Here is a 72089-nt window from a genome sequence, read left to right as displayed (position 1 = left end):
ACAGATTCTGATGTACCAGCAAGGAGCCATACCGCCCTCACAGACTGGGGTTAGTTTCTTTCCAGCAGAATAGACCAAGGAAGGGTCTTCGGACCCGAAACGCTATCTCTTCTTTCTTTTCTTCCCAGATGCTGCCAGACCTGCTGAACTTTTCCAGCAACTTCCGTTTTGTTGTAGACTAAGGGGGGGACATGATTGAAATGTATAAATTTATGAGGGAAATAGAGAAAACAAGAACAAATCTTTCTGCTTAGTGGTGGAATCAGTATCGAGCGACATGGATTGATGGTAAGCGGCGGGAGGTTTTGATGAGTTGAGAGGATTTTTTTTCACTCAGATAATGGGGGGAAACTGAAACTCACTGCCTGGCAGCCTGGTCGAGCGAGAAATGGTCATAACATTTCCGGAACTGTTGAGATGTATAAAATAAACACGGAAAGAACTGCGGATGCTGTAAATCAGAAACAAAACAGAAATTGTTGACAACATTCTGCAGATCTGGCAGCATCTTGGAGAGAAATCAGAGCTCAAGTTTCGGATCGAGTTTTTGAAGCCAGGATGTAGAACCCCCCCAATGAGGAAAGAGGGGACCTAACTTCAGACAACCAATGCGGACAAGTGCTTGAAGTATCAGCGGGGAGAATTTTGCAGGCAGTTATCAGAACTCTTTTGAAAAGATTTGGGATTGTCGTGGAAAAGGACAAGGATGGACCTGTAATCAAAGTTCTAACTTGGTTGATTTTAATAAGATATGATTTGGCCTTAGTGCACAGGGAGTAGATACTTTCAGGTACATGTGCAAGAGGGAACATAAATGGAGAGATAAGAAGAGCTCTGAGGGAAATATGAATTGATACTGCCAAGTAAAATAAAGCAAAATGCTCTTTTGTTTTACAGGTAGACATATGGTTAAAGGATAAGGGGGAATGTGTGAGGCCCATTAAGGACCACAGAGGTATCTGTGCGTAGAACTAGAGAGTGTTGGCCTGGGTCGAAATGAATACTTTGTGTCAGTGCTCACTAGTGAAATAGATGAATCAGCGAGAAGGTCTGTGACAGAATGTAAAGAAACTATCACAGAGAGAGAGAGGAAGTACTGAGTAGCCTGGCAGGTTTAAATGCAGATCAGTATCCAACGTCAAGTGAAATGTCTCCTATGATGTTAGGATGAAATAGCAGGGTGCTTGCAAGGTTCTCAGTTCTTCTCAATTCCCCAATAACCACAAACGGACCCTTCTGAAGGGCCACCGGGCCCAAAACGTTAACTCTGTTTTCTCCTTCGCAGTTGCTGCCAGAAGTGCTGAGCTTTTCCAGCAACTTTGTTTTCATTCCCAATACTTTTATTTAATCTCTTTGGACATCAGCAAGGCTTTTGGGAGACTGAAAGCAAAGCTAAGTGCGCATAGAATCCATTGAAATTTGGCAAATTGGATCCACAATTGGCTGAGGTTCAGGAAGCAAAGAGGTAGGTTTTTTTTGTTTCTAACCACAAATCTGTGCACATTGGTGTGGCAGAGTGGCCAATGTTGGGCCCTTATTTTTGTTTTAGGTAAATGCCTTAGATTTGAATGTGTGAAGGTTGATCAGTTCGTTCAGATGATGCAAAAGTAATAGATGGTAAATAATGAGATGGATAGCCTTAGTTTACAGACAGGCTGATCAGTGGTAAATGGAATTTGATCTCGATTAGTGAATAGCAATACATGGACCAGTTATCCTGTCCTTGAATTCATTTGTTAATCAAACAGTTTGTGATGAGTTGACTAGCCAGGGGAGGAAGGCTATTTCCTTTTCCCAACAACATACACCATGACACAGTCCTGGATTGTAAATGGGGATTTTGGCTGTAAGACAATTTTGCTACATGTTGCTCACTCCACAGTTAGACCTCAAATGAGAGGCTCTAATGTATGGTGCTGCAAATTATGAGGAACGAAAATCACATTTTGGCTTTTATTGCTAATCAATTTGCTGTCCCCTAAATCTTGATCATCTCTAATAGAAATCATGCAAACATGAACATGAGGAAAGAGGCCACCATTTTAGCAGGAAAACAAATGTGTAAAGCTAAGAGAGCAAATGATGACAGTAAATTTAAGAGACGTACCAGAACCAACATTTGCAGAGTAGGCACCCTCCCTGGATTCACTCCCTCTCCCTTCCTTTGCTGCAAGTGAACAGTTTCCCCACCCTACCACTTAGGAAGACTAAAGAAATGGAAAGGGAGGAGACATTGCTTTGCTCCCAGATGTTGCACAGACGAGGAGGTTTCACTGGAAAGACAACATCTGCATTGTGAGCCCAGGACTGAAGCAGCCAATAGGAATTGCTGTGCTCCGTGGTGATGTCTCAGGTTTCAGGCACGTGGACACGGGAGCCCCGCCCCCACCTATTGTTCCCCTCCTGCTGCCAAGGTTTCCAGGGCAACCAGCAGGCGACTCGAATCAGAGCGAGAAGCTGCTCGGGATCTGCCCCTCCCCCTCCCTCCGGCGGCAATTGCTGAATCAGAAGGTGACCATGACCAGCCTCTGACTGTTCTGTCTGTTGATGGTTTGCCTGTTCTGTCTGTGGGGAAAGGTATGGACCATGTGGAAGCAAAGAGGGAAGACCATGGAGGAATTTGAAAGTAAGGATGGGGCTGAACAGCGGGCCTTAGATTGTTTGTTATGAAATGTTTGTTGGTGGGATGTGGCCAGTGCTGCCTGGATCAACATTTATTGCCCATCTCAGGTGCTGTGGAGAAAGAGCTGCCATGGACCATGTCTATAATCTTTGACTGCCTATTATGCTGGGGACCAGGCAAGTCAGCATTTCTACTGGACCTGAAGCCTGTCAATTTCGGATGGGTAAATCATGTTAGACAAATCTGCAAAAGTTTTTTTTTGAAAATGTAACTGATAGAACCCGGTGGACGCGGTCATTTGGATTTTCTCAAAGCTGGTGATAAAGTCCCACTTAAGAGGTTAGTGTGCAAAATCAAAGTTCATAAGATTGTTGGGAATTTACTGGTGTGGATTGCGAATTGGTTAGCAGACCGGAAACAGTAGAAATAAATGATCTTTTTTCGGTGTCTGAGGCTTTGACAACTGGGACACCACAAAGATCAGTGCCCTTGGACCTCATGTGTTCAAAGTGTACATCAATGATTTGTATGTGCGAATCCAATGTACTATTTCTAGGTTTGTTGACACAAAAGAAGGGGGATTGTGAGTGAGCAGGACATAAAGAGACTTCAGAGTAATTTAGATGATTTGAGTGAGTAGCAAATGCATAGCAGATGCAGTATCAGTGTGAAGTTATCCACTTTGGTACCAAATTCAGAATGGCAGAGTATAATTCAAGTGGTGGTCGATTTGGAAATGTTCATGTACAAAGGGACCTGGGTGTGCTTGTACACCAGTCATTCAATACAAGCTTGTAGGTGCAGCAAGCAGTTAGGAAGGCAAATGGAACTTTCTCCTTCATTTCAAAAAGGTTTGAGTATGGCAGCAAGGTGGTCTTACAGCAGCTGTGTTGGGTTTTGTGAGGCCACATTGAAATCTATGAGCAAGTTTGGTCTCCAAAACAAAGAAACATTATTCTTGCTGCAGGCAAACAGCAATTTCTTGTGTTGCTGAGTGAGGGACAAAAGTTATCACTGACCATGAATCAAGAAGAAGCTCCAGTTGCTGTCTTGGTTTCAAGTCAGATTTGGAGATGATGTCACTTGTTGACAACACTTTAAAGCATTTCCCAAAGCGGGAAGTGGGTGATGTTCCCTCACTTTTGCTTCATTTCCCTCTGGCAAAACAAGACAGAGTCTGAGGCACTGTTTGGTTTAGGCACACCCACTGCAGGGCTCTGCTCCCCACCCCACCACCTCCCCCTGCTACACACACTAAGAAAGGAATGATGTGGATAAAGTAATCCAAAAGGTGTAGTATGAAATACAAGACAAAATAGAGAGAGGTAGTGTTAGAGGAGCTGGAATCATTGAAAGTGGATGAGTCACCAGGCCCAGATAGATAGTTCCCTGGCGTGTTGAAGGAAATAGCAGATGTTGTGAGGATTAATTTTCAATCTTCACTTGACTCAGGTGAGGTGCCAAGGGGCTGGAGGAATGCAAATGTGGTGTTGTTGTTTAAAACAAGTACAAAGGAAATGCCATACAACTATAGGCCAGTCAATCTTACTCTGGTGGTGGGCAAACTGTAAGAATCAATCCTGAGAGATCAGAGAAACTGTCAGTTAGAAATGCATGAACTTGTCCGGGATAGTCAGCATTGCTTTGATGAGGAAAGGTCATACTTAAGCAATTTGACAGAATTCTTTGAGAAATTGGTAAGGAGTCTCAGTGTGGGTAGTGAAGTGGATATTGTTTTCATAGATTTTGTTAGGATATTTGACAAGATCCCACACAGCAAACTGGTCAAAAGTAAAAACCAATGGATAACAGGGTAATGTGTTGAATTGGATCCTCTGTTTACAGTGCTCTGACATATTTCCAGTTGCAAGTTCCAGCAGGAGACTGTAATATAGGAAGCAGTGAAATTGTTTCAGAGCTGAGCATTATGGACTATTCAGCAAATTTTGAGCTGATACTGCTGTGTTCTGTTATCTGTGAGAATTTGCATGGTCCAGGGCTGATGTGACTCCTTTAATCTGGCGCTGAATTCATGTTCACCATTGCTGTATTTCATCTCTACTGTCCTAGATCTTCTCTCTGCAATTGTCTAACTTCTGTCCCTGCATTTTAGCTCTGTTTTGTGTTTTACTGTTACATCTGCTAATTGTGCCTAAATTAGACTTCCACCACTGCCTATCCCCTGACCGTGTGCTTTTGACTGACCAACTTGATTTTCTCACAGAATTGTTAATAGTCAGAAATTGTTTTTAGTGCTCTGCTATCAACTTCTACTCTGCAAATTACAAGTTTCATCCAGTTCACATTTTATAACCTACCATTTTGATTTTATAGTTTCTGTCTCACTCTCCTTGTTTCATCCAAATCAGCTGAACACGGTTTTCAGAAGAGGAGATTTTGCAGTTAACAAACTGAAACCAAACGTCACTCAGGATCTGAGAGAGTTACCAAACGTATCACAACCTGAACACAACAGAATATTGGACATGGAAGGAGAAAGCACTGTTCCCAGTGGGGAGAAACTGGTTCTGTTTTTGGGTAAGGCTTCAATCAATCATCTGGCTTATCAGAATGTAACACACTCATAATGATTAGAAGCCATGGAGATGAGGGGACTGTGGGAAAGACTTCTTTCATCCATCAATACTGAAAAATCATCAGCGTAGTTACACCAGGAAGAGGCCACTCACCTGTTCTGAGTGTGGAGAGAGACTCACTCAAATCATCCACCCTGCTGACACACCAGAGTGTGGCAAGAGGCTGTTCACCCCCACGAGAGTGGAAAGAGATTTATCAATTCTTCAAACCTGGTGACACACCGGCAAGTTCACACTGATGAGTGACCTTTTAAATGCCCAGTCTGCAGGAAGTGCTATGAAAGGTCTGGGGAACTAATGCTCCATCAATGTGCTCACACTGAAAGACACTGTTTGGGTGTTCTGACTGTGGGACAGCATTTCAGTGATCATCTCGGCTCACTGTATACCATTACGTTCACATTAGGGAGAAGCCCTTTACCTGCTCTGACCGTGGGAGGGAAGTCAGTCAGTCACCCCATCTGCTGAGGCACCAGCACATTCACACTGTGCAGTGACCATTCACCTGCCCCAGCTGTGGAAAGGGAATCACACAGGTGTCATATCTGCTGAGTGACCAGAGAGTTCACAAGAAACTGCAGTGATTGGGCTTTACTATTAACCGCGTTCAGGAATTAACCAGGTTCATTGTGATCTGTTTCTGCTGATATTAATAACCACCTGTTCAGGTATATGTTTATGTAGATACGTATCAAATAAACCAGTTTTGTGTAAAATACAATGTTTCATCTTCTTATTGTCTCTAACACAGGGGATTCCCTTTCAATTGCTGTCCCACTCCCCTCCACTCTCACCTTTAACAAGAAGTATGAAAGCTCCATTGTCACTGAGATGAAGACCATCTGATCAGTTACCTCTGCCCAGACTGGGAAAATTGCTCTGGAAAATGGGTCTGATTTTCCGCCAATGTATTTACTCACAGAGGAAAGACCATTCAGGTGCTCTTATTGCAGGACTGGCCTCAGACAATCGTCTGTCTCACTGTGCATCAGTGTGTTCACACAGTAGGGAAGCTGTTCACTTGGTCTGAGCATGAGAAGATCCACTCAGACCTTCCACCTTCTGAGATGCCAGTGAGTTCATTAGTGACTATAGGAGTTGGATTTCCTGCTAATCAGATGCTAGACACATTCATTTTCTCATTTTGTCTTTTTTCTACTGGTGTTAATAAATTCCAGAAGTTTTAAATGCAAATATTCAGAATAAAAACTCACATGAATTAGCTTAGTGTTAAACCCAGTGTGTTGAGTCTTTTTCGTAGCTTGAACACAAGTGAGTCCCTTTTGAAGGCTCTCCCTCTTTCTTCTCATGACACGGGTGAGACGTTCAAGGAGCTGAGACCCCAGTACAATTGAGACAATCTGATTGGCTGCCTCTGCTGCTCCCCTCCCTTCCACGAGCTCATTGGGTCAAACTGCTTGTCAAGTGCTTCTAGCCTGACCCCGGATCCCCAGCTTTCTCCAGTTTCTCTCCTGTCAGAGCTTGTCTTGCCGATGAGGCCCATGTTTGTTCCACTGACCTATTCTCACGAAACAAACTTGCTAATAATGTTAAAGTTCACTGTCCCTTAAAATTTCATCTTCCCAATTTTTTTTGAAAAGCCTAGATTTCATGGTATTTGCAAAGACTTGAACTTGGTGTTCACCAAAGAGCTGTTCTCGGTCCCTCCTATTTCTCGCCTACACGCTGCCACTTTTTAACATCATCCAGAAGCATTTTGTTAGTTTTCACATGGTCACTGACAACTACCCGTTCTAACTCATCACCAGCCCTGCCCATTCCTCTATTGTTATTCAATGATCCCATACCTTATACTGGAAAAGCTGAAATGTCCTCCAGGGAAACATTTGAAAGAACAATCCATTTTCTTCAGTTACTGCTACACATTCCATTCTCAAAATCTGAACCTGTAGCTCTTTCCTGAGAGTAAGGCTGAACTACACTGCTCATAGTCTCAGTCACAGATTTGACATGAAGATGAATTTTCAATCACAAAACCATCCTTTCACTCACACCAGATATTCTAATTTCCATAAAGCTAGCCATCTCCACCTCAGCCCAGCTCATCTGATCCTGAAATCCTTGTCTGTACCCATGTTAAACTTGATAATTGCAATGCATTCCTGATTAGCTTCTCACATTCACCCCAGACCCGTGTGGAAATGTGAGGTCTCCCAAAATCTGTGTTCTGCAATTCCTGTTGACATTCCCGCTAAACTGTGTGAGTGCAGTCACTCCAACCTTAAGTGGTCTGACTGAGGCATTGACTTCCAGTTTTGGAAGTCATGAGCGTGCACCATCCCTGGAGGCCTGCACAACCGGAATGAAAATGAGCGGGAATTCTGGTCCTGTTCACCCAACGCCCACTTTGTTCCCTGAGAGTGTTGCTGCTCATTTCCCTTGCTGTGTTGAACTCTGAGGCCTGCCTGCAGCAGCAGCAGTGTTTGCTCGTGGGACCTTGGTGCTCTGCTGGATCTTTTGTAAACTTGTTTTTGTAGTGAATCTGTTAATCTTGGCCCTCGTCGGCTGAAATCTAAATATTAGAGCATTTATACAATTTCATTTCTCCACTCCAGTCTCTTCCTTCCCTCTCGCTTGTCTGCTTTGAATTCACCACACATTGTGTGCAGGAACAGACTGAAATCAATGAGATAATGTTTTTAGTGGGGTCATGGGAACTATGAAGAATGTAGAAGAATTAATTGAATTACTGTTCATTTTCAACCTATTTAAAATAACCTTTCTTCAGTTTAAATGTGTTGAATATGGAAGGAACACTTTAAAGTTTCAAAATTTGTACATGTGAAGGAAGAAAAATTGAATAAGTCCTTTTGCACTCTTGAAATGTCAGAACTGTCTGTCTCCTTGTTTGTTTGTGGTGCTGTGTGACCAAGTTAATCCCATTCTACAATTATTTGGTGGATTTCCTCCCCTGGTTTAATTACACCCATAATAAATAAGAAGAACATAAGTAGATGCAGTAAATTTTACTTATTTTAAATAAAATAATTAGTTTTTAAAGCCCAATCAGGTGGTAGGGAAGGTGATGTGTTGTGACTTCAGGATATGGGAACTCCTGGAGACTGGTGTGATCCCAGACTGATATATCTTCAATAAGTGTCTGTGGCTAGAGGAACCTCAGCCCATAATCATTGAATTAGATGTTATAATACAAACGCTGCAAAATATCAGGGAGAAAGTTACCTGGACAGTTTGTTCCAGGTGATAGTCACAGCTCGTAGGTATTCTCATCTTATTTGGTCCATGGTTAGAGGCATGAAAATACATAAGGCAGGTTTGGGGATTTTCTTACATTTCTAAGAACAGCATTTGAAATCTAAATACAGGTAAGTGTGCCACTATGGAGAAACTGGGTTTGACTGTAGCGGTATACTGGCAGACCTTCAAGAAGACATTTACCAAATCTTCGCAACAATGTATCCCAGTCAGAAAGTGACTAAATAATGAAGTTAAGAATACTTCCAAATTTAAAGAAACACTGCACCCATTTACAAAGGTCAGTGGTAGGTCAGAAGATTGTACAAATTTGAGTGAACAAAGAATGATACTAAAGAACAGGAAGAAAGAGTGTTATTAAACTAGGGAGGGTTCAGAAGAGATTTACCAGGATGTTGCTAGCATGGAATGTCAGTTACAGAGGAAGACTGGATACGCTGGGACTGCTTTCTCTGGCGCATTGGATGTTGAGGGGTGACCTTATTGGGTTTATAAAATCAGGATTAATGGTAGGTGCCATTTTCCAAGGATGGGGGTTTCAAGACAAGCGGGCATATTTTTAAGGTGAGAGGAGACAAATTTTAAAAAAACACGTTTTCTAACATATGGAATGAACTTTCTGAGGAAGTAGTGGATGTCAGCACAGTTACACTGTTTAAAAGACACTTAGAAATGTATTTCCACAGGATGAGGGTGTCGCTGACTAGGCAGCATTTATTGTCCATTCCTAAACAGTTCAGAGTCAACCACATTGCTGTGGGTTTGGAGTCATATGTTGGCCAGACCAGGAAGGATGGCAGTTTCCTTCCTAAAAGGACAGTAGTGAACCAGATGGGTTTTCCTGACAGTTGGCTATGGATTCACTGTCATCATTCGCTTTTTAATTTCAGATATTTATTGAATTCAAATTCCACCATGGGCCACAGTGGGAATCAAACCCAGGCCCCAGAACATTCTCAGAGTCACTGGGTTAACAGTCCAGCGATAATACCACTAGGCCATCACCTCCCCATTTGGGGGGTAGTGCACTGACTCTCAATCCCCAGGATTCCCTGGGTCACCACCGTCTAATCAGAGCACACAATATGCCTGATAGCAAAGTGTGGAGCTGGATGAACACAGCAGGCAAGCAGCATCTCAGGAGCACAAAAGCTGACATTTCGGGCCGAGACCCTTCATCAGACAATATGCCTGACTTTGCTGTCTGTTGAATGAAATTAACAGAAAATACAACCAAGTTCTGTCCTTAACAAGCTCTCCTGTATATTACAAATACGAGAACAGAGTTAGTTCTCATATCAGTTTTCTCACTATGCTCAAGCGAAGGTGAGATTTGAATTCCTGATATGCAGAAACAAGAATCCTTTCAATGTCTCAGATAAGTAAATATCATCAAGAATGCCAGAGTCAACGTCCCAGCAGCCTCAGAGAAAGGGAAGTTGACATCAACTCATAAGCTGCTCATGTGCAACTTGCAATTCCCAACACCCAACTTCAGGACTCTGATGTTCTCAGTGGCATTTCCTGATGGGAAACCTGCAAACTGCACACAAGTCAGGTAGGTGTTGAACCTACAAACCTAAGATCTGCAGTCAGATGTGTTACTCATTACACCATTGACCTGCTAGTGTTCACGTGCTGCAGAGTTGTGGTGTTAACAGGAACATCACCATCACTGCTGCACTTCAGTGGCCCCCACTTTGAGATTAGGTGAATTTCACTGGCAAAAAAGAAACACATTTGTTCTCAGGTAGTTTCTTCAGTATGCCCTTCTATCTGTGCTGGAACTTCCTGTTATTTTACCCACCGTCAGCCACTCCAGTGAAATGTATTTTCAGGCTTTGAGTCATGGTTTGTTCAATTAGATTACGGGTGATCTGGTAATTCTCAACACCACTCTCCTGACTTTCCCCACTAGAGTCCCTTACTGATTAGAAATCTGACTTAATGTGCCAGTCTCGACAGCTCTCTGCAGTCAAGAATTCCACAGATTCATAACTCTCAGAGAGAAGAAATTCCTCCTCAGCTCTGTCTGAAATGTGTGAACCTAGTTCTGAAATTCTATTTTCTGTTGTAAGATTGTCCCAGAAGGGGAAACAACTTTGACAAGAAGCTGTCAAGCTCCTAAGAGAAGCTTTCTAGTTATTCGTCTAATAGTCTTATTGTTTCAATAAGGAGCAGGGCTTATGTAGTCCTGTGGCCAGTATTTAGGAGCAGCTAAATACTCAGGAGTGGATAAATATGTGATTTGTTCCCGGTGTAGTGTGTTGATTTCATCTCTGAAGTAAAACCCGCAGTGATTCAGATGGAGTTACACTGTTTATGCTGTTGTCACTGTGAAGAATTCCTGGGATTTATCAGTTTGTACAAGAACAACAATTCTCTGAATGAGGACTGAACCTGGGAAAGGGCTGTGAGAGCACCAAATCCTAACCACTAGACGAGCAGGGAACACAACAGTAATTCGCCTCTCAAGGCCATGGGGAATGGAATTGGGGCTGTGAAAGAAACAAAGGAACAAAAGATGTGGCTGGGATAGGTATGCAGCTGACAAAGAAACAAGTTGAAACAAACAAAGAGAACAGAATAGGGGGCAGCATTCACACACTAATTGTTAGTCTCGATGGTGAATCCAGAAAACTGTAAAGTGCTGAATTGAAAGGTGTGCTGCTTTCTTGGAGCTGACATTTAGCATCATTGGAAGAGTGCATTGAGCCGATGACAGAAATATCAGTGTGACAGCAATATGGAGCATTAAAACGTAGAACTTTCTCCAACAGGTTATGGATACTAAGGACCAACTATACATTTTAAAACTGCAGTGTTAGATTTTTGTTAAAGTCTTCGAGCAATTTGGAATAAGCATCAGTCCTGTTTGCATTGAATGGTGGAGGAGTCGAAAGGGATTAAGTTCACTCTTTTTGCTGATGGAGATTCAGTGAAAGGAAAGTTTAGGTAAGATTAATAACTAGAAAGCTTCTCTTGGAGATTTTTGTATCTTTTTCTATGAATATTTCAATAAAACTGCATTTGATAGCCTGGCCACTGCTTGAGGTATTGGGGCTAATAGGGGAAATAAGCAAATGTCTTCAGATACCAGTAAGATGGCTTGGGTAATGAATTTCAATCGAACTTGATCAAGAGCAGGGATGTGTTGTCACAGTTATACAGGCATTGGTGAGGCTACAGCTAGAATGTTCAGTGCAGTTTTGGTCTCCTTTTCTGAGGACGGGTGCTCTTGCTCTCAAGGGAATGAAATGAAGGTTTACCAGGCCAATTCAAGTGATGGCAGGACTGACATATGAGGAGATATTGACTGGGTTAGGATTGTTTTCGCTGAAGCTCAGTTTGTTTGAGGGGCAATTTCATGGAGACTTATAAAATTCTAACCGGACAAGACAGGATAATTGCAGGGAGGGTGTTCCTGATGGTAGGTGTGTTCAATCAGGGGTCACAGTCTGAGGATTCGGGGTAGACGATTTAGGATGGAGATGAGGAGACATTTCTGCACCCAAAGAGTGGTGAGTCTGTGGAATTCATTGCCACAGGAAGTAATTGATGCTAAAACAATGAATGTATTCAAGAGGCAGCTAGATATAGCACTTGGGGGAAATGAGATCAAAGGTTATGGGGAGAAAGCAAGATTAGGCTATTGATTTGAATGATCAGCCATGCTTGTGATGAATGGTGGACCAAGCTGAAAAGGCCAAATGCCCTCCTGATCCTTCTATCTTCTCTGCTTCTATCTTCTGAACAGTTAAACTTATTTTGACTGAAGTAAGGTAATAAAATTAATTATGCGCCTAACATTTAATTGAAGAGGACATCCTGCAATTAATCAAATATGTTCGTCACTCTCCAGTTAGAAACAGATGATTGAACAATGAGGCTTACAAATTTGACCTACAACAGTCAAAGAACATGATGCATTTCCAAGTCAGGACAGTGTGTGGCTTGGAGGGGAAGTTGTAGACACCATTATTTCCCAAGTATCTGGTGCCCTTGACTTTCTGGGTGATCAAGTTATGGTTTTGGAATGTGCTGTCTCAGGAGCCCTGGTCAGTTGCTTAAGCTGATGGTGTTTGTACTGCTGCTTCTGGGTACCAGGTGACAAAGTCATTCCTGCCAACCTGCAAATATACATACTGGGAAAAGTAGGCCATTCAGCCCCTTGAGCCTGCTCTGCCATTCAATCAGATCATGTCTGCTCCTGTATACTCCAAATAACCTTTGATTCCATTCACAAAAATCTCTGATCCCTGCAGTTGACAATTCTAAGGTGACCTCAGATTACTTCTGCTTCACAGCGATGACTGTGATCAGCATGGGATGATCAATGACATGGCTAAGATTGTTTGTGGCCAGGAATTGAATCACACACTGTTGATCACTGCATGGGTTTCACATACAGGACACATGATTACAGATTTCTTTAACCCAGTCTCTGAGTGTCTGATTAGTGTAGTTTGACCCCAGAAGGCTTTCACATTACTCACTGAGCCTGTGTCCTCAGACACGAACAGCCACTTACTCTGCCCACTCCAAGTTTGGTAGAAACTGTTTCCTCAATTGCAGTTTGAGTCATATCTCAGCCCTTTAATCAAGGTGATTCCCCCAAACCTTCATTCCTTTTTGTTCCTTGTGATACTGTCGACCCTATCAGTTCTGAGCTTCCACACATTCCCACCCAGTTCTTTCTGTATGCTCCATATTGAAGTGGTGAACTGTTCTCTAAGTGAACCAGGGATGTGCCAGGAGATGATGGGAGGCTCGTGCATTTCCAATGTCAACCTCAGAAGAAGGAAGATGCAGGAATTCACTGCTCATGGAGCATGAATCCTGAAATGTTGGGGAACGCTGCCGAGATAGAGGATGCAGAAGCAGACGAGGATGACTAATTACCTGGTCAGACTTTCATGCTGGAAATCATCAGCACCATGTTTCTCACTGCCACACGGGAGAATATCAAATTGCAAATAAATCAGGTGTGAATAGATAATAATGAGGTGTAAGTGCATGCAAACAGGAGTCTCACTACTTACCACCAAGCTCTTTGTCTCTGTTAAAATCTTGGGTGGAAAATTTGACTTTTCAGTCTTTGACATTGAGAATTTCATTTTTGAAGTCGCACCATATTTTCCCAACAGCTTTACATAATGTTTGCTGAGGGACACATATTAGATCTTGACGCTGAAAGTGACAGAAAGATTGGGTTTTGTTTTTAAGTGATCACAGGACCTTTGCTGGATACCAACATGAAGGGAGACACTCCCTTGTCCACAGGAGTAACCGAAGTTTGGGAACAGAAATAATCCCGAGTTAGAAAAGAGAAGAGGCCTAAAGATGCAGCAGTCATCAACAGGACATCATTTATTCTCATCGTATCTTCCAGAAATTGAGGATACACTGTTTCAAATTACATTCATACATTTTGATTCAATAGAGTAAGTAAGTTCCAGTCCAGATTTGGGATTAATAGCATCAACAGAAATAAAACACAACTTTCAGCATGAACTCTGTTGTAATTAACAGCAGCAACAGCACAATCCATCCCCTGCAGTTGCTTGTGAACTCACTGACATGTCTGTAAGTGACATGACTGAGTGAGTTGCTTCCCATTCATGAAGCAAATGAACACCCTCTTCCCCGATATGACTTCACTGGTGTCTCAGCAGTGTCCTCTGCTTTTACATTCAGAGTATATTCAGAACATTCGAAATGACTGTTATCTGTGTGAACAGGCTGATAGGAATTTAGGTCAGATTGGCGAGTGAATGTTTTTGTACACAGAGAGCATGGAAGCGGCCTCTCCCCAGTGTGAATCTAATGATATTTAATGAGGATCCATGAGTGTCTAAATGACCTCCAGCAGTGAGAGCACAAAGCTGTTTCTCGGTGTGAACAAGCTGGTGTTTGACCCAGTTTATCCTTTAAAGCTGTTCTCACAATCAGAGCAGTTAAACAGCCTCTCATCAATGTGAGACCTAAACCCCATCTCTTCTTCCGCAACATTGATGACTGTATCAGCACTGCCTTGTGCTCCCACGAGGAGCTCAAACAGTTCATCCACTTCACTAACACCTTACACCCCAAACTTAAACTCATCTGGACCATCTCTGACACCTCTCTCTCCTTCCTGGGCCTCTCTGTTTTCATCTCTGGCAACAACCTGGAAACCGATTTCCATTTCAAGCCCACTGACTCCCACAGCTACCTAGAATATACCTCCTCCCACCCACCTTCCTACAAAAGCGCCATCCCTAATTCCCAATTCCTTCGGCTCCGACGCTTCTGCTCCCAGGATGAGGCATTCCACTCTCGTACATCTCAGATGTCCTTGTTTTTCAAGGACCTCAACTACCCCCCTTCAGTGGTGGAGAATGCCCTCGACCGTGTCTCCCTAATTTCCCGCAACTCATCCCTCACATCCCCTCCCGGCAATAACAATCAAAACAGAATCTCCCTCATCCTCACGTACCTCCCCACCAACCTCCAATCCAACGCATTATCCTCCGACACTTCCGCCATCTGCAATCTGACCCCACCACCGAAGACATATTTCCCTCCTCAACCTTATCTGCTTTCCGGAGGGACCACTCACTCCAGGACCCCCCTGTCCACTCCACACTCCCCCCAGCCCCGCCACACCCAGAACTTTCCGTTGCAACAGCAGGAAGTGCTACCCCTGTCCTTACACTTCCCCCATCACCTCCATCCCAGGCCCAAAGAAGACTTTCCACCTCAGTCAGATGTTCACCTGCACATCTGCTAATGTGGTAGACTGTATCCGCTGTACCCGTTGTGGCTTCCTCTACATTGGGGAAATCAAGATGGAGGCTTGGGGACTGCTTTGCAGAACACCTCCGCTCGGTTCACACTAAACAACTGCACCACCCAGTCGCAAACCATTTCCACTCCCCCTCCCATTTCTCAGATGACGTGTCGATCCTGGGCCTCCTGCAGTGCCAGAACGATGCCACCCAAAGGTTGCAGGAGCAGCACTTCATACTCTGCTTGGGAACCCTGCAACCCAACGGTGTTAATGTGGATTTCACAAGCTTCAAAACCTCCTTCCCCCAACCGCATCCCAAAACCAGCCCAGCTCTCTGACCTGTCCTTCCTCCCACCTATCACCTCCTCCCACCTCAAGCTGCACCTCCATTTCCTACCTACTAACCTCATCCTGCCCCCTTGACCTGTCCGTCCACCCCGGACTGACCTATCTCCTCCCTACCTCCTCACCTACGTTCACCTCTACTGGCTCCATCCCAGCCCCTTTAATCCCCCTTCCCCTCCCCCATTTCTGAAGAAGGGTCTAGCCTAAAACAGTAGTCTTCCTGCTCCTCTGATGCTGCTTGGCCTGCTGTGTTCATCCATCTCGACACCTTGTTATCTCTCATCAATGTGAAGCAGCTCGTGCCCCAGCAACTGGGACGGAAAATTAATCCCTTTCCCACTCAGAGCAGGTTCTCCCCAGTGTGAGGCCTTTGATGGGAATGTAACATTGACTGTAATGTAAATCCCTTCCCAAACATGTGGCAGCGGAACAGCTTCTCCCCGGTGTGACTGAATGAGTGAATCTCCAATTGAGATGGGTAATTGAATCCCTTCCCACATTTCCCACTATTCCACTGTATCTCCAAGGTGACCATGTCCTTGTCTTTCTCCACGTTGAGCAATCAATTCAAACCTTGCCGACACACAGAACACATCTGAGTTCACCGACTGGAGCACTGTCATTCAGGCACAGTGACTGCATAAAGCTCTTTTCATCATCAGTTTACTGTCACCCACTCATGTTGCATCTGTCTCAGTGCTTTCCCAGTCATTTCTCTTTCCTCATTCAAAGGCAGATGATACGCAGGCCCTGATAAATTGAGAAATCCTGTCAGATTTTGAAGTGATGATTGGCTTGATTTGCCATTTTGAAATTTTCCCCGACAAGTCTCCTTCAGAAAGAAAAGCCTTCCCGCAGCCAGCACCAACACCTGCTGCACACCTTCCTGACCAATAAATGTTACACATGGTTAGTGATAATGAAAATTAACATTTTTGAACCATTCCTGTATACTCACTGTAGGTGAAGTATAATTTCTAACGCAGACCCTTCTCTCACGTCACCCTGGTGCATACTGTGTGGTTACAACAGAGGCAGAGACAGGCTGCTCATACCCCTGTTCCCACTGCTCATGTACTTTTGATCTCCATGTTGTACGTTTGCCAAATACTGTTTTATCTTTACCAATGTTGAAGAAACCTAAACCTGCAGATTCACTTCCAGTCAGGAACAGATCATTGATTTACGCTAATCTCTGATTTGAAGCACATTTCCAGCATTCACCGTTGTACTTCCCCTGACTCTAAACCCAGTTGGAAACGAGATTCTGTTCCGTGTCAAGGAGCGGTGAGCCATGGAAGACAGTAGCTGGGACACATTTCTTACACACAGCAGGATTAACCCACACCGTGGCTTGGTTGTCAGTGAAGAGAGACGTGAAAGATTAAAGTGCCATCTGACCCCCTCAGTGTGACCCTGAAGGATTTGCCCCGGCTGAAGCTCTGTTGCTGCCATTCGATTGCCCCCCTCGCCCTCCCTCCCCCACCCTGAGATTGTCCTCTCTGAACTCCAGGTGCTGTTCAACCCTGAGGACAAATACAACAATCTACAGTGATGTGTTTGAAGCAAAGCTGATTTATTTTAAACTTTAGCCCAATTTGAGAGGTTATAAACATCGTCAGAAACAAACTCCAAATTTCAGAACAAAACTATCAGAAAATTACAGCACAGACCAAGACCATTTTTTAAAATGTATTTGTGAGATGTGGGTGTCGCTGGCTGGCCAGTATTATTTGGCCCATCATGTTTGTGTTGGTTGAGACTGAAACACACAGGTTTACAGCTTTCTGGATTCACCATTGAGAAGAGCAATTTCAGGCTGTGAACTCTGCCCCTATTTGTTTGCATTTCTTGTTTCAATTTGTTTCTGTGTCTTCTACACACCCGGCTCCAGGCACCTCTTTTGTTGTTTTTTCAAGCCCAAACTCCATTCTTTGTGGCCATGAAAGACTAATAACATTTCTGCAATTTAATCTCTCCTGCCTTCCCCCGTGACAGATTGCCTTTTTTTCCCTCTCTCACCCCTACCTTGCTCAACACTTTTCACATTTCTGATGGGTCCCAGCCCTCTGTGACCTCACTGTGCCCCCGGGTCAGTGGCGCGCGTTGTGAATTCTCTTCCTCCAGAGAAAATCTGAAATCTTTGTGGCAGCAGCCTTCCCTAGATTTTATTTTTAAAACAAAAACAGTGAAATTGTTTCAACATTGAGCATTTTGTAACCCTCATTCACAAATTTGCGTCATTATAGCTAAGCTGTGATCCTTTCAGAGTCCAAAAATGTGCAGGTTAGGTGGACTAGCCACGCTAGATTGTCCCCTAGTGTGCAGGTTAGGTGGGTGGGTTAACCCTGATAAATGCTGAGTTATGGGAGTAGAGGGTCAGTGCAGTGATGGGCCGAATGACCTCTTTCTGCACTGTAGGGATGAGGTTCTAACCAGTTGTGATCATGGTCACATTTTCCTCATGACAGCCCACACATCACCAGGTTCATTCAGCTCAGGCTGTCATGCTGCCTTTGTGTTTTTGTGGATTGGTACTCAGACATTTTATGGTTTACACAGTCTATTTGAAGATAAGAGTGAATTTGTAACTAGAGATCACTTGCAGATTAGGAAATATTTCTGCTGCTGGCATTACTCACAAGGATCGGGAAAATAAAGGGTCATTCACAAATCTTACAGAACGCAGGTTGTAATTACCAGGCCAGACTGAATAGCATAAAACTCTTTTCTAAAGAAAAGAGGAGGCCAAGAGTTAACCTGATACAAATTGGAAGCTTTGTCCCTGTGAAATTAAGTCATTGGATCTGAAACAAAAAATGGGAATCAGTTCTGAGGAAGAGCAATGCGACCTGAAACATTAAACATTAATTAATGTGCTGAAACATCCCTTTACCCAAATTCATCAATCAGTCAAATTCACTCATTTATCAATCCATCCAGGATTTTCCCATGTCAGCAAATTACAGAAATGTGAACCTTAGGTCAGTAGTTGGGAAATTATTGGAGAATCTTCTTTGGGACAGAATTTACCAATTTTTGGAAAACATGTTCCCTTATTGTTGGCCTAAAAAATAACAAAATGTGAACAGTTTTTGATGTCACTTATGAATGACTTAACATTCATTTTGCACATGTATAGAGCTAACAAGTGTAATGTAATTATTTCAGTGAAATTAATGTGATCATACAGTGAAAAAGATCATTAAAAACTAACTACAATGAATGAGCTGAATAATATGTGATTATTGTACCAGTTTTTGCATTGATAATTCAATCTTATTTGATGCCTGTAATATTTTATGCTATTAAGTGTAACTCCACAACAAAGTAATGAAAGGATGTCAGAAACGGAGCTTCAGTTGCAGCTTCATGGACCGAAGGAATACTTGTACACAGAGTTGGATGATTGCACTGGAAACTGTTAAATACACAATGTCAGTGCGGACATGAAGAATAATTTCCTTTGCAAGGTGTTCCTCACTCAGAATAATTAGAAATTTATTGTGATTATGAAACTACCATTTAAAAGGTAGTTACTGTGATTGACTGAAAAAAGTTATATTTTACTTAGAAAATTAGACTAAGCAATATACAGGTTGTAAATGTGTTTATTCAACAGAATATCTAGATTGTCCCAGGAACTAATTATACATACACAACTCATAATAGCTTGAAAAATACATAGAAACAGTGATTATGAATTGAGAAAGACATGACAGTTGTATCGGGCAGTTCAAATGTCTCACTATATTGGCAACATGTTTATGTTGTTCAAACAGGCAGCATGTTTGTCAAAGCAGCAGATTTTCATTTTGGGATGTACGTCTGTTTAACTAGAATCCGTTCTGTTCTCATTGTAAGAAGTTCTTGTTGTTGTGTGCGATGGACTGTCACTAACAGTGTAATTTGCTCGATCAGCTTTCTTTTGTCTGTAAATCAGGTGGCCAGTAAACTATACACCTGCTTTTCATAGTTGAAGCACAGAATCATTTCTGAGCGAATAAGTGGCAGATCACAAAGTTATTTCACTGAGAAAAAATTCTAGCAACATCATCATCAGCATTTTCTGGTAAGATTTTCTGAACAATTCTGATCTCTAGCTGTAAAACTGATGATACCTGTGTTGCTTGTCAGTGAGGATTCAGCCCCTTTGTTATGAGCTGTTTCCATACAGGTGGTTGTTTCATTATGAATCTGCCAAGTTCACATTCTCCTTTGACTGTAATTCTGTGAGATTACTGATTCACAGAATATTTTAATCTGCAGAAAGTAATGTTCAGTCACGTGCCACTCCATAATCCCAAAATGCAATTGTGAATCTTTCTCGATCTCACTTGAAATGTGTGATGATCTCTCTCTATTCTTGTCTATCTGTGACTCTGTCTCTGTCACTGTGACTATCTGTCTCTCTTTGTCTGTCTGTCCCTATGACTATCTGCTTCTCTGTCTTTCTCTGTCACAGATAGACAAGGACAGAGAGAGAGATCATCACACATATAAAGTGAGATCGAGAAAGATTCACAACTGCATTTAGGGATTATGGAGAGACATACACAGGAACGCACAGGGACAGAGAGCACGGGCGGGTGCACAGAGGATACAGAAGGATAGAGTGAGAACACGAGATAGAGGCAGTGTCACAAATGTAGGATGAAGACAATGACAGCCTTAGGCAGGGAGAAATGGAGAATAAGACTAACACTGTGTGCAACACCTTTATAACTCCACCCCTCCACCATTTGTTCAGAAGGACAGAGCTGTGCATTATTTCCAATATTCCCATCAGAGATCACTTAGCACTGTTTCCATAGAATTCAGAGTATGCCTACAGTATGGAAACAGGCCCTTCGGCCCAAGAACTCCACTCCGACTCTCAGAGCATCTTACCCAGACACATCTCTCTGCAACCCACCTAATCTACACATCCCTGAACACTATGGGCAACTTAGCTTGGCCAATCCACCCAGCCAGCACATGGGAGGAAACCAGAGCACCCGAAGGAAACCCACGCAGCCACAGGGAGAACATGCCAACTCCACACAGACAGTGTCTGTCTCTTTCTCTCTCTGTCCCTATATGTATCTGTCTCTATCTTGATTGTTGTGTCCATCTGAGACTCTATCTCTCTGTTTCTGTACCTGTGTTTATCTGTCACTCTTTGCCTGTCTCCATGTGACGATATCTCCCCCCACACCCCCGGCCCTGTGTCTGTGTTGGTCCTGATGTTAATCTGTGACTGTCTGTCTCTGTCTCTGTGCCTATCTGTGTCTCTGTTTCTCTTTGTCTACTTGTGATTCTGCATGTGTCTGTCTGTCTGTCTATCTGTCTGTCTCTCTCCCTCTCTCTGTGTTTCTCCCATTTGCTATGTGTGTATCTCTCTCTCTCTATCCCTGGGTCTGAGTCTTCATGGCACCCTGTGACTATCTGTGTGTGTCTCTCCCTCCGTCACGACATAAACTGTCTCATTGATGTAATGTTTACAAGTGTAATCGTCCTCTCTCTCTCTCTCTCTCTCTTCCTTCAGAGCAGAGGGTCAGACAAGTGTCCCACAGCAAAAACAATGGAAGCCACACTACAAAACTCATTCCCAGCAACTATGTGACCCTGCCCTGCCCACCCTACACACCCTGAGAATGACCAGGGCAACAGAAGGGCAGAGAAAGGACCCACCTCACAACTAAATGTGCCCCTGCAAGAGGCACAGCATGCTACCTGTGAGCAAGATGGATCGCTCCTTTCCTGGCACTGTGACCCATCCAGGAACTACCTCCTAACTCACACTGTGGCATTCCCTCAAATAGATGGACTGCACTGGCTCAACAAAGCAGAGTGCCATCACCTTCTTGAGGGCAGGTGGGAAAGGGAAATGATAGCTGGCTCATCGAGTGTCTCTTAGATCCCATGGAGCAACTTCAGACCCGTTCTGTGATTCGCTCCCTCGCTCGCGCTTTCCGTCTCTGTGTGTATCTTTGAACCTCCCCTTGTCCTTGTGTGTTTGTCTCTCTCTCTGTCCCCCTCTTCCAGTGTCCAATATTCTTCCAGTTCCTTCATGGGATGTGAGTGGCCATTAGCCAGTGATTGAATCCTTTGCAGCCCATGCAGTGTAGCTCACCCACAGCATTGTGAGGGTGGCACTTCCTGGACTCAGACAAGTGACAGTGTCAGAATGGGCATATCATTCGGGCCAGTGTGCACTGTGTCTGGGAGCAGAGATTGGAGATGGTCATGTTACAGGCATGGACTGCTCTTGTCCACTCAGGAGTAGTGGATGCTGCTTTGGAAGACCATTTCTGGAAGGAGATGCTGAATAATCCAAAGTGATCTCTGGAGGTCCTTGGAAATGAAGCACAACTCTGTCCCTCTGAATCGATGGTGAAGGGTGTTGCTCTCATTCTTCATTTGTCCCTGCGTAAATCTGTCATTATCTTCATCTTACATTTGTGACTCTTGCTCTCTATCTTGTGCTCTCTCTCTCTGTCCCTCTGTGAATCTTTTTGGTCTCTCTCTGTCCCTGTGTGTTCCTGTACATTTCTGTCCATATCCCTGAATGCAGCTGTGAAACTGTCTCTGTCTCAGTTCATGTGTGATGATCTCTCTCTGTCACTGGGTCTATCAATTTCCCTCTGTCTCTGTATCTCCCTCTGTCTCTCACTCAATCGTTTTGTGTGTGTGTGTGTGTGTGTGTGTGTTTCTCCCTTTCTGTCCCTATTTCTCTCTCTCCCTTACCACACCCTGCCCCCCCCCAAATATCTACAAATATCTCTCCCTCCCTCACTACATAAACTCTCTAACTGATGTGACATTTACAAGTATATTCATCCTCTCTCTCTCTTCTTCAATGCAGAGGGTCAGGATTGTGTCCCACAGCAATAACAATGGAAACAACGTTCCTGCACTCGTTCCCAGCAACTATATGGCCCCTCACCACCGAAAATGACCAGGTGACAGAAGCACTTGGAATTCATCTGCCACCCAACTGCATGTGTCCCTGCAAGAGGCACAATGTCCTGACTGTGATCAAGATGGTTGCTCCTTCCCTGGCACTGTGTCTCACCCAGGAACTCCCTCCTAACTCACGCTCTGGCCTTCCCTAAACTAGTTGGACTGCTTTGTGTCAGTGAAACCAACCACCATCACCTTTCTGAGGGCAGGTAGTGAAGGGGAGTGACAGCTGGCCCATCGAGTGTCCCTCAGACCCCACAGAGCAACTTCAGACCAAATCTGTGTGTGTGTCTTTCCATGTGTGCATGTCTATCTCTAGCTCTCTCTCTCTCTCTCTCTTCCTGAGTAGACCTGTGTCTCTCTCTGTCCCTGTGTGCATTTGTGATCCTCAGTTTCTGACATGACCTGTACTGTGTTTCTCTCTTTCTATCCCCATGTATATATTTCTCTTGTCTCTCTCACTACCGTGTCTCTGATTCTCTCTGCCCCGGTGCTTATTTATTTTAATCACATCTGGGATGGAAACATTTCTGGACAGGCCCGCATTTCTTGCCCATCACTGACTGTGCAGAGAGCTGTGGGCCTGGACTCCATGATAGGCCAAACCAGACAACGAGCATTACTGAATCAAGTGTTTTCTTTTTCCCAAACATTGACAATGGATTCAACATCATCGTTGCATTCTCAGCTCTGAATTCTTTCATGAACTTAAATTCCACCCTCAGTCGTAGCTGGATTTGAACCTGGGTGCCCTGGACTTCGGCTGAGTTAGTGTGTTAGCAGTATTGATCATACGATGAGGCCTATTTCTCTGTCCTTTCGGATTTCATGGTTTGCCTCTTATGTACCTGTGTGTTTCTGTGACTGTCTCTGTCCCTGTGATTATAATGTTGTGATTGTGTTGAAGGATCTGCTGGAGACTGTGTGCTGAGAGTTCCCCTACGATTATCCAGGATTGCAGTCAATGAGCTCTTTCACTGGATTGAGGCTGTGCTTGTTATTCTGACTATTCCCCAGCATTCCTGAAAAGTGGGAACTGGGCACAATGAGACTGTGGGGGAGATGCACTCAGAAAGCGTAGCAGTGAGTCATTGGCAAGCTTTCAGCATCTGTGTCTCCTTGTCTTTGTGCCTAAATAAGGGGTAGGCCATTTCGAACAGTGTTGAGGAGAAACTTCTTCACCCAGAGAGCGGTGGATATATGGAATGCTCTGCCCCAGAAGGCAGTGAAGGCCAACTCTCTGGATACTTTCAAGAAAGAGATGCACAGAGCTCTGAAAGACAGTGGAATCAAAGGTGATGGGGATAAGGCAGGAACAGGATACTGATTGTGGATGCTCAGCCATGATCATAATGAATGGTGGTGCTGGCTTGAAGGGCCGAATGGCCTACTCCTGCACCTGTTGTCAATTGTCTATTGTCTATTGTCCTTCTCCAGCGTCCAATATTCTTCTACCTCCTTCATGGGATATGAGTGACAATCAGTCAGGGTGTGAATGCTTCACAGTCCATGAGATGTAGCTCACCCACAGTGTTGTGAGGGTGGCACTTCATGGATTCAGACCCACTGACAGCATTGCAATGGGAATATCGTTCGGAGTCAGTGTGCTCTGTGTCTGGGAGCAGAGAATGGGGCTGGGGATGTTCCCAAAAGGATGAAAGCAGTCAATCCTGGAATAGTGGGTGCTGTTGTGGAAGATCATTTTTGGAAGGAGGTGCTGAATAATCCTGAGTGATCCCTGCAGGGGCCTTTAGATGATGTACAACTCTGTGCCACTGTACTCATAGTAAAGGGGAGAGAGTGTCTGTCTCATTCTCCATTTCTCCTTGTGATAACAGTGTCATCGTTTTCATCTTAGCTTTGTCTCTTTCTCTATCTGTCTCATGCCATTTCTCTGTGAATCTGTTTGTCTGTCTCTGTTTCTGTGAATCCCACTCCATGTTGCTGAATGTAGCTGTGATGTCTCCGTGATCAGTTCATAAGTGTGATAATCTCTCTCTGCTCCATGTGTCTATCTGTGGTTCTGTTTGTGTCCCTGTATATATCAGTAATCTCTCTATGTCCCTGTGAATATCTGTTTCTTTCATTCATGGATTCCCTACAGTGTGGAAACAGGCCATTCGGCCCAATAAGGCTATACTATCCGTCAGAGCCTCCCACCACAACCCCATAACCCACTTGTTATACACATTGCTGAACAATTTAGCATGGTCAATCTACTTAGCCTGTACATCTTTGGACCGTGGAAGGAAAACTGAGCACCCGGAGGAAAGTCACGCAGACTTGGAGACCATGTGCAAACTTCACACAGTCACTGAAGAATGGGAGAGAACTTGGGTCCCTGGTGCTGTGAGGCAGCAGTGCTAGCCACTGAGCCATGGTGCCTATCTATCTATCTCTCTGACCCTGTCTCTATCTGTTTCTCTCGCTCTTTCTGAGTCTGTGTCTATCGATGGTTCTCCCCCCTCTCTCTCTTTCTCTCTCTGTCTTTCTTTCTCTCTCTCTCTCCCTCTCTCCATGTGTCTATCTGTGATTCTCTCTGCCCTGTCACTGTGTCTATTTGTGATTCTCTCTGTCACTGCACCTTTCTGTGTCATCCTCTCTCTCTGTCTCCCTCAAAACCTGTGAAAATCTGTGTCTCTCCCACCCTCACTGTATAAATTGTCGAATTGCTGATACATTTACAAGTGTAATCATTCTCTCTCTCTCCATCTCTGTGTCTTTCTGTGTGTCTCTCTCTCTTTCTCTTTGTCCCTGTGAATAAATGTGAGTGTGTGTATGTGTGTATGTACAAGACTGTATGTGAGAGCGTCTGCACACACGAGAGAGTGTGTGATTGAGAGTAAGGGACTGAGTCTGTTTGAGACCCTTTACTGGGGCAGGGGAAGAAACACATGATTTATAGACAGCCACATAATGAAATTACAGGATGGAATCATTGACACAAATTTTGCAGTCCAATGGTCACACTCACATGCATGGTCTTTCTTTCTGATGCACGCACATACACAGAGCCTCTCTTTGGGTCTCTCTCTCTCTCTCACATGCGCAAACACACGGAGACACGTGCGTGCAGACACACAGAGACACACACGCGCGCAGGTACACAGAGACACACACAGACACACACGCGCAGACACACGCGTGCGCATACACACGGAGACACACATGCACATGCACATGCTCTTTACCTGGATGTTGCTGATTATGGTCGATTTGAGATACAAAGAAAGGCCGGATATATTGGAATATTTTTCACTGAAGCGTAGGCGCTTTAAAGGTGACCTGATAAGGAGTTTATAAAATAATGAGGGGTATCGATAGAGGTAATGGTAGCTGTCATTTCCCTAGGATGGGACATTTCAAGACTAGGGCACACAATTTTAAAGGCGAAAGGAGAAAGATTCAGAGAAGGCATGAGGGGCAAAGTATTTACACAGAGGGTGGTAAGTGTGTGGAATAAATATCCTGAGTAAGAGGTGTGTGTGAGTACAATTACATCACTTAAAATACATTTGGGCCAGGAGCAGGCAGGTCAGACTAGTTTAGTTTGGGATTATGTTCGGCATGCACAAGTTGGACCGAAGAATCTGTTGTTGTGCTGTCGGACTGTATGACATGCAGATACGCACATGCACATGCACACATTCACGCACACACACACACACACACACACACACACACACACGCTGAGACAAACGCACATGCTCACACATGCAAACACTCACACACATGCACATGCACATACTCACATACACACACACACATACATGTGTGTGCACTCACACACACACACATGCACGCGCGCTCACACACATATGTGCGCTCACACACACACAAATGTGCATGCTCACACACACACTTACACACACACACGCATGTGCTCATACACAAATGCGTGCGCTCTCAAACACATGCACACACACACGCACCCACATGCGCGCTCACACATGCACACATGCACATGCACACAGGTACGTGCACATACGTGCACACTCACACAAACACACACTCACACGTACATGCACATACTTGCACGCACACACACACACACACACACACACACACACACACACACACACACACTTGAGCTCAGAGCCTCACTGACTACAGCCCCTGATAAAACCTGTATAAAGTGCTCCCATGTTCTCCACAGTCCCTTGCTGGGGGCAAAGTGGGAGCGGAGATGGGGAAATGTGGGTGTTTGAGGGTCAGTGATATGATCAATGCTTTAAATTCTCAAACTCTACTGACATTTTCAGGAGGAGGAGAAGAAACAAAGTTTTGAATGTCAAGTTTGAAATGGCTGTATGTTGTGCAGTCCAGGGAGAGACAGGGGCAGAAGAGAGAAAGAGAGAGTGAGAAAGAGATAACAAAGTGGGAAGCTGGATGAACACAGCAGGCCAAGCAGCATCTCAGGAGTTTGATTCTGGGAGCCACACTGACAGCAGAAAAATCCCGACAGATCCTCAGCAAATATCCCCATTATCTTTCTATTCCTGTCTCTTGGGGCATCTGCAGTCCGGCTCTTAGGTGCTATTATGAGACCAATGTTAAATATTTTCAAGCTGCACTGACAGAGATAACATGGCTTTAAAAAGGTTTCAAAGAACAAGGAATGGTAAATCTTTGCTGCTAGAGAATTAACATTTCAATTGCCAGGAAAATCCAACAAAAGACTCCAATCCTGGGAATTACCATCTCTGTCACACAGAGGCCTCCTTAATGAGCAGCCTGAGGGACATTGCAATGTGTCAGAGGTGGAGTCTGCAAACCACTCACTGAGAAATGTGTCAGATTTATCCTGACACAATGTGTAGTGAGCAGCTCTCACTGTTTGATTGAGATGGTGTGTGTGTATGTGTGTTTATTATTATTTTAAACCTCTGTTATATTACCAGCTTATGATTTATTTGGTAGTTTGATGTTGCTATGATGTTTTGTAATGCTGTGGAGGTGGTGTAGTGCAGACTGGCCTTTTGTTGTGTAATTTTGCTGCAAAATGCTGTAGCTCCCCCTTTCAAGTAATCTTTTCTGTTTTATCCCCTGGAATTTCTGGTTTGGAAAGTGACAATGTGAAGATCCAAAATGTCTGGGGCCAGGAAAGCTTTGAAAAAAAACAACTTCCAGAGGGGGACAATATTGGCCTGATGCCTGTTCCCACTGCATCCCATGAGGGGCCCATATGAGTCCTCTCTCTTTCTGACCCTGAAGTTTATATGGGTTATGGAGGAGGGCAGCGTGATTAGATGTGACAGTGAGAGAAAGATTTGAAGAATTGAGAGAGCAGGACAAACAGGAGAGCCAGGGAGAGTATTTGAGATTGTGAATTAACTATAATGTCAGATTCTGGGGTCACAGGAAATAATTAAACTGAGCCAGCATCACAGATGGGGAAAAAAATCAGATTATCTGGCTGCTGGGACACTGCTGCATGTGGGATCTTGCTGTGTATTAATTGTCCCAGTGCCATTGTTACAGGCTGTGACTGTTTTAATCAGCTCACCCATCATTTCAAAGCTTTACGAAGGGACTGGCATGGAAACTCAACGCACCACCCTATATGTTTGTGTTCAGATGTTGCCAAGAGATTGTCCATGTGACAGAGAGGAAATCCCATGATCTTGCTGCACTGTCTCTGCTTTGCCTTTCAACTAATGCTGTCTCTTTTTTTTCTCCAAAAGGATCAGTTATTTTTTGAAGAACCAAAGGGGAGGTTTTTGGGGCCCACAACGCATAGAACAACGGCTTTCTCCAAAAGGGGATATCATCCTGAGGCTTATTGGACAGGCTGTGCCCCAGGGTTTGAAGCTTGGGGTTAAAGTAATCGGGGCCATGGGATTTGGCACAAACATGTGTCAGGACTCCCCAAGGAGGAAATCAAAATTGTAAATGTGAAATCTCACAAAAGACATGTTCTGATGTCAGAGTAATAATGTGAGAATGTGAAGTCGACATTGGGATTGAGAGACAGACTTGCAACATGGAGAGGGGCAGAAGAAAATGGAGAGGGACGGAGTGAGAGGCATTTGAGATTCTTAAGTATCTGTCACGGTGGTGCCTGGGGAATGCAGAAAATATTTACCATTTAACCAACATTGGGTTTATCTTGTTCCTGACACATTGCTGGCAGTGGGATCTTGCTGTGCCTCATTGTCCTGCAGCAATGCGACTGTCTCGATAATCTCCTCCTTTTAACCTTGCCTGATGGGTCTGGGATTGAAATTTCCCAAAGTTTTCCCCAATTCAATCAGAGCCTGGCATTGATGAGGGATGGCTTTTGTGAAGGGGAGACATCAAACCCTAGCCTCTTGCTGGGCGATTTCTTTAACAATGTCCTTCCTTTCCAATTCCAATAACTTTCCTCCCTTTCTCTGTCTATTTATTTTGAAACTACAAGGGGACAAGAAATCCTTCCCTTGGACACAGTTTCCTTCAGAGCGAGGAGGGGTGGGGTTCAGGCATTGGCCTGAGGCCTGTTCAAAAGGCTGCAGACCGCGGGGCCCATGTGAGTTGTATTTGATTATTACCTCAAGATTTGAATTCCTCTGGTGTACCCTGGTTTTCTTTTAGGAGCCTCCAGGTAACTTTTAAGAACAGGTTTGAAGCCTGGGGTTAAAGTAACCAGGGCTTTGGGATTTGACACAAACATGTTAATTCTCCTCCCAGTGAGTGTCTGACAGACAGGACTCCCCACGGAGGAAATTAAAACATAAATGTGAAACTCTCTTCAAAGACTCATTCTCACTTCAGAGTAATGTGTGACATGTGCAGGCCAGGATGAAAAAAAATTGATAATCACATAAATAAAATATTTTTTGGCCATTTTACTTCAATCCCCTGAGTAACTGCGAGGGCATCTCTGTCTTTCTCACACTGTCTCCTCTCCTGAACCCTCTCCAGCTTCCTTTCACTTTTTTTTTCAAACAGAAACAGTGGGGGAGTTAGAAATAGTTTGCAATACAAAGTTTTTTTCCCAAAAAAAATACAGATGTAGACAAAAAGTGTGAGTGGGAGGGTGCGAGGGATAAAGGGACAAGATATGTCTTTGTATCTGTGCTGGGAAAGGGAGACAGGATCTGGGGGAGGGGGCATGTTGTTGGTGAGAGAACTGGGGTCTCCAATATCTCTTCACTGCCCAACTCCAATCACTTTGTTCTAGAAAGTGCCACCCATCAACTCAAATCCTGGGATGGAGGGGGTGTTTTTTGTCCCAAAGAAACTGATAGCCTCTTCCCTGAATGGAAATTGTGATTTCAACACATTTTGGAGCAGGAAGGGGCAACCTGTAGGATCGCACTGTGTATCAATGACCTGCAGAATTACTGGCACAGAATGCTGGGAAACAGTGCCCCGGTTTATCAAACAGAATATCCTCCAACATCAATGTCACAGTCTTTTTAAATGATAACGATTACAATACACAGGATTTAATCTGGGAGAGAGAGAGAAAAAAAAATCAGAAATGGGGAGGTGGGGAGGGAACAAGTGAGAGAGGAAGAAAGATCGAAAGATAAGAGATTTAGAAGGGAAAGAGAGAGAGCCTGGAAAAGAGAGAGTGACATATCAGAGGTGAAGGGGAGAGAAGGAAGTATTTTGAATTTCGCAAGCAGCAGGATTGGTCCCTCTCTGTCAATATGGAGCCAGAATTGAGCCCTTAACCAGCATCAGTGAAACCCACAATCTATCTGCAGTCACACTGTTGCTTGTGGGATCTTGCTGTGTGTCAAATTACCTACAGAGTGGCCTACATTGCAACAAGATGCCCAGTGTCCAAATGCTGCTTACAGAGCCTTTGCTATTACATTTTCTTTGTCTCTCTGTCTCACTCTGTCCATTTCCTTCTCCACGCACCTTCCTCGGACTGGGATCTTCCTCACTTTCTCTCTAACCATATTCTGGCTCTTTCTTTCTCTCTTACTTTATCTCTTCCCCCTTTCCCTCTCTCCATTGCCATTCCTCAGTTTCGGGCTTCCCCACTCCCACCACTGTCTCCAGACCGTCCCACCATTTTAGACAGTCAATACTGCAGTGTGACAGGCCAGGGTTACTAAATGGCAGGGGTGACAACATTTCAGACACAGAGGTATAATTCAGAGACAGTGTTGGGGGGAAAGGGAGATGGAGACAGAGAGGAAAAGCTTAGAAAGGCGGGGATGGGAGTGAGACCGGAAGGCTGTGGGAGTGGGGAGGTGGGGATGTATGGGAGGTGGGGAATAGATACAAGGGCTGTGGTGGGGATCAGTAGTCATTGGGATCTTGCTGTGCAGTTGTTTGTTTATTCAAAATTTAGCCCCTTCTGGGTGTTGTATATGGAACGGGGAGAGGGGAGGGTTGGGGCAGATCAGGAATCCTAACCATATGTGAAGCTTTGGAAGTCATATCTGTGTTTCAGATGGGGCCACATGGCAGCAAGCAATCAATGGAAGATGCAGGTGTCAGGTTCGTTTTCGGAGACCCTCATGGACTTGCTGCAATAACAAGACACTGACCTGTCTAGAAAAACACAAATCCTTTTATAACCAAGCAAGTACAAGCTGTGGAGAATTATTGTACTCAACACGGCACAGAGTGCAGAGTCTCACAAGTAATTCTCCCCGAGCAGTGGACAGTCCCCGCTTTTTATACTTCACAAAGACATGGTACATAAAACAGAGATAATGGGAACTGCTTGGCCTGCTGTGTTCATCCAGCTTCACACTTTGTTACCCTGATACATAAAACAGTTTCACATTTTACAATGACATGATACATAAAACAATTACTACAACAGACAAAAACAGGATACCAAACAATTATTACATCAACAACATAAAAGACCAGGATATAGTACCGATTGCTAGTGAAGTAGCTGCTAATGGCAGGAGGCGATTTCGAGTTGTTGTCCGGGACAGATTCTGATTTCAAGTTGCCAGTGTGTCTGGCTGGAACAAAGTCAGTGCCCTGGCCCCTTTGTCAGCGACAGAAGTTACATGCTTCAGAGGTCTCAAACCTTTACAAATGTTCCTTACTTAACCTTATTTGAAACAGTTTGATTCTTGTTTTATTCAGTCAGGAAGCTGAAGACAGTGTTTGCATAATGATGAGTGGGAAGATAAGGAGTTACAAAAGTTTTACACTGAATTCCTAGCTGGGCAGGAAGCTTCAGGGTAGTGCCTGCATACCGATGTGAAGGTAAATAAAATACTTTAATTTATCGAAGTATAGAAATCAATGGGATGTTATCCCAATAACATCTCACAGGCACCACCCGAATGAAGTGTATTGGCGAGCTGAAGGCCATAGGAGATTGGAAGGGAGGGGTGAGCTGGATACTCCTGTCGATCCATCAAACTGTTTTCTCTCCTGCATTTCATCTTGGAATATCTGGGAGAAATTCCGCTGGGACTTATTGTCATTTTAATGGAGAGGTAGGTGGGTAGGATGGGTTGCCAGGATGTGGGAAAGGAAGACTAGAATCCCTCCTCCTCCCCCCACCACCCCATGTCCCAATCCCACCTCTTGGCCCCTCTCGGCCTGTCTGTGAGGTTTGGGGGTGAATGGAGGGAATTGTTCCCATTGACTGGGACCTTATTCTGATCTCTGGGAGGGCTGTGGGTGAGGGAGTGGGGGTCAGTGCAGGATCTGGAACGGGGAGGGGCTCAGTATTACAAAGGGGCAGAAACTGCAGGGACTGACATCACACCCACCCCCCACTCCCTCTACGCCAGTGTTCAGGATGAGTTAAGATTCTCCATCAACGTGTGGCCATTTTCACATTTTGCTGTTTATGCAACCACGCACAGCGCGGAGAGTGGAGGTGGGGTTGGGGTGAAGATGGGAGTGTTGGGGGGAAAAGGAATACAGCTGAAACAGGTAGAGGTGGGCACGTTTAGCGGGGCTAGGTACAGAATCTTGGGAGGTGGTGGTGAGAGGCTAACTCACGTATTCAGTCTGACTCTGCTCAAAAGTTGAAATGGGGGAGTGTAATATTTGCAGGCTGGTTCAGTGGGGGAGAGGCCTGTTTTCACATTGCAGCCTGTAGAGGGGGTGGGCCAGGCTCCGACAAGGTGTTGAGGGAATCCCTCAGCAGTACCGCACACAGCTGCCGGTGGGATCTTACTGTGCACCAATGCAGCCTGCAGGTCACCCTCACGTCGACACGAGGCTGTCTGCAGGGCCCTGGGCTGAGACTGCTGATGGCCTGATAGTGCGTGTACTGAGTTGTATGTCACCCCTTCTTTCCCCAACCCTACCGCAGCCCAGAACCACCCCACATCCCCTCACCCCTGCAACCTCCAAAATGCAACACTGATGTTGCAAATGTCCACGAGACACAGCGGGGAGATGGGAACACATGGCAAACGTGAGGCAGGAGAGGGCATTGCTATTGAAACTTGGAGGAAATGGAGAGAGTGAGGGACATTGATCGATTCTCGAGCAGGAGAAAGTCAACAGAGATCGATCCATGGATAGGGAGAAAGACAGAGACGGGGAGGGAGAGAGACAGATGACTGGACACTTTGAAAGGTTCATCATTAATATTTCATGTGGAAACAGCACCAATCCCAGATGGAGTGGGCATGGGGTTTGTGCCTGGTGAATGGGAGTGGGCAGAGGGGAACATTGGTCATTTCTTTGTGTTTTTTTAACCGCATCGCCAGAGTGTCAGAGAACAAGCTGTGGGGGGGACAGGTTAAACACTGAGTGGGGAGATGGAGAGGGACAGAGACACAGGCCCTGTTGGGTGACTCTCCACCACTGAGTCACTGCCCAGCCTCTCAGGAAATAAACCTTTTTTGAGTGCGAGCAGCAGCGGAGGCAAGACGGACCCGGAAGACTGCAGCTAAGGTAAAGCAGTTTATTTTTAAAATTACTTACCGGTAGCGGGCAGCGGTGTTTTTCCTCTTTCAGAGAAGGAGCGGGAGCAGCGGAGGAAGTGACGAGGACCAGACGGGCAGCCGGGAAGGAAAGCAGTGAGTATACATACTCACCCTTCGACGCCAACGGCCATTTTGAGTGCGAGCAGCAGCGGAGGCAAGACGGACCCGGAAGACTGCAGCTAAGGTAAAGCAGTTTATTTTTAAAATTACTTACCGGTAGCGGGCAGCGGCGTTTTTCCTCTTTCAGAGAAGGAGCGGGAGCAGCGGAGGAAGTGACGAGGACCAGAGGGGCAGCCAGGAAGGAAAGCAGTGAGTATAAATACTCACCCTTCGACGCCAACGGCCATTTTGAGTGCGAGCAGCAGCGGAGGCAAGACGGACCCGGAAGACTGCAGCTAAGGTAAAGCAGTTTATTTTTAAAATTACTTACCGGTAGCGGGCAGCGGTGTTTTTCCTCTTTCAGAGAAGGAGCGGGAGCAGCGGAGGAAGTGATGAGGACCAGAGGGGCAGCCGGGAAGGAAAGCAGTGACCATATATATCAGCAAGGCGGCTAAACCCGAGACTCTACAACTGTAGAGTCTCCCACCCGCTCTCCTCCTCTAACCTAGTTAGTAAGGTAAGGTTCATTCTAAACTTTCTCTGTTGAATATAAGTTTGTTATTAATTTGTTATTATTATTTGACGTAAGCTTTCTACTTTAGTATTGAGTGGGTGTTCAGATAAGTGGGGTATGGATGCTAGGGCAGTTGCTTGCTCCTCCTGCAGAATGTGGCAGTTGGGAGATGTGGCACACGTCTCCACTGGCTACATCTGCGGGAAGTGCACCCAGCTACAGCTCCTTGAAAACCGTGTTAGGGAAATGGAGCTGGAGCTGGATGAACTACGGATCATTCGGGAGGCAGAGGGGGTAATTGAGAGGAGTTATCGGGAGTTGGTCACTCCTAAGGCTCAGGACGAGGATAGATGGGTTACAGTTAGGGGGAGGAAAGGGGACAGACAGACAGTGCAGAGATCCCCTGTGGGCATTCCCCTCAGCAATAAGTATACCGTTTTGGATACTGCTGGGGGGGATGACCTACCAGAGGAAAGCCATAGTAGTCAGTTCTCTGGCACTGAGCCTGACACTGTGGCAAAGAAGGGAAGGGGGCAGAATAGAAAAGTACTCGTGGTAGGGGACTCGATAGTTAGGGGAATCGACAGGAGATTTTGTGGGCAAGATCGGGATTCCCGGAAGGTATGTTGCCTCCCTGGTGCCAGGGTCCGGGACGTCTCCGATCAGGTGTATACAGTACTAAAAGGGGAGGGCGAACAGCCAGAAATCGTGTTACATATTGGCACAAATGATATAGCCAGAAAAAGGATTGAGGATATAAAAAGTGATTTCAGGGAGTTAGGATGGAAGCTGCAGAGCAGGACGAACAGAGTAGTGTTCTCTGGTTTACTACCGGTGCCACGAGATAGCGAGGTGAGGCACAGAGAGCGGGCGCAGCTGAACACGTGGCTACGCAGCTGGTGTAGGAGGGAGGGCTTCAGATATGTTGATAATTGGGATGCCTTCTGGGGAAGGTGGGACCTGTACAAGAAGGACGGGTTGCATCTGAACTGGAAGGGGACCAATGTCCTGGGTGGAAGGTTTGCTCGAGTAGTTCGAGAGGGTTTAAACTAGTATGGCAGGGGGGTGGGAACCTGAGCTGTATACCAGAGGTGAGCGTTGATGCAGGTGAGGCAGTAACAAGAGGTAGACCAGCTAGTGGGAAGGATTTTCCTGGGAAGGAACCAAGGGATCGGTTAAAGTGTTTTTGCTTTAATGCAAGGAGTATCAGGAATAAAAGTGATGAACTTCGAGCATGGATCAGTACCTGGTGCTATGATGTTGTGGCCATAACAGAGACATGGGTTTCTCATGGGCAGGAATGGTTGCTGGATCTTCCAGGGTTTAGAACATTTAAAAAGAATAGGGAGGGGGGAAAAAGAGGAGGGGGTGTAGCACTACTAATCAGAGAGGGTATCACAGCTACAGAAGCTTCCTTTGTCGAGGAAGATCTGCCTACTGAGTCAGTGTGGGTGGAAATTAGGAACAGCAAGGGAGCAGTCACCTTGTTAGGGGTTTACTACAGGCCCCCCAATAGCAGCAGGGAGATTGAAGAAAGCATAGGTCGACAGATTTTGGAAAAGTGTGCACGCAGTAGGGTTGTTGTAATGGGTGACTTTAACTTTCCTAATATTGATTGGAACCTCCTTCGAGCAGAAGATTTGAATGGAGCTGTTTTTGTAAGGTGTGTTCAGGAGGGTTTCCTAACGCAGTACGTTGACAGGCCGACGAGGGGAGAGGCCATTCTTGACTTGGTGCTCGGAAACGAGCCGGGGCAGGTATCAGATCTTGTGGTGGGAGAGCATTTTGGTGATAGTGACCATAACTGCCTCACATTCTACATAGCTATGGAGAAGGAGAGGATTAGGCAAAATGGGAGGATATTTAATTGGGGAAGAGGAAACTATGATGCGATTAGACATGAGTTAGGAAGCATGGACTGGGAGCAGTTGTTCCATGGTAAGGGAACTATAGACATGTGGAGACTGTTTAAGGAACAGTTGTTGGGAGTGATGAGTAAATATGTCCCTCTGAGACAGGCAAGAAGGGGTAAGATAAAGGAACCTTGGATGACGAGAGCGGTGGAGCTTCTTGTGAAAAGGAAGAAGGTAGCTTACATAAGGTGGAAGAAGCTAGGGTCAAGTTCAGCGAGAGAGGATTACATGCAGGCAAGGAAGGAGCTCAAAAATGGTCTGAGGAGAGCCAGGAGGGGGCACGAGAAAGGCTTGGCAGAAGGAATCCGGGAAAACACAAAGGCATTTTACACTTACGTGAGGAATAAGAGAATGATCAAAGAAAGAGTAGGGCCGATCAGGGATCGCATAGGGAACTTGTGTGTGGAGTCTGAGGAGGTAGGGGAAGCCCTACATGAGTTTTTTGCTTCTGTCTTTACGAAAGAAACGAACTTTGTAGTGAATGAAACCTTTGAAGAGCAGGTGTGCATGCTGGAATGGATAGAGATAGAGGAAGCTGATGTGCTGAAAATTTTGTCAAACATTAAGATTGACAAGTCGCCAGGCCTGGACCAGATTTGTCCTCGGCTGCTTTGGGAAGCGAGAAATGCAATTGCTTCGCCACTTGCGAAGATCTTTGCATCCTCGCTCTCCACTGGAGTCGTACCTGAGGACTGGAGAGAGGCAAATGTAATTCCTCTCTTCAAGAAAGGAAGTAGGGAAATCCCCGGCAATTGTAGACCGGTAAGTCTCACGTCTGTCGTCTGCAAGGTGTTAGAAAGGATTCTGAGGGATAAGATTTATGACCATCTGGAAGAGCATGGCTTGATCAAATACAGTCAACACGGCTTTGTGAGGGGTAGGTCATGCCTTACAAACCTTATCGAGTTTTTTGAGGATGTGACTAGAAAAGTTGATGAGGGTCGAGCTGTGGATGTGGTGTATATGGACTTCAGTAAGGCATTTGATAAGGTTCCCCATGGTAGGCTCATTCAGAAGGTCAGGAGGAATGGGATACAGGGGAACTTAGCTGCTTGGATACAGAATTGGCTGGCCAACAGAAGACAGCGAGTGGTAGTAGAAGGAAAATATTCTGCCTGGAAGTCAGTGGTGAGTGGGGTTCCACAGGGCTCTGTCCTTGGGCCTCTACTGTTTGTAATTTTTATTAATGACTTGGATGAGGGGATTGAAGGATGGGTCAGCAAGTTTGCAGACGACACAAAGGTCGGAGGTGTCGTTGACAGTGTAGAGGGCTGTTGTAGGCTGCAGCGGGACATTGACAGGATGCAGAGATGGGCTGAGAGGTGGCAGATGGAGTTCAACCTGGATAAATGCGAGGTGATGCATTTTGGAAGGTCGAATTTGAAAGCTGAGTACAGGATTAAGGATAGGATTCTTGGCAGCGTGGAGGAACAGAGGGATCTTGGTGTGCAGATACATAGATCCCTTAAAATGGCCACCCAAGTGGACAGGGTTGTTAAGAAAGCATATGGTGTTTTGGCTTTCATTAACAGGGGGATTGAGTTTAAGAGTCGTGAGATCTTGTTGCAGCTCTATAAAACTTTGGTTAGACTGCGCTTGGAATACTGCGTCCAGTTCTGGGCACCCTATTATACGAAAGATGTGGATGCTTTGGAGAGGGTTCAGAGGAGGTTTACCAGGATGCTGCCTGGACTGGAGGGCTTATCTTATGAAGAGAGATTGACTGAGCTCGGTCTCTTTTCATTGGAGAAAAGGAGGAGGAGAGGGGACCTAATTGAGGTATACAAGAAAATGAGAGGCATAGATAGAGTTGATAGCCAGAGACTATTTCCCAGGGCAGAAATGGCTAGCACGAGGGGTCATAGTTTTAAGCTGGTTGGTGGAAAGTATAGAGGGGATGTCAGAGGCAGGTTCTTTACGCAGAGAGTTGTGAGAGCATGGAATGCGTTGCCAGCAGCAGTTGAGGAAGCAGGGTCATTGGGGTCATTTAAGAGACTGCTGGACATGTATATGGTCACAGAAATTTGAGGGTGCATACATGAGGATCAATGGTCGGCACAACATCGTGGGCTGAAGGGCCTGTTCTGTGCTGTACTGTTCTATGTTCTATGTTCTATGTTCACTCAGAAAAGGGGGAATTTATAATGGCACAAGAAATGATTTTCCACAAATTGATGGGATCAAAATCTGATACATTCCCAGTTGATTTTTAAAAAGGGGTCTTCAAAATAATGGATGCATTGCTGGCTATCTTCCACAATTTCTTTGACACTTTGACAGTCCCTCCAGACTACAGGGTAGTTACCGTAATCATAGGATTTAAAAGGGAAGAGAAAAACCCTTTAATTATGGACCAGTGAGTTTGAGATAAATCTTATGGAAGATGCACAATTCCATTGCCAAGAATTTTGGAGCACAGTACGCAGAATACAATAACAGAAGCAAACAGTCTCCATAGATTTGCAAAAGGGAAATCATTCTTGACAAATCTGATGTTTGCCTTTCAGGATGTCACAAGTGGAGTTGATCATGGTGACCCAGTAGAGGTGTTTCTTAGGTTTTATGAAGACCTTTGAAGAATCGATTAGAGATTAATGTGTACGGTTGAAATGCAGGGGATTGGGGTGAGTGTAATGAGATGGTTACGAAACTGGTCAGCACGTAGTCAACGTGGATTCATAGTAAATGTGTCTTTTGCCCAATGGCAGACAGTAACTAGTGGGGTATAACAGGGGCCTGTTCTTGAAACCCAGCTGTTCACAATGTCAGACAGTAACTAGTGGGGTTTAACAGGGGTCTGTTCTTGAACCCTAGCTGTTCACAATGTATGTTGCTGATTTAGATGAAGAAACTAAATATAATTTTTCAAACTTTTTAGATGGCACAAAGCTGGGTGCATACATGTTGCAGTCTGATTTGGAGAAGCTTTGTAAGTGAAAATTAATATTGGTTACGTTATATTTGGATAAATGTAAGCTTATCCATTTTGTAGCAATACAAAAAAACAAGGCAGATTATCGTTTGAATGGCACATGGGAGTGTCAATGAGACTAGAGGATCCTTGCGCACCAGTTGCTGACAGTAAGTGCACAAGTGCAGCAGGCAGTAAGGGAACAAATTATCTGTTGGCCTTCACAGAGTGAGGATCCAAATACAGGGACAAGAATGCCTAGCTGCAACTGCACAGGGCCTAAGTAAGTCCACACCTGTTATATTGTGTACAGTTTTGGCATGCCTATCTGCAAAAAAACTGTTCTTACTTTCGACAGAGTTCAGCATGTGTTCACCAACTTGCCTCCTGGGATGGTAGGAATAACGTATGAAGAGAGACTGAGTCGGTTAAAATCGTATTCACCGGAGTATAGAAGAATGAGGGGATCACATTGAAATCTCCAAATTCCAAACAGGACTGGACAAGTTAGATGCAGGAAGGATGTTCCAATGGTGGGGAATTACAGAACAAGGGGCCACAGTTTAAGGATATGGGGTAAATATTTTAGGACTGAGATGACGAGAAACACCATCACCTGGAGAGTGCCTGGAAGCGCATTCCTTTTTTCTCTTTCAAAATAAATTGATCTCCATCTCTTGTTTTCACGGTCTTTTCCTGATACCACACTTGCTTTACAGGGACCCTTTTCGGAAAAGCATCCCAAGCAGATAACAGACATCTCATTTCATTCAGTCAAATGTTTCAGCTTTTACTTAAATTTTGATCTTTTGAGCTTACACCTGAATGCCTGTGAATAGCATCAATATGACGATACCATGTACATGTCAGCACTAGGAGCAGATATGTGCCATTTAGCCACTCTCGCCTGCTTGGTCATTAAATAAAATCACGTCTGAACTGAGTGTAGCTTCAATTCCACAAGCTATCTATCATAATAACCTTTGACTCTCTTGTTGACCATCAATATATTTAGCATTAATATAAAAAATCCTACCTCCTTCATCTTAGATAGCAGCCCACCAATGTTTATTTGTTTATTTGTTTGTGGGATGTGAATGTTGGTAGCTGGCCAGCATTTATTGCCCATCCCTCATTGTCCTTGAGGGAGTGGTGGTGAGCTGGCTTCTTGAACTGCAGCGGTCTTAGTTTTATAATTCGCCCCACTATGTTGTTTGGGAGGGAACTCCAGAATTTTGACACAGCAACTGTGAAAGAATTGCGATACATTTCCAAGTCAGGATACTGAGCGATCAGCAGGGGAAATGGCGGTCATTGGTTTTCCTGTGTATCTGCTGACCCAAAACCCATTGGTGTAACTGAAGGTTGGTGGTAGAGGGAGTGGATGTTTATGGCTGTAGTGTCAGTGATGTGGTTTGCATTGTCCTGGATGGTCTCAAGCTTCTCCAGTCTCAATGGAGTTGCACCCATCCAGTGGGAAGTTATTCCATTTCACTTTTATAGAAGATGGACAGGCTTTGGGAAGTCAGCAGGTGAGTTACTCACGGCAGTATTTCATCGGTTTTGACCCACACTTGTATTCACTGTGTATCTGTGGTAAGTCTAGTTGAGTTTCTGGTAAATGGGATCCACCTGCATGTTAACAGTGGGGCATTTAGTGATGGTAATGCCATTGAATGTCAAAGAATTGTGATTATATTTAGTCATTTTGAGAATGTCATTGCTTGCCATTTATATGGAGCAAATGATACCTGTCACTTGTTAGCCCAAGCCACGATAGTGTCCAGTTCTTTGGACTTGTACTCCTTTACTGTGTCTCTGAAATCTTCTCTCTCCACAAGGCAAGCATCATTTCTGGATGCTCTTTCTCTTTGCAGAGAAAAGAAAAGTAACATCTTAAAACAAAGGATAGAAGTGCTGATTTGATTTGTTCTTGGAGCTGTCATCTAACTCTTGTGCTCAGCCTGACGGACAGATTAAACACGGAAGATGTTTCCACTAGTGTGTGGACACAAAAAAAACCAGATACGAGTCACAAATGAATTGATTGTACAATTCAGAAATCAGTTATTTGACTGAGTATAAAACAAGAAGATATTGGAAATAATAAAATGTGAGGCTGGATGATCACAGCAGGCCAAGCAGCATCTCAGGAGCACAAAAGCTGACGTTTCGGGCCTAGACCCTTCATCAGAGAGGGGGATGGGGGGAGGGAACTGGAATAAATAGGGAGAGAGGGGGAGGCGGACCGAAGATGGAGAGTAAAGAAGATAGGTGGAGAGAGTGTAGGTGGGGAGGTAGGGAGGGGATAGGTCAGTCCAGGGAAGACGGACAGGTCAAGGAGGTGGGATGAGGTTAGTAGGTAGCGGGGGGTGCGGCTTGGGGTGGGAGGAAGGGATGGGTGAGAGGAAGAACCGGTTAGGGAGGCAGAGACAGGTTGGACTGGTTTTGGGATGCAGTGGGTGGGGGGGAAGAGCTGGGCTGGTTGTGTGGTGCAGTGGGGGGAGGGGACGAACTGGGCTGGTTGAGGGATGCAGTAGGGGAAGGGGAGATTTTGAAACTGGTGAAGTCCTGGGAACCCTGCAGCCATATGGTATCAATGTGGACTTCACCAGTTTCAAAATCTCCCCTTCCCCTACTGCATCCCTCAACCAGCCCAGTTCGTCCCCTCCCCCCACTGCACCACACAACCAGCCCAGCTCTTCCCCCCCACCCACTGCATCCCAAAACCAGTCCAACCTGTCTCTGCCTCCCTAACCGGTTCTTCCTCTCACCCATCCCTTCCTCCCACCCCAAGCCGCACCCCCCGCTACCTACTAACCTCATCCCACCTCCTTGACCTGTCCGTCTTCCCTGGACTGACCTATCCCCTCCCTACCTCCCCACCTACACTCTCTCCACCTATCTTCTTCACTCTCCATCTTCGGTCCGCCTCCCCCTCTCTCCCTATTTATTCCAGTTCCCTCCCCCCATCCCCCTCTCTGATGAAGGGTCTAGGCCCGAAACGTCAGCTTTTGTGCTCCTGAGATGCTGCTTGGCCTGCTGTGTTCATCCAGCCTCACATTTTATTATCTTGGAATCTCCAGCATCTGCAGTTCCCATTATCTCAGATATTGGAAATATTCAGTCTCGATGATAAGTCTCTGGCTTGAGAAAAAAGAGTTAATTTTCCCTTTCTGTGGACTGATGCAGAGAAGTCATGTAATATAAAGTGTATTTCTCAACTGTTGCTGAATATTTCGAGTTGATTGAGTCTGCTTTTGTTTATTCAAAGAGTGCTGAGACAATGAAACTCATTACAGGAAGTGATTGACATCTCAGTCTCTTCTGAAGCTGGTGTGTAACATTTCACGCTTGCCTGAACATCTTAAACTACTGACATATCAGCACAGTCACCGCACAGGAAGACTCTTCACCCTTTAGTGTGAGAATGCATTTATTTATTAGTTTCCTACCTGGCATCGTTCAGCTATGAAATTTGAAAAGATTTTATCACCAGTAAATGCATTCTTCTTGAGGCGAAATTCAAATATTCTACACAGGAAAGGTGTATATTTTGTTCACTTTCTCCGTTGAGTGTGTGTTCATATCTCTTTGTTCTGCTGTTTATTAGAACTAGGACAGACAGGGACCATGCACTTGTATCAATGGATTCCCGCATCTTTCGTCCTGGCATATTCCTTCATATCTTCCTTATATCAATATTGCTGCTCAATGGCAGCGTGTTTTTCCCAGCATTCTGGGCGGGAATGCATTTGCCCAGATGACAAATGTGTGGAGCTGGATGAACACAGCAGGCCAAGAAGCATCTTAGGAGCACAAGACCTGATGTTTCAGACCCACACGAGTTATCTCGGACTCACCAACATGTACAGTCCCCATTATCTCTGAATGTATACGCCCACTTGTGCGTGCGCAATCTGAAGCGTTTCAAACATGCGCAGTACCGGAGGCAAAGGAGAGCCGGAGGAATCGGATGAGGAGCAGGCGCGATAAGGATTTGAAAGGTGAAAATTAGAATTCGAGTGAGTGAGTATTCCACGAAGTGGGCGGAGAGGCTTTTTTAAAATCTGACAGTAGCCACCGTCACTGAATTGAAAAATACCGATCCCGGTTTTGCCCCGAATAGACTGGAATTGCTGAACTCCTTTGTTTGCCGAGGCAGGGCTGGGCGCCGCCATGTTTATTGGGGGCAATGTTTTCTGAGCCGTGTGACTCCGCCATCTTTATCCGGGGCCAACTGGAAGCGGAGCGCGCACATGTCCTTGATAATAAAATGTGAGGCTGGATGAACACAGCAGGCCCAGCAGCATCTCAGGAGCACAAAAGCTGACGTTTCGGGCCTAGACCCTTCATCAGAGAGGGGGATGGGGGGAGGGAACTGGAATAAATAGGGAGAGAGGGGGAGGCGGACCGAAGATGGAGAGTAAAGAAGATAGGTGGAGAGAGTGTAGGTGGGGAGGGGATAGGTCAGTCCAGGGAAGACGGACAGGTCAAGGAGGTGGGATGAGGTTAGTAGGTAGCTGGGGGTGCGGCTTGGGGTGGGAGGAAGGGATGGGTGAGAGGAAGAACCGGTTAGGGAGGCAGAGACAGGTTGGACTGGTTTTGGGATGCAGTGGGTGGGGGGGAAGAACTGGGCTGGTTGTGTGGTGCAGTGGGGGGAGGGGATGAACTGGGCTGGTTTAGGGATGCAGTAGGGGAAGGGGAGATTTTGAAACTGGTGAAGTCCACATTGATCCCATATGGCTGCAGGGTTCCCGGGCGGAATATGAGTTGCTGTTCCTGCAACCTTCGGGTGGCATCACAATCCGACCCCACCACCCAAGACATTTTTCCATCCCCTCCCCTGTCTGCTTTCCGGAGAGACCACTCTCTCCGTGACTCCCTTGTTCGCTCCACACTGCCCTCCAACCCCACCACACCCGGCACCTTCCCCTGCAACCGCAGGAAATGCTACACTTGTCCCCCCACCTCCTCCCTCACCCCCATCCCAGGCCCCAAGATGACATTCCACATCAAGCAGAGGTTCACCTGCACATCTGCCAATGTGGTATACTGCATCCACTGTACCCGGTGCGGCTTCCTCTACATTGGGGAAACCAAGCGGAGGCTTGGGGACCGCTTTGCAAAACACCTCCGCTCAGTTCGCAACAAACAACTGCACCTCCCAGTCGCAAACCATTTCCACTCCCCCTCCCATTCTCTTGATGACATGTCCATCATGGGCCTCTTGCACTGCCACAATGATGCCACCCGAAGGTTGCAGGAACAGCAACTCATATTCCGCCTGGGAACCCTGCAGCCATATGGTATCAATGTGGACTTCACCAGTTTCAAAATCTCCCCTTCCCCTACTGCATCCCTAAACCAGCCCAGTTCATCCCCTCCCCCCACTGCACCACATAACCAGCCCAGCTCTTCCCCCCCACCCACTGCATTCCCAAAACCAGTCCAACCTGTCTCTGCCTCCCTAACCGGTTCTTCCTCTCACCCATCCCTTCCTCCCACCCCAAGCCGCACCCCCAGCTACCTACTAACCTCATCCCACCTCCTTGACCTGTCCGTCTTCCCTGGACTGACCTATCCCCTCCCTACCTCCCCACCTACACTCTCTCCACCTATCTTCTTTACTCTCCATCTTCGGTCTGCCTCCCCCTCTCTCCCTATTTATTCCAGTTCCCTCCCCCTATCCCCCTCTCTGATGAAGGGTCTAGGCCCAAAACGTCAGCTTTTGTGCTCCTGAGATGCTGCTTGGCCTGCTGTGTTCATCCAGCCTCACATTTTATTATCTTGGAATCTCCAGCATCTGCAGTTCCCATTATCTCGCGCACATGTCCTTTACTTGTTGGGAACGGGGCGAGGGGAAGGCGAGCAGGATTTACGAACAGCAACTTCAAACCAAGAGAAATGCTTTTCTTTTTCTGCTCTGAATCTCTATCCTGGATTGATCGTCATGGATTTTACACTCTTACAGATCAATGTCAGCAGAGGAATTTGGCAGAGTTGAACCTCAGACCAAACTGTGAAAGAGTAACTCGATTGATGAGGATCTGAATATTATCAGCATCTGAATGTGGTAGCGTTCAGGTATGCGTGTGTGTGCCTGTGGAAAAAGATTTAAGATATCAGAAATTGAGATACACTATCTGTGGTGAGATTACAGTTGATTAGCTGTTTTTAGTTCTCAGACTTGCTGTCAGGAACGGTCTAACAACTATGGAGTGCATGTAGCACAGATTCACCTGATTGATAACTGAATCTGTAGGTTTAGAATACAAGAAGGACCATATAAAACAATCAAAAAGTGCAAACCATTCAGCCCATGCCAAATGTCTGGAGCAATCCAGTCAGTCCTATTCCCTTGTTTTATCCCTGCACCTTTGCATTTTTCTCTCAAATGCTGGTTCAGTATTTTTTTGGAATCAATCAGCATCAAATTTTCTCTGACGAATTAATCTATTTTATTCCTTTCAAATATCTGTGCATGTGAATCCCTCAGACTCTGCACACTCTTTAGTGTTGTGTTATTGCCTCTTCCTATCCCTTCTGCTAAAACACATCACTTCATTCTGACAGAGGTATCCCTGGAAATTGATTAATAAGAAATATTTTTGATCAAAGTTTTGGGAATATGATTAGTGACTGATAGCGGAGTTACAGAGAAAATATTTCCACTAAGTGGGGAATTGACGATGAGCGTTAACAGTCTGAACGTGACATCAGTACCAGCATATTTCCAGGTCAAGTTTTCCAGATCCTTATAATTGTTTGATGGTGCAGGGACTGCAGAATTCCACATTCAATCTGGAAGATTGAAAAGTGTCAAATTGAAAGAAAGCTGCTGTGCCTTCAGGTCATGTGAGCTTCATTAGAATGGTGCAGTTGTCCATCAGGGCAAACTGGTACAAAGGATGATGTCACATGAGCTGGAGAGATAGCTACATCGAAGGCAGAGTGTAGCAGTGGAAAGATACTTTTCAGAATGGAGGGTTTTGATTAGTGGTGTTCCACAGGAATCAGTGCTGGGACCTCTGCTGTTTCTGATCTACATAAATAACTTGGAAGAACGCGTGGCTGGTCTAATAAATAAGCTTGCGGACAATACAAAGGTTGGTAGAGTTGCGGATAGTGAGAAGGATTGTCAGATGATACAGCAGAGTATAAATAAATTGGAGTTATGGGCAGAAAGATGACATGTAGTTTAATCTGGACAGATATGAGGGGATGTAATTTGGAAAGTCAGGTACAGGTTTAAATTATAGAGTAAATGACAGAACTCTTACGAACATTGATATGCAGATGGATCTGGGTGTGCAGGTCCACAGGCTACTGAAAGTGATGGTGCAGGTAGATAATTTAGTATAAAAAGCCTTTGGTTTGACTGCCTTCATTGGAAGGTGCATTGGCGATATGGACAGGCAAGTCATGCTGCTGCTTTGTAGAACTCTAGTTAGGCCACACTTAGAATATTGCATTCAGTTCTGGACATCACATGTGGATGTGGATGCTTTGGAGAGGGTATAGAATAGGTTTCCCAGGATGTTGCATGGTTATGGGGGAGTTTAGCATTGAAGAAAGGTTGGAAAGACTTGGTTTGTTTACACTGGGACGCAGCAGGTTGAGAGGGTGGCCTGAGAGAAGTTTATAAGATCGTGAATGGCATGGATAGAGCGGAATGTATGACACTTTTTTTCCCCCAGGGCAGAGGGATAAATTACTAGAGGACACAAGTTCAAGCTGCAGGGGGAATGTGTGAAAGAGATAAGCAAGGCAAGCTTTTCACACAAAGGTTGCTGATTTCCTGAAATGTGTTGCCACAAGAGGCAATGGAAGTGGACGCAGCAGCAGCAGTCAAGAAGCACCTGGCTGAATACATGAACAGGAAGGGAGGAGAGGAATGTGGATCCTGTGAATCAAGGCATTTTTAGCATGGAGGGTTAGAATGTGCAGGCACATGCTTGGAGTGCTAAAGGGCCGGTTCCTGTGCTATGTTGTTCTTTGTTCTTAACAGAGGATTTTGTCTGGGTTGGGAAGTTAAAATGAAAGTCATGGCGCAGCTTGCAAACTGAATGGATTTTTTTTCTGCAGAACAATAGCCCAATCTGTATGTGCTATTCACTATGTGGTACAGTCCCCGTCATAAGCAGTGAGGACAGTAATTAAAATGTGTAAGGTACAAATGATTCATCATTTATTTTCTTCTTGCAAAAACTTGAAGATAGCCTGAAGAAAGATGTTCTTTGCAGAGTAGGTTATATGATACAAAAAATCATTGGCAAAGTATTACATTCTAACTGAACTAGAGGCTAAAATAAACTCTGACTGTCAGAGTCCCTATTTTTTCAGCACGTTTAATTTTTAATAAAATGCATTCTGACATATTGAGCAAGTCAATAAACTTTTCCAGTCTGAATCTGCTGCTAAGAGTCCTGGAAGTGATGGTTTTCCCATGCACCACCTGATCTTGTGATTCTGTCTGGTGAGTTTGGGAGGTTGTTAGAATTACTGGCAGATGAATTAGATTACCTACAGTGTGGAAACAGGTCCTTCGGTCCAACAAGTCTACACCGCCCCTTGAAGCATCCCACCCAGACCCAGACCCATCCCCCAATAACCCACACCCCCCTGAACACTATGGGCAGTTTAGCATGGCCAATCCACCGAGCTTGCACATCTTTGGACTGTGGGAGGAAACCAACACAGGCAGAGGGAGAATGTGCAAACTCCACAGACAGTCGCCCAAGGCTGGAATCGAGCCCAGGTCCCTGGTGCTGTGAGGCTGCAGTGCTAACCACCGATCCACCATGCTGCCCGTATGAAGCCCATCTCCATTAATGCTCTCCGTATTTCTCAGTTTTCCCACAAAGAACACCTTTATGCAGCCCCAGATTTGGCAGCCAGTTCCTTTCACTAACGCTTAATACTGAACCAGTTCTATTGTTATAACAATCCAAGAGCTTTCATGGTCGCATTGTCCACTGTCTATCGCACAAATGATCAGATGTATTCAGTCCAGTTTTAAAGTTCTGCCTTTTTCTCTGTGGGTCACATTTTCTTCTTACTGTCTGTAATTCATTTTACAGGAAGTTGGAGCATTTGCAGTGAGTGAACTCAAATCTCACTGCAGATTCTAACGGAAATGTTGAATTCATCATGTCTTGACTTTCATGAGGCTTTGATCATGGAAGCCAAAACCAGTGTTCGCACTGAGAAACCATGGAAATGTGAGGAATGTGAGAAGGAATTCAAATATCCATCTTCCCTGGAAAGTCATCAGTGTGGTCACACTGGAGAGAGACCGTTCACCAGCCCTGACTGCGGAAAGGGATTCATTTGATCACCCAGTCTGCTGACACACCAGCAAGTTCATATAAGAGAGAGGCAGTTCATCTGCTCTGTGTGCGAAAGGATTCACTCACTCATCCCATCTGCTGACTCACCAGCACGTTCACACTGGGGAGAGACCTTTAAAATATCCACACTCTAGGAATTGCGAGAAAAGTTCGAGAGAACTAATATCTCACATTAGTGAGAAACCATTCAGGTGCTCTCACTGTGCGACTCGGTTCAAGCGATCATCTAAACTCCCAATACACCAGCGCATTTACACTGGGGAGAGACAGTTCATCTATTCCATATGTAGGAAGCATTTCACTCACTCATCTGACCTGGTGAAACACCAGAAAGTTCATTCTAATGAGAGACCTTTTCAATGTTCAGACTGCAGGAAATGCTGTAAATGTTCTGGAGAACTGATGTCCCATCAACATGTTCACACTGTTGAGAGCCCAATAAGATACTCTCATGATGGGGCTGGGTACAGATGAATATGTAACCTCGCTGTACACCAATGCAGCCACACAGGGGAGATACCATTCACTTGCTTCATGTGCAGGAAGAGATTCGTCAGATCATTGTACCTGCTGAAACACGAGCAAGTTCATTCTGGCCAGAGAATGTGGGAAATGGTATAAAGATTCTGAACAATTAGCCCCGTGAACTTGTTCACATTATTGAAATAACTTTGAATGTTCAGATTGCAGAAAATGCTTTAAAAGTTCTCAACAATTGATGATCCATCAATGTGTTGACACAGGTGAGAGACCATTCCAGTGCTTTCACTTACAAACTGGGTTAAGGTGATCATTTCACCTCATTGTATGCCAGTGATGTCAGACTGGAGAGAGGTTGTTTGCCTGCATTGAATGTGGGAAGGGATTCACTCAAACACCCGACCCCCTGAAACATGAGTGAATTCACAAATAACCACAGTGGTTGCATTTTGCTATGAGTTATGTTCGGTAATGAACACATTTCATTGTTGTCTGTTTCTACTGATGTTAAATTGACTTTCCTGAAAATATAGGTTTTTATTTTCTGGATAAGCGTCAAATAAATTAGCTTTGTATTTAACACAAAACTTACATTTTGTTTTCAAATGTCCCAAGCACAAGTTAGTTTCTTTTGGCCTTCTTAACGAGAGGATTCAGATACAGGAGCAGGAACGTCCTTCTGTGATTCCACAGGTCTCAGTGAGCCCATAGCTGGATTCTTGTGTGCAATTTTGGTCTCATTATTCTTATGGAAGAATGCTTTGGCTGTGAAGGGAGTACAGTGAAGGTTGACCAGAATGATTCCTGTGATGACAGGACTGACATGTGAAGAAAGACTGGATCAGTTAGGACTATATTCACTCGTGTTCAGAAGAGTGGCCTTTTATAGAAACAAAAGAATTCTGACAGGGCCACACAGGATAAACACAGGAAGGCTGTTCTCAATAAACAGGGTGTCCAGAACCATGGGTCAGACTTTTAGGATATGGGCATACATGGGAGCATAAAGATGGGATCCTAGTGTCTCTTTAACCTGTCATCGACAAGCTATTTAGGACTGAGATAAGAAGAAATTTCCTCACCTCTGGAATTATCTGCCACAGAAAGCACCTGAAGCCAAAACATTGAATGTATTTAAGAAGGATTTGGATATAATCCTTGGGGTGAAAGGGATCAGAGTATGGAGAGAAAGCAGGAACAGATGGATGATCAGCCATGATCATGTTAAATGGTAGAGCAGGCTTGAATGACCAAACGGCCGACCTCTATTTTCTTTGTCAATGGTTATTATTTTCCCTAATACTTTTTCTCTTCTGATCATTATTATGGTTCTTTCCTCCCCTTTTTGCTGCTGAACTACTTAATTTTTTTGTAATGTTGTAAGTGTTCCCTACTGTGAAGATTGATTAAAATTATTTGTTTAACTCCCCTGCTCTTTGCTGGCTCCCCATTATCACTTACAAACCTCATTCTCTAAGGGGCCGATGTTCACAGTTCTCTTCTCTTTTTAGCTTTTGAAACACTTCATTGACCACAGTATGTTTTCTCCTGTTATGGTTATTTCCTCCCCTTTTTGCTGCTTGGCTATTTTTGTGTATTTTAAAGTTGCAAGAATGCCCTGAATGTGAATATTATTGAAAAGTATTTGTTTAACTCTCCTGCCCTTTCCTAGCTCCTCAATGTTACCCTTTACAAAGCTCATTTTATAAGGGGCTGACGCTCACAGTTCTGTCCTCTCTTTATTTATTGAAATAATTAATCAACCACAATACACATTGTTCCTCCATAATCATCTATAAGGCCTTGTGTGGTGGCATTGTGAGAGAGGCCGAGCCACAACAATGTACAACAGTTCAATAATGTCTAACTGTATGCAAAAAAGGCAAGTTTCATCAAAGCTTTTTGTCTTGCACATTTCGGTTCATTCACAATAAGCACCAATGGAAAGGGAACAAACGTTTTATACTGTCATGACCTGACTGGGCGAATAATAGACTCTGATTGGTCAAGGCATTACTAGGAAAATGCACCAGTTAGATGATGACCAAACTTTGTTTAAATTTCATGCAGACAGATTGACTCTGATTTTTCAAAGCATCACTGGAGACCTGAACTAAAGAAGGGCTGGCCCCTGTCTGGTTGAGTTGAAGGAGGTGTTATTACTATTAATTGGGCACTATTAATATTTGAGCACTGTAAGCACAAACTGGTTGGCTGTGGCTAATGCGTTATCTGTTGTGAAGAGACAAAAGGAAATGCTGTTTGCCAAAATCTCCCAACCTTTAGCTGGAGATGAGGAATGCTGCTGAATGTGATTGTTAATATTATCTCCGAAGTGGAAAACAGGTGGACTGTTGCACTTATATATCAATTCCTGTGAAAGATAATGTGGGAACATCATGCTGGTAAGTTAGTTGCACATAGTGAGGGGATGGGCAGTGGGAGAAGACACAGTAAATGTGTAGCCCGAAACAGAATCTAAAATACATGCATGATTGGAGGCAGTGGAAGTTCGATAATGGCAGAGAGGTGATCAAGGAAAGCAAGGGTCATAAAGCCATACAGATGAACAGAGTTATACAGATTTACAGCACAGAAAGAGTGCCCTCCGCCCACCAGTGAAAGAGAGCAATAGATTAACATGGATTCAGATCCCAAGCAAAGGTGTCACTCCAGATGCAGAGACATTGAACCTCTCCCAAATAACACAGGACAACAATAAAATCCCTAAATTATTAATGACTCATTAAAAAAATTTAGCCCTGAAACAGTCTTGTTGATTACAATATTAAGATCTGCTGGAATCTGCAGCTGGAAAGATTTCAAAAGTTCCGTGTCAGAGAATAGTTTCAAAATTAAGGAAATCCCTTGGAATCGGTTGATGTAACTGAGGTTAATCCGTGGAAATTCTGTGAGTTAGTTTGTAAAATCAATCTCCATCAGCCATAGCGAGCCATTCAGAAGAGATAATCATTTCAATTGATTTGAGTTTTCCTGTGTGTACCAGCCACTCTGAGCTCTGATAAAAGGTGTTTCAAAAATCCATCCGTCAGTCCAGGACAGATGTTCACAACATCCCCTCTTCATAGCTCAGGATGACTGACTATCCTCCCTGCTGTACAATATCCCTCAGCGTGGCCAGCAGTCACTCAATTTGAGGATAGCGTCTCCTCAGGGCCATAAGTTTCTATCCTAGGTTTTCATATGAATGAATCAGGCATCTCCATCCACCCAACCAGACAATTGGCCACTTGCTCTTGCTGCAATCCTAATGTGTCTGAATGAAACCTAGAAACAAAACCCTGTTCATTGCCATTGAGAAATCTGAAAGAACCACCTTGCTGTTGTACTCAAAGGCACTAATAATAAAACACAATATCGTAGGGTCTAATAAATTCTCATTTAATCTATCCTTCTACATTCAATTGCTTATGCACATATATACCCAGGTCATTCTATCCTTGCCACCCCTTTAGAGATGTACCCTTTATTTTATATTGCTGATGTACATTCATCCCATCAAAATGTATGGCCTGACACTTCTCCACATTGAAATTCATCCACCTCTGATCCACACACCCCACTAACTTTACACAAGTTTCCAGAAAATTATGAGAGGCATTGATTGAATGGAGAGTGAAGTATTTTCTCGGGTGAAAATGTCAATTACTATGGGACCTAAGTTTAAGGCAAAAGGGTGTATGTTTAAAGGAGATGTAAGAGGCAAGCGTTTAGACAGAGGGTTGTAAGTGCTTGGAATACACTAGTAGAGGGGGTGGTAAAGCTGGATATGAGAGATAGGTGAATAGGCAGAGAATAAAGTGATATGGATTGCACAGAAACAAAAGGTTTTTAGTTTCGAAAGGCATCATGTATCAGCACAGTCTTGGTGGCCCAAAGGGCCTGTTCCTTTGCTGTGTTGTTCTTCTTTGTACCATTCTGCTCACATTTTTCTCTGTTTCCGAATCCTAACGTATGCACAAATATTGATCCTGTCCCCTGTAGTCCTATGTTTAGAGCATTAATATATATTTGGAAAACACAAGGGTCTCAACATTGCCACCGAGGGAATTTCAATAGATTCATTCAACTATCCCAAAAAATATTCAAAGCCACTGTTGTATTTCCTTTCTCTCAGCCAATTTTGTACATGGATTGTTATTGTAGTTATTTTCCCCAAATACATAAATTCACGGGTCAGCTCAATAACATTGAATCACATACTTTCTGGAAGTCTTGGACAAACATGAACTGTATTCCTCTGATCAACCCCATATTTCACACGTTGAAAAGAAAACGTAGGTCATTAACAGCAAGTTAACTAACATCATGTCTCCTGGAGAAATGTATGGCAACTTGCCATGAATTGACTGATCTTTGCCCATGTAACTCTTCATTTTGCCTTCACCGTTGCGTCTACAAGTTTCCAAGCACCCAAAGTAAATTGGCTTGTCTGTAACAGTTGGATATATTCTTGCAACTTCTGTTTAACAAATGACTAAACTTTGCAATTTCCCTGTATTCCAGCACTACTCTCGATAAACTTACAAATTCAGCAAAGTTTCTGGTCGCCTCGAGCAGACTTTGAAAGTAGACATGGAGACCCCCAGTGAGACAGTTCTCATTCTTCCATGTGGCTCACGATCTCAGAAGATACCCATTTTTGAAAAGCCTGATTGGTATTTTCTTGCTGCTGAATACCATGGGATTGTTACAGCTCCACTTGTCTCACGTTCAAAGCCATTTTCAAAACTTAAACACAAGCACAAGACTGATGAATGTAGAAGGAGTAATGTGCACTGAGCATATTCATCTAACTAGTACATGGGAGCATAAAGATGAGATCCTTGTGCCTCTCTAACCTGTCATCGACAACCCCATCACGTTGTAACACCTTGTGTCTTATGTTCCTCCTGCTCGCTTTCCAGGTAAACATTGGATTTGCCATTGGCCTGCATTGGCATTGAGCACTAATTGACATTGGATCTGGCTGGGCTGAGGGAGGTGAAGGTGAGACAGGGCCAGAAGCAAAAAGAGATGCAAAATCGGAGTGTTGTGAATCAGTTGATTTCAGTGGGGACCGAGTGCTGTGAGTTGCAGCCTGAGTTTCCCAGGAGTTACAGTGATTGGGCTAGTGTTTTTTTTAAAATTGAACATTTTCCTCAAGCATGGATTCCTTTTTGTAAACCATGCTGACTCTGCCTGGATCCGATCTGATCTGTACCACTCATAAACAAAATATTTTACTGTATTTCAGTACATGTGACAACAAATCAATCTATGCATCCCTCTGTTTCCCTCTCGGTCTGTCTGTTGATCTCTCTCTGTGTCGGTTCTACACTTTTTCCTTTCCCTGTGAACCATCCACACTATTCTCCAAGAGCAAAAGCCTGTAAGCCCATCCCCATTCTGTTAAGCTAGCAATGGCCTGTCAACACATCTCCACTGTTCTCCTACCAATGACCTGTGAACACGTCTGCATTCCCTTCTTCTTGCAACAACTTATTAACACATGACCAGTCTTTTCTTGTAGCTACAGCATGTGAAACATTCCCAATCTGTTCCCCCAGCCACAATCTGTGAGCCCATTGTCACTGTGTTGCCCGAGTCAAGGCCTGTGAGCAGATCCTTAGACGGTTGCCCTTGGAAAGGCCTATGAATCCATCCCCACTCTGATCCCCTTGCAACAGGCTCATACCCATCCCCAATTTCATTGCAAATGTCTGTGACCACATCTCCACTGTACCCCAAGCAACAACCTGTTGAACATCCACAAAATGTTCTCGTAGCAACAACGTGTGAACTGATCCTGCCTCTGTTCCCTTAGTAACAGCCTGTCAGCCAATCCCTACTCTCTTCCCCTAGCAACGGCCTGTGAAACCACCTCCACTCTGCTGCACTGACAACTGCCTGTGACACCGTTCCCAATCTGCTCTGCTAGAAACAGTCTGTGAAACCATCAATACTGTATCACTTGCACCAGCCTGTGAACCAATCCTCACGCTTTTGCCTTAGCACCAGACTTTTCAACCATCTCCACACTGTTCTCCGAGCAGTGACTTGGGGACACAATCCCAATTTAGTTTTATAGCAATAGTCTGTGATCCCATCCCCATTCTGTTCCTCTAGCAATGGCCTGTGAGCCCATCTTAATCTTGTTCCCCTCGCAATGATCTGTTAACCCACTCCCACTTGTTCTCCTTGCAATGGCCTATGAACCCATCCTAACAATGTTCCTGTAACCATAGACTATAAACCCATCCCACACTCTGTTCTCCTAGCAGCGATGTGTGAACGTATCCTGAAACTGTTCTCATAGAAAATGGCCTGTTAACTCATTCCCACACTATTATACCTAGGGATGGCCGGTGAGCCCATCCCCATTCTGTTGTGCTAGCATAGGCCAGAGAACCCTTCCTTAGTATGTCCCTGTGCAGCAGCCTGTGACTGCATCCTCTGTTCTCCTCGCACCCCCGCTCTGTTGTACCAGCTATGGCCTTTGAACACAGCCCCACACTGCTGCTTTAGCAATGATCTAGTAACGCATTCCCACTCTGTTCTCCTCGCCTTGGCCTGTGAACCCATCTTCATTCTGTTACCCTAGCATTGACCTCTGAACCCATCCCCATTCTGTTACCCTAGCATCAACCTGTGAATTCATCCCCACTCTGTTCTCCTTTTAACAGCCTGTGTACAGTGGATAGGGGGAGATTTGAAGGATGGAGGGGAGAAGGGGATTTATAGAAAGCTGTGAGAGAGACAAGAAGCTGGGAGTATGGAGGCAGAGGAAGGCAGTAAAATCTGTGGGATCAGACTGTGCAGCAGCCCCATTTTTGTCCCTTTGTCTCCCCCAAGCCCCAGCCCAGGGCTCACGCCCTTGTGGTCCAAACTCCAGAAACTGCCTGAGCCCCATAATTCATTTTCCCTGTGAGCATGTGAGTGTGGAATTGAACGGCAAGGACACAGGATGGTTTATTATGATTCTCTGTCTCTCTCGCTCTCTCTGGTCCCAGCTCCTGTCTGACGATTCCTCACGGCAGAATGATTTGATTCTCTCTGACTCTGCATCATCCCGAGTTTCAGCTCCCCAATAAAATCTCCTTGGGGGTGGAGGGTAAGACAGAGAGAAATGAAAATGGATTAAAATTTTTAAAAAGCACCGAAAGCTCAGCAAAATCTCACCGCTTGCTGCTTCAGCAATGTGAGACATTCCCCACCCAGCACAGCAAGATCCCACTGCTGGTTGTCTGAACACCCACAACCTCACTATCCTCACCTCACCCCACCCCGCCCTCCCCACCTAAACACCAGCACAGCTCCTGATTTTAAACCCAGAGAACGGGGTACAGGAAGATGTCTCAAACTGCCTCAGGACTGTCCCAGTGTTTCTGTTTGAGGGGAAGGGCAGGAGAGATATTTACTCCAGGGCTGGGATTCACACCCCCTCACACATCCCCCATCCCCACTCCCAGAATCTGTGTGCCTTACTCTGTCTGCAAGCTTCAGTGTCAGATATCTCCCCGCCTGCCCCAGCACAGAGACAGAGAGACAGAGACAGAGATGGTAAGGATGTGGGCGGGGGGAAGAGAGAGAGAAAAACAGACAGACAGAAATTGATCAAATCAAAGCCAGGATATTTTGAAGTAAAAATAAACAGAAACAAAGGCAATCCTGCCAGTGACTGACCTCCAAAATTTCACCATTTTATCAGCATTTCCCCTGGTTTTGAACCCAGAGAAATGGAAAAGATTTCAGCTGGAATCAAGGGGCAGATGCTTTCTGACTGCCCCTAGCGTTTATTTTTGTAGAGGCTGGACAGAAACTCAGTGGTGGGGAGTCACTCCCCAGAGACTGTATCTCTGTCCCACTCTGCGTCCCCATTTAATGTTTAACCTGTCCCCACCAGCGTGTTCTCTGACACTCCAGTGAGCAGTCGCCAAAGAAATGACCAATGTTCCCCTCTGCCCACTCCCATTCACCAGGCACAAACCCCATGCCCACTCCATCTGGGATTGGTGCTGTTTCCACATGAAATATTAATGATGAACCTTCCAAAGTGTCCAGTCATCTGTCTCTCTCCCTCCCCATCTCTGTCTCTGCCCCTATCCATGGATCCATCTCTGTTGACTTTCTCCTGCTCCAGAATCGAGCAATGTCGCTCACTCTCTCCATTTTCTCCAAGTTTCAATAGCAATTCCCTCTCCTGCCTCACGTTTGCCATGAGTTCCCATCTCCCCACTGTGTCTCGTGGATATTTGCAATGTCAATGTCACATTTTGTAGGTTGAGGGTGTTGCGGGAGGTGGGGTGGGTCTGGGCTGTGTGGGGCGGGGGGGGGCGTCTGGGGATGGAGGGATGATGCACCCACTCACTACACTCACTATCAGGCAGTCAGCAGACTCAGGCCACGACCCTATAGACAGCCTTGCGTTGCACATGAAGGTGGCGTGCAGGCTGCAGTGGTACACAGTAAGATCCCACCCGTAGATGTGTGTGGGACTGCTGAGGGATTTCCTCAACACCTTGTCAGAGCCCAGCCCACCCCCTCCATGGGCTGCAATGTGAAAACAGGCCTCTCCCCCACTGAACCCGCCAGCAAATATTACACTTCCCCATTTCAACTTGGAGCTGGGTCAGGCTGAACACGGGAGTTAGCCTCTCACCACCACCTCCCTAGATCCTGTACCTGGCCCCACTAAACGTGCCCACCTCTACCTCTTTCAGCTGTATTCCTTTTCCCTCCAACACTCCCATCTTCACCCCAACCCCACCCCCACACTCCCTGCTGTGCAGGATCCCACAAACAGCAAAATGTGAAAATGGCCACACGTTGATGGAGAAGGTTAAGCTTATCCTGAACACTGGCGTAGAGGGAGTGGGGGTGGGATGTCAGACCCTGCAGTTTCTGCCCTTTGTAATGCTGAGCCCCGCCCCTGTGCCAGAGCCTGCATTGACCCCCAATTCCTCACCCCCACCCCTCCCACATATTAAAATAAGGTCCCAGTCAATGGGAACAATTCCCTCCACTCACCCCAAAACCTCATGGACAGGCCGAGAGGGGCCAAGAGGCGGGATTGGGACATGGGGCTGTTGAGGGAGGTTGTGGGACCCTAATCCTCCCTTCCCACAACCTGGCATCCCCATCCTACCTACCCGCCTCTCCATTAAAATGGCAATAAGTCCCAACGGAGTTTCTCCGAGATTTTCCAAGATGAATTGCAGGAAAGAAAACAGTTTGATGGATGGACAGGAGTACCCAGCTCACCCCTTTCCTCCCCTCCCTGTAGCCTTCAGCTCACCAATACACTTCATTCGAGTGGCGCCTGTACCTTCCATTTATTGCTTGCTGCCACATGGCCCCATCTGAAACACAGATATGACTCACACAGTATCACATTGGATTAGGACTCCTGATCTCCCCCCACCCTCCCCTCTCCCCATCCCCATACACAACACCCAGAAATGGCTAAAATTGGAATGAACGAAAAACCACACAGCAAGATCTCAACATAGTCTCACTGCATTCCAGTGGAAACATACCACAAACACAGTTCGAAACCAGAGGCTGCAAAGTTTGAGACAGTCATCCCCCTCCCCTCATGTCTGTGTATCTCTCCGACTTGTCTCTGTCTCATTCTCTCTATCCCAGGCTTCATCTTACTCACGTGTTATGAACAATTTCCTCTGCATTTTAAATATTCAATGACTGGAAACCCCACCCCCACCTCCCCCAGCCCTTGTATCTATTCCCCACCACAAAAGGTATTTTTCCCTTCCCACCCTTATCTGCCTTCCGAGGGACCACTCTCTCCGTGACAACCTTGTCTGCTCGACACTCCCCTCCAAGCCCACCACCCCCGCCACTTTTCCCCTGCAACTGCAGGAAGTGCTCCACCTGCCCCCACACCTCCTCCCTCACCCCCATCCCAGGCTCCACGAAGACTCTCCACATCAAGCAGATGTTCACCTGCACATCTTCCAATGAAGTATACTGCATCCGCTGTTCCTGGTGTGGCCTCCTCTATATTGGGGAAACCAAGCGGAGGCTTGGGGACCACATAGCAGAACACCTCCGCTTGGTTCACACCAAACAACTGCACCTCCCAGTCGCAAGCCATTTCAACTCTCCCTCGCATTCTGCAGACAGTATGTCCAACATGGGCCTCCTGCAGTGCCACAATGATGCCACCTGAAGGTTGCAGGAACAGCAACTCATATTCCGCATAGGAACACTGCCGCCCAATGGTACCAATGTGGACTTCACCAGCTTCAAAATCTTCCCTCCCCCTACTGCATCCCAAAACCAACTCAGCTCATCCCCGCCTCCCTAACCTGTTCTTCCTCTCACCTATCCCCTCCTCCCACCTCAAGCTGCACTCCCATTTCCTGCCTACCAACGTCATCCCGCCCCCTTGACCTATCTGCCTTCCCTGGACTGACCTATCCCCTCCCTACCTCCCCACCTACACTCACCGTTTCTGGCTCCATCCCCACCACTTTGACCAGACTGTCTCCTCTCCGCCGATCTTCTCCTCTATCCATCTTCTGACTATCTCCCCGGCCTCCCTATTTATTTCAGAACCTCCTCCCCTTCCCCCATTTCTGAAGAAGGGTCTAAGCCTGAAACGTTAGCTTTCCTGCTCCTCTGGTGCTGCTTGGCCTGCTGTGTTCATCCAGCACTACATTGCGTTATCTCTTAATCCCTCTGGAAGTTGTTCTTTTTCGAAGCTTTCCTGGGCCCAGACATTTTGGATCTTCAAATTGTCGCTTTCCAAACCAGAAATTCCTGGGGATAAAAGAGAAAAGATTAGTTGAAAGGAGCAACTGAAGCATTTTGCAGCAAAATTACACAACAAGAGGCCAGGCTTATCTGCACTACCCCACCTCCACGGCGTTACAAAACATCACAGCAATATCCAAATACCAAACAAATCATAAGCTGGTAATAAAACAAAGGTTTAAAATATTAATAAACACACACACACACACACACACACGCACAATCTCAACCAAACAGGGAGAGCTGCTCACTACACAGTGTAAACCTGATACATTTCTCAGTGAATGGTTTGCAGACTCCACCTCTGACACATTGCAATGTCCCTCAGGCTGCTCATTAGGGAGGCCTCTGTGTGATAGAGATGGTAATTCCCAGGATTGGAGTCTTTTGTTGGATTTTCCTGGCCATTGAAATGTTAATTCTCTAGCAGCAAAGATTTACCATTCCTTGTTCTTTGAAACCTTTTTAAAGCCATGTTATCTCTGTCAGTGCAGCTTGAAAATATTTAACACTGGTCTCATAATAGCACCTAAGAGCCGGACTGCAGATGCCCCAAGAGACAGGAATAGAAAGATAATGGGGATATTTGCTGAGGATCTGTCGGGATTGTTCTGCTGTCAGTGTAGCTCCCAGAATCAAACTCCTGAGATGCTGCTTTTGTTGGATTGTCCTGGTCATTGAGGTGTTAATTCTAGGGCAGCAAAGCATTACCATTCCTCTCTGATGAAGGGTCTAGGCCCGAAACGTCAGCTTTTGTGCTCCTGAGATGCTGCTTGGCCTGCTGTGTTCATCCAGCCTCACATTTTATTATCTTGGATTCTCCAGCATCTGCAGATCCCATTATCTCTGAAAGCTTTACCATTCCTTGTTCTTCGAAACCTTTTTAAAGCCCTGTTGGTTCTGTCAGTGCAGTTTGAAAATATTTAACACTGGACTCATAATAGCATCGAAGAGCCTGACTGCAGACGCCCCAAAAGGCAGGAATGGAAAGAAAGTGGGGATATTTGCTGAGGATCTCTCGGGATTTTCCTGCCGTCAGTGTGGCTCCCAGAATCAAACTCTCTTTCTCACTCTCTTCTGCCCCTGTCTCTCCCTGGTCTGCACTACATATAGCCATTTCCAACACAGCTTTCAAAATTTTATTTCTTCTCCTCCTCTTAGAGAGGAAGATGGTGAGGAGGTGACCTAATAGAGACATACAAGATGATCAGAGGATTAGATACGGTGGACAGTGAGAGCCTTTTTCCTCTGATGGTGATGGATAGTGCGAGGGGACATTGCTTTAAATTGATAGTGATAGATATAGGACAGATGTTAGAGGTAGGTTCTTTACTCAGAGAGTAGTAAGAGCGTGGAATGACCTGCCTGCAACAGTAGTAGACTCACAAACTTTAAAAGCGTTTAAATGGTCATTGGAAAAACATACGGACAATAACAGAATAGTGTAACAAAGTGTGGGGCTGGATGAACACAGTAGGCCAAGCAGCATTTTAGGAGTACAAAAGCTGGGTTTTTGACGTGTTTCTATTGGAAAGCAGTGAGACAGTGTTGGGATCTTGCTGTGCAGTTGTTTGTTCATCCCAATTTTAGCCCCTGCTGGGTGTTGTGTGTGGCGATGGGGAGAGGGGAGGGCGGGGGGGAGAGCAGGAATCCTAATCCTATGTGAAGCTTTGTGAGTCATTTCTGTGTTTCAGATGGGGCCACGTGGCAGCAAGCAATAAATGGAAGGTACAGGCACCACTCAAATGAAGTGTATCGGTGAGCTGAAGGCAATAGGAGAGGGGAGGGGTGAGCTGGATACTCTCATCCATCCGTCAAGACGTTTGCTCATCTGCATTTCATCTTGGAATATCTGGGAGAAACTCCGCTGGGACTTATTATCATTTTAATGGAGAGGTGGGTGGGTAGGATGGGGATGCCAGGAAGTGGGAAGGGAATAGTAGGATCCCACGACCTCCCTCACCACCCCGTGTCCCAATCCCACCTCTTGGCCCCTCTCAGCCTGTCTGTGAGGTTTTGGGGTGAATGGAGGGAATTGTTCCCATTGACTGGGACCTTATTCTGATCTCTGGGAGGGGTTGGGGTGAGGAGTGTAGGTCGGTGCAGGCTCTGGGACAGGGGAGGGGCTCTGCATTAGAAAGGGGCAGAAACTGCAGGGTCTATTGTCCCACCCCGACTCTCTCTACGCCAGTGTTCAGGATGAGTTAAGCTCCTCCATCAACATGTGGCCATTTTCACATTTTGCTGTTTGTGGGACCCTGCACAGCGGGGAGTGTGGGGGTGGGGGTGGGGTGAAGATAGGAGTGTTGGAGGGATAAGGAATACAGCTGAAACAGAAAATATGGGAACTGCAGATGCTGGAGAATCCGAGAAAACAAAGTGTAGGGTGGATGAAGACAGCAGGCCAAGCAGCATCTTAGCAGCATAAAAGCTGATGTTTCAGGCCCAGACCCTTCATCAGAAAAGGGACTAGGCCCGAAACGTCAGCTTTTGTGCTCCTCTGATGCTGCTTGGCCTGCTGTCTTCATCCAGCTCCACACTATGTTATCACAGCTGGAACAGATACAAAAGGTGGGCATGTTTAGCAGGGCGAGGTACAGGACCTAGGGAGGCGGAGATGAGGGGTTAACTCCCATGTTCAGTCCGAGCCCAGCTCCAAGTTGAAATGGGAGAGTTTAGTATTTGCTGGTGGGAGAGGCCCTTTTTTCACTCTTTGCAGCCTGTGGGATCTTGCTGTGTGGGGACAGCCTGCAGCCGTTTGCTGTACAGTCGCGAGGCTACACTTTCCAAATTCAGATGAGACGGGGTGGTGGGGGAAAGGGTTTCTGAAAGTGGGTGGTATTGATACAGAAACTTTCAGGCTTCTTCAGTCTGTGGGGGTTGGCGCAGGGGCACTGCAGGGGACAGCATGTGGGATCCTGCTGTGCAGAATGTCCTTCATTCCTATGTCAGCTTCTCCCTTTGTGGGGGTGCTGTGGTGGTGGGGGGTGGGCTCCTGCAGGTTGTTAAGGGAATCCATCAGAGATCCTGCATACCGTAGTCTGTGGGATCTTGCTGTGTACCCCCGTGGGCTCCATATCTCCCTCAGGCTGTCTGCAGAGACCCAGGCGAGTTTTCTGACAGCCTGATAGTGGGTGGGGTGTAACATCCCTCATTTTGCTCCCGAGGTGAGACATGCCCCTCCCCACCACCTCTCATCACCCCCTCACCCTCCAAAATGTGACAGTGACATTGCGAATGTCTCCCAGACACAGCGGGGAGATGGGAACACGTGGCGAATGTGAGGCAGGAGAGAGCATCACTGTCAAATAGAGAGGGAATAGGGAGAGAGTGAGGCATTGAGCAATTATCGAGCAAGAGAAAGCTCAACAGAGATGGAGACATTGATAGGGACAGAGAGAGAAAGCACAGGGCTGAAGGGAAAGAGAGAGAGAGAGAGAGAGAGAGAGAGAGGTGACTGTACCAGTGGAAGGCTCATTTTTAATATTTCACGTAGAAACAGCACCAATCCCGGACAGAATGGACACGGGGCCTGAGCCCGGTGAATGGGTGTGGACAGGTGCGGGGGGGTGGGGGGCACTGGTTTTGTTTTTCAACACACCCCTACCCAATAATGTCAGAGAACCAGCTGGAGGGGGCAGGTTAAACACGGAGGGAGGGAGAGACACAGGCCCTGTGGGGTCACTCCTCCCACTGAGTCATTGCCCAGCCTCTCAGAAAATAAACCCTGGGGGCACTCAGAAAGCATTTGCCCCTCGAATCCAGATGAAATCTGTTCCCATTCTCTGGGTTTAAAATGAGGGGAAAGTGCTGAGAAATTGGAGAGACTTTGGAAGTCAGTCGTTTTAATCCTTGTTATTTTTGTTTCAAAATCTATTGGCTTTGATGGGATCAATTTCTCTCTCTCTCTCTCTCTCTCTCTCTCTCTCTCTTTCTCTCCCTGGGGGATTTCTGAGAGACTGAAGCTTGGGCACAGACAGAGGGAGACAAACAAGAGTCTGGGAGTGGGGATGGGGGTGTGAATCCCACCCTCTGGAGTAAACATTTCTCCCGCCCCCGTCCCCTCAAACAGAAACACTGGGACAGGCCTGATACAGGTTGAGACACCTTCCTGTTCGCCGTTCTCTCAGTTTAACATCAGGGGCTCTGCTGGGGGAATGGGAAGCTGTCAGGTTGTGACGTCCAAACAGCAGTGGGATCTTGCTATGCTTTTGTTGTTTTCTTTTACATTTCAATCAATTTTCATTTTCCTGCCTTTCCACACTCGCCCCTGAAGAGATTTGATTTGGGAGCTGAAACCCGGGATGATGTGGGGCTGCTGCACACTCTGGTCCCAAAGATCCCACTGTCTTCCTCTCTGCCTCCATATTCCCAGTTGCCTGTCCTTCCCACAGCTTTCTCTAAATCTCTGTCTCCCCACAGAATTCACAGCTCAGCATTCACCATCACCCCACCCCTCAGATCCCTCCCCCAACTCTCTCACACCTTTTCCCAGTTTTTGCAGGAACTGTTTTAACGTTCAGCTTTTCCCATTTCTGAACTTCCCTGTCCACCTCTCTCCACACCTTTCTCTCTGCCCAATGGGATCTTGCTGTTCTTGCCTGATGGTCATTCTATCTGTGACCACCCCTCTCTGTCTCTCCATGGTATCTATTTGCTCTCCTCTCCTTCGATTTCTCTCTGTACCTGTCCTTCCTCGTTCTCTCCCTGGGATTTCTCTCTCTCTCTCTCTGTCAGTCCTTCTCTCTCTGTACTCTGGATTTATACCCCACTCTCACCTCTTTGCCCTTTTCCTTGCTGTGAATGAAATTTCTCTCTCTCACCCTGTGGCTTTATTCTTCTCTCTCTGCTCCTTTCCTTGGGTTTTGTCTTGTCTCTCTCGCTGGTTTCATTTGCTCTCTACTCCCTCTGTCTCTATCTCTGACTTGTTTCTCTCTCTCTTTCTATATCTTTCTCTATTTCAGTCTGTCTTCTCTCTCTACCTGTTTCACACTCTTTCTATCGCTGTTCCTCTCGTGCCTCTCCTTCCATCTCTCTCTGGTCTTTCCGTCCCCCTTTATCCATCCCTCTGTTTCTCTTCCTACCTCTCTGTTCATCTCACTCTGTCTCTGTCTTGCGGGGGTAACATATTTATGGGGTAAAAGCCAGGGTGGGCAATGTTTAAAGTGGGCAAACATTTGTTGGAGGGGGTCAATATTTGACAGGACATAACGTGGGGTGTTGATGAATTGGAATGGGGGCAAACTTTGGGGGCAATTGAAGTGGGCAAACAAAATATTTGCGGGAACAATGCTGTGCAGGTCAGGGCAAAATTCATCTGCGGGGGAATGCAATATCTGAGGGGGTAATATTGTTTTGTGGGTACAAGATTTGGGAATGGGGTGCAATAATGTGAGGGTGAGGGAGACAGACTGAGGAAGCGGAAAGACATGGGAGAGAGGGACCATCCCCCTGCAATAACTATTCAGCCCCCTCCCCCAACTCTGGCACTGAATCCAAATCTGACCCCAGAGAGAGTGAGAGAGGGATAGGGATACACAGGCAGACAGAGAGTGAAACTCCCAGGGAGAGAGAGAGAGAAGGGTAGAGATTGGGACAAACCCAGGGAATAGTGCGAAAGAGATAGATTCCAGGGAAGCAGTGCAGGACAGAATGGGGAACACACCGCTTGGGGTGGGGGGTGTAAAGAGATAGGCAAAACTGGGAGGCAGTGATGCAGACAGAGGAAAAAAAGAGACAGAGAAAGACTGAGGAAAAAGACAGAGAGAAAGATAGAGGGGAAAACAGGGGTCGGGGGAAAGGTGACATAAATGAGAGGTTACCAGTGAGGGAGGGGAGAATGAAATAAAGAAATACAAGAGATGACTGTGTGAGACAGAAACAGATGTGCAAGACAGTGAAAGAGAGAGAGAGAGAGAGAGAGAGAAATGGACCAGGAAAGTGACAACTGCTGAGACTTTAAGAGGAAGTGACAGACACAAAGCGAGAAGAGAGAGAGATTAAGAGACAGTGTGAGAGACAGAAAAATCAGAGACAGAGATAGGAAAGACAGAATCTGAAGAAGTAATCCTCCCCATTGCTGTGAGTCCCAGCTCTCTCTCTCTCAATCGTTTCTCACACTTTCCCTCTGTCCCATGAGGGACCGACCCAGCTCCTCAGGCTTTCTTCAGCCTCAAGCTGCTTCAGGGAGCGGGTGGCAAAGGTTCAAAACTGGCATTGAGTTTCCAGCAGTACACACGTGTGTGCACACACACCTCTCCTGGCTCCATCCACATGGCATGAGGAAGTATGGCTGAGATAACAAGGTGGAGAGCTGGGTGAACACAGCAGACCAAGCAGCATCTTAGGAGCGCAAAAGCTGATGCTTCGAGCCTAGACCCTTCATCAGAGAGGGGGATGGGGAGGGGGTTCTGAAATAAATCGGGAGAGAGGGGGAGGTGGCCCCTGAGGTTGGTCCAAGGGGAGGAGGGTAACCTCTTCAGGTTAGGCATCCCTGGAAGAGACTTCGCAGTGAGGTTAAAATTGTATCAGAGATATTGGGAACTGCAGATGCTGGAGAATCCGAGATAACAAAGTGTGGAGCTGGATGAACATAGCAGGCCAAGCAGCTTCTTAGGAGCACAAAAGCTGACGTTTTGGGCCTCGACCCTTCATCAGAAAGGAACCGTCTCCCTATCCAACTTATCTGATGAGGGGTCTAGGCCCGAAACGTCAGCTTTTGTGCTCCTAAGGTGCTGCTTGGCCTGCTGTGTTCATCCAGCTCCACACTTTGTTATCCCAGTTCTTCCAGTCAGTTCCCAGCTCTTTCTACCTGACATACACCTCCCTCCGGTATGGAGCAGAGTAAGAGGCTTGTTTGTGAGATTAAAGGGGGGTGCGAGGAGGTGTGAGAGAAAGCAACAACTCAAAGGTTCTGTCCAATGGTTCCTGTTTGTCCCTCCCCTCCCCATTCAAACAGCCACTCTGTCTCACACTCCTTCACCTTCTCTCTCTCTCTCTCTCACACACACACACACACACACACACACACACGCACGCCCCAGACCTGAAATCCACACGGATACAAAGCTGCAGTTTCAAACTAGCTACAAGACCCTTTCATTCAGACAAGGGAACAGAGTTTTCTGCAGCCAGGGAACCCAGATTTATCCCACAGGGAACACAATACTTTCACACAAACACAAGATGTGAGTGGGATTGAACTTAACCAGTGCAGTTGGCGAGTTTAGATTTCATGATTTTCTGAGAATGAACATCAAGCAGTTTCACAGATGGACGTCAAGTGATGCCATGGATCTGTTGCACCATTGGGCGTATGTACATTTCACAAATGATCATGTGTTTCTTAAACACATTCACCTTCTCCCTGACAGTAGCCAAGGGGCATCACAGCACTGTCCCACTTTCTCATCGGCATTTCATTCGTAAAAGCTGGGAATTACGTGACTGACAAAAACTGTCATAAAGATGGTTAATCTCAGGGCAGTGCCTGTCACTGCACATGGAATCTGTGTGTGTAAGATAACAAAGTGTGAAGCTGGATGAACACAGCAGGCCAAGCAGCATCTCGGGAGCACAAAACCTGACGTTTCAGGCCTGGACCCTTGTAATCTTGTTTCTTTGTGTCTGTGTGTTTGTGTGTGTTTGCATCGTGTGCTTTTGCGTTTGTGTGTGGCTGTGTCTATCTGTGTGTTTCTGTCTTTGCATGACTGGGTCTGAGTGTATATGTGTGGACATGTGTGTGCATAAATGTATCTGTGTGTCGCCTTGTCTGTGTGTATATGTGTGTGTCTCTGTGCCTGTGTGTAGATGTGTATGTGTTTGTATAAATGTGAATATTTCTCTATTTGTGTGTATGTGTTTTAAAATGTGTATGTGTCTGCTTTTCTGTGTATAAATGTGTGTGTATGGGTGTATAAATGTGACTGTGTTTGACTCTATCTGTGTGTATGACTCTGTATAAATGTGTATATCTCTGTAACTGTGCGTGTCTATTTCTGTCAAACTATCTGTGTGTTTGTATCTGTGTGTGTGTGTGTGTGTGTGTGTGTGTGTGTGTGTGTGAGCTAGTGCATCGAAGTGTGTGTTTTAGTGCATGTCCTTGCGTCTGTGCCTTTGTGCAGTGGGCTCTTCATTGTTTAGGGTGTGAGTCCGCTGAAATGGGGTTATCACCCTTCCCCCATTTTACTCTGCCCGCCCCTCTTGCAGCTAAAGTGAAACAGTTGCAATGTTGATGTGTGCCATTTGTGTGTCTCTGTATCTATCCCTGGCCAGAGTGGGACTTACTAGATGGAAGTTTGAATGAATGAATTAAAAAGTGATGAATGAAAAGCTCAGAGTCTCTTCCTCCCAATTGTGTTTAAAGTGACACAATGCCACCCTCTGGTGGCCACTACACAAGCAGCAGATAATTGTGGAGAAAACCTGTCAATCTCTCGGGTTACACAGTTGTTTCCTTCTGCAAACAATGTCTTTGGGAACTGAGAGCAGTTTTTATCTATCGGTGTTGTCCCTGAGATATCAGCAGAATGAGAAATTAACACACTGCTGGCCTCACCCCTCCACTTTTGAATTATTTTCCCAATTAGAATCTAAGAGAGTAGATTACAAAACATAGTAAGTGCAATAACACTCACCCTGTCGCCTGGCAAAACGATTCAGTCAGATGTGCCTGAATAGAGTTACAATGATTGTGTATAATGTTCGGAAAACTGCCAGAAGACAAATCATTATCACATTGCAGACGGAACATAAACATTTCTGAACATGAACATATTCACTCTGACCAGCCTCAGTACAATTGCAATCCTCTCCACACCAGCACACTGTGAGTGTGTGTGAAAGCGTGTATGTGTGCCTGTGTGTATTGATGCTGCTGTGGGCTACTCTCTCTCTCTCTGACTGAACCCCTGCTGGTTTTCACCATCTCTCATCCCTGTGCAGTGGGGTGAGGAGGCCAGCAGAGGATGGCATTTGTTCAGAGATAGGAGGAACTGCAGATTTTGGAGAATCTGAGATAACAAGGTGCAGAGCTGGATGAACACAGCAGGCCAAGCAGCATCAGAGGAGCAGGAAAGCTGATGCTTCAGGCCGACACCTAGACATTTTCTGAAGAAGTTTCGAGGTCCAAAGCATCAGCCTCCCTGCTCATCTGATGCTGTTTGGCCTGCTGTGTTCATCCAGCTCTGTGCCTTGTCATCTCAGAGGCTGGTATTGTTTCATTTTAAACACGAAGGAACAATTGAGAGTGAGACGCAGATCCTTCTCTCTCTCTCTAACCCCCACCTCATTCTGTCTCTCCCCCTTCTCTCACTACCTCTCCTGCTCTCTCACTCCATCTCTCTACTCCTCCACCCTCTCTCTCTTGCACTGTCTCATCCCTGGAGTTTGGCCCACCATTAGGAAAGCTCATGTTTGATGTGATGGTGGGTGAACACCCCCTTCCTGCCAGAATGTGTCGAAGGTAGGTGATAAATCTAATGCGCGAAGCAAAATGGGACTATGGACAAACTAAGACAGTGAACATTAGAAGATATTGAGTGTCTGTAAGCAGCTTATTGTTGAGAATGTGATGCCTGAGAGCCCTGTCCGCTTCCCTTCCATCACTTCACTGAACATTGAAGATAACTCACTCAGAGATAGTACGAGCCGCTGATGCTGGAGTCTGAGATAACACAGTGTGGAGCTGCAGGAACACAGCAGGCTGGGCAGCATCAGAGGAACAGGAAAGCTGATGCTTTGGGTCGGGACCCTTCTTCAGAAATAGGTGAGGGGGAAGGAGGCTCTAAAATAAATAGTGAGAGGGACGGCGGTGGTAGACGATAGATAGTGGAGCTGATTGGGTGGGAGAGAAGACGGACAGGTCAAGGAGGAGTGGGTGAAGCTCATATAGTTGAGTAGAGGTAGGTGGTGGTGGGGGTGGTCAGTGAGGTGGGAGGAACAGAAAGGTGGGAGGGAAGATAAGCAGGTTAAGGAGGCAGGGATTGGGGGGTTACGCTGGTCTTGGGATGAGAGCTAGTGGGGAGTGTGGAGGATACGAATGATATATTTCCCACTCTATCCCAACTGCCCTTTGAGGGACCGTTTTCTCTACATCTCCCTTGTCTGCATCACACTCTCCAGTAGCCCCACCAGCACCGGCACATTTCCCTGCAACCGCTGAAGGTGCTACACCTCCCCCCTCACCCATATCCCAGGCCCCAAAAAAGCCTTTCATATCAAACAGATGTTCAACCACACATCCCCTAATCCGGTCTATTGTATCTGCTGTTCCCGATGTGGGCTCCTCTACATTGGGGAAACCAAGCGGAGGCTCGGAGACCGCTTTGTGGAGCACTTCCAATCGGCTCGCAACAAATGACTGCACCTCCCAGTTGCGAACAACTTCAAGTCGCCCTCCCACTCCTTGGACGACATGTCCATCCTGGGCCTCCTCCAGTGAAACATCGATGGCAACCGGAAACTGGAGGAACAGCAACAATGGTACAGTTCACTCTGCCGCTTGGCTCTCTTTAATGTACATATTTATCAATTATAAATTGAAGTAATAGTTACAGTCAGTGGGATGGTGCCTTTTCTCTTTGGCCTGTGAGTTGAGAGAAACATTGACATGTTTCCCTGTGACCCCCTGTGGGATAAGGTTGGATAAACCAGCACTACCCTCAGTCTGTTACCATAGCGACAGGCTGCTTCATTGCTGAAACATTGAACTGAAATGAGAAAATCCTGGATGGATTGATTAATGAATGAATTTGATTGATTGATGAATTTGGGTAAAGGGATATTTCAGCACATTCTTCAGCTGCTGCCTGAACTTAGTCTGGGTCACGGCATAAATCGCGGTGTTTGTGCAGCAACTGAGGAGCTGCAGCATGAAGCCCAATTCCTGCACAAACCAATGTAGATACACAGACTGATACCCAAACCCAAACATTCGAAACCATATAGAAAACACCATTAACGTTGACCATAACAGGATAAAATTAGCCGAGATCACCAACAGTAAAATGATGGATTTTTTTCGATTTCTCATTTCTGTGTCACACTGACCGTCCCCATTGGTGTGAGCCCGGAGTCTCCTGCGGGCTCTGCTGGTCACTAAAATGTGTCTGACGGTGAAAACATTGAGCAGCAGAATCAGGAGAAATGGGAGAGTCGGGGTTAGAATGTGGTGGAGGAACTCGATTGTGACCCAGGCACGAGAGAATTGAACATCATCTGTTACATCACAAAACCAGGGAACATTCTGCAGCCAATAGCGAGCTGTGAGCATAAAATACCAGAAAATGTTCTTTAAACAGCTCAGCACAGTCCCTGTTCCCAGAGCCACAGCCGCCGTTTTCTCACTGCAATATTTACTTTTCAGCTTCTGGCAACAAATGGCCACAAATCGATCAAAGGTGAAAGTGACGGTGAACCAGACAGAACAGTCAGTGGCTGCATAAAGCAGGACGGCGTGGATATTACACACGGGGATGGACTTCAGGAAATAAAACTGTTCCGGATAAACAATGGGAATGTGTCTCAGGATCACGTCGAGGATAATGACCAGTAGATCCGCCACTGCCATGGCCCCCAGGTAACGTCTGACACATGGAGACAATCCACAATCTTTATAAAGCAGGACGTAGATCGTCACCACGTTAACTGTGAGGAAGGAAAATAAATAAATTACACATCAGCCTAGAGGCAAAGTTACCAGTTTGATTGAGGACTTGGTGACATTTTTAAACATATCACTGATTTATTGAAATAAAAGATGAAGTTAAAATAACAAACAGTAATGTCTCACTTTTTTTTACAAGAAACGCAACGTAAAACATAAGAAACACTCCCTCCCCAAACACACAGATAAACATCCAGGGAACAGATGGTTTCTAGAACATTCCCAGGGACTCGATCACTTGAGAGCAGGCACAGGTTACTTCTTTACAGTTCCTGATATAAAGGTTGAAGACGTTGCCTTCCTGAAGGATTCAAAAAGGAATTTTGGAATTTTGTGTCTCTTCGTCTAAATTGTGGCCAATTTTCGGTTGTGTAGAAACATGAACGCAGGGAAAATGTATTCACCCCTTTCACTGCCTGAGGGGAATTTGAAACAGAGGCTCCATCTCACTGGAACGGGATCTTGTCCCTCGGGATCTTATCTTTTGTTCAATTAACTGGCATCCAACCGTTCACAAACAATGTCAGTTATAGAACGTTCCAGAGAATGTCGGTTACAGAATGTGATAGTGTCATAAAGACTCACATCACAAAGGCCCTTCTGTCCATCAGTTTTGGTGAGACCCACTCAGCCTTGCGGTGGAAATCTCTCCCCAAACTCAACACAACTGGCAAACACAAATTAAAGGCATTGCCAGATCAGCTGAAGTGGTCAGTTATCTCACATTCTCAATCCACCTCACAGAACCAGCCCAGACACCACAAAACCAGATGGAATATCTGTTCAGCATGGAGCACTGTGCAGACCAGGCTAGTGTCCTGCTCAATACAACCCGGCAATCTGTCCAGAGTGGGACACTGTGCAGGCCTCACCAGTCAAATAGATATCAGTCCAGCACGGGGAGCTGCGCAGACCACACCAGTGCATTGATCTATATATCTGTACCAGGTATCTCTCCAGCATGGGGGGGCTGTGCAGTGATCACCACTGAACT

At 45.7% G+C, this 72089-nt stretch overlaps 1 long non-coding RNA gene across 2 annotated transcripts; it reads left to right on the top strand.

Moving 5' to 3' along the window:
- The first annotated feature begins 42632 nt into the window (after positions 1 to 42632).
- On the top strand, positions 42633 to 71207 carry LOC132210139 (uncharacterized). Of its 2 annotated transcripts, none has more exons than XR_009446358.1 (3): positions 42633 to 42843; positions 44793 to 44905; positions 70796 to 71207. It is a non-coding gene; the product is annotated as an uncharacterized LOC132210139 (long non-coding RNA). The 2 variants fall into 2 exon arrangements; XR_009446357.1 differs by lacking the exon at positions 70796 to 71207 and adding an exon at positions 47902 to 50897 and having other exon boundaries at positions 42635 to 42843.
- Positions 71208 to 72089: the final 882 nt, after the last annotated feature.

This window comes from Stegostoma tigrinum, chromosome 11 (assembly GCF_030684315.1).
Source record: "Stegostoma tigrinum isolate sSteTig4 chromosome 11, sSteTig4.hap1, whole genome shotgun sequence".
NCBI lineage: Eukaryota > Metazoa > Chordata > Chondrichthyes > Orectolobiformes > Stegostomatidae > Stegostoma > Stegostoma tigrinum.
Note: the sequence above shows the minus strand (reverse complement) of the source record. Positions and strands in the feature narration are given on the sequence as shown.